General features: G+C 38.4%; 1 protein-coding gene and 1 non-coding gene across 2 annotated transcripts; both read right to left on the bottom strand.

Moving 5' to 3' along the window:
- Positions 1–39,131: 39,131 nt before the first annotated feature.
- On the bottom strand, positions 39,132–41,012 carry LOC140862457 (auxin response factor 19-like). The gene is made up of 5 exons (XM_073265480.1): positions 40,919–41,012; positions 39,745–39,857; positions 39,564–39,659; positions 39,423–39,479; positions 39,132–39,191 (listed from the first exon to the last, which is right to left on the bottom strand). Exons 1-5 carry the CDS (start codon positions 40,959–40,961, stop codon positions 39,132–39,134), a joined length of 369 nt encoding a protein of 122 aa, XP_073121581.1. The 5' UTR covers positions 40,962–41,012.
- Positions 41,013–67,160: 26,148 nt separating this feature from the next.
- Positions 67,161–67,271, bottom strand: LOC140870048 (small nucleolar RNA R71). The gene has a single exon (XR_012147031.1). It is a non-coding gene; the product is annotated as a small nucleolar RNA R71 (small nucleolar RNA).
- Positions 67,272–72,089: the final 4,818 nt, after the last annotated feature.

The raw sequence follows: 72,089 nt of genomic DNA, 5'->3' as shown, positions 1-72,089 counted from the left end.
GATCTTCACATATCATAAGAGTCTCAAGTATTTGTTCACTCAGGCTGATTTGAACATGAGAAATCGACGTTGGATGGATTTATTGAAAGATTATGATTGTGAAATTAAATACCATCTAGGAACTGCTAATCTCACTGCTGATGCTTTGAGTCGTAGGGTGCAAGTATCTGCACTTCAGACTTGTTTGTTTTCCAATGCAATTCAGGATTGTTCTTCTACTGGTTATACCTTTAAGCACAATAAAGGTATGAGGATTATTCAGATGTTTGTTATTCTATCTGAGTCAGCCTTATTTTATAAGATTCGAGATGCTCAGATGTCCGATCCGAAGACTTAGCGTTTGGCTTGATTAGCCAATATTAATAGTACATCTGAATTTCACTATCAGGATGATGGATTTTTATTTTTATTGTTTTTTGAAATTATGAAATTTGATTATTGAATTGAACGTTGATCAGGGACTGAATTGCAATTTTTCAAGAAAGCAAGGACTAAATTGCAAAATCATTATTTTAAATGACATGGACTTGATATTTATACATGTAAGCATGTATGTGTATGCATTTATTCTCCAAGGAACCGCCTACTTTTTCTTCTTCTTTCCTCCATTGATTTTCTTACTCCAACTTCCGATTTTCTCGATCCGCCCAACATAATTCAAATCTAAACATATATTTACGATCACAACTTTGAGAGATTCGTTATTTCATAAGTTTTATTTCGATCCAACATGTTTTGATTTTGAGATGTTGTTGGAATCTGATTTTGATTGGATATATGTGTTCTTGAGCTAGCCGTGATAGTATATCTAAGTCGGATCGAAAAAAGAGCAGCGTTTGAATTTGTTATGAATTTCTGAAGTTATTTCTAATTTGTCAAATTCTGGGATTTCTGACTTGGACATGTTCTTGATGAGATTTTGATGATTTGATGAAATTATGAGTTGTATTGGATAGGTATGATGATGTTTGTTGATTTTCGGTTGTCCATATATTAGCCGTTATGCCGTCGGTTCGAGAATTTCTGAGTTTTGGAAGTTTGATTGAAGTTAGAATCGATTTGAGCTGAATGATTTTTATTGAGTAATTATGCATCTCCTTTAATATTTGTTTGAGAGCTGTTGAATTCAGATTGTTCATAAGTTGAATAGATAAAGAGGTGATCGTGATCGGTAATGAGTTTTACTTTGATCGTTTGATTGTGATTGAATAGATTTTGATTGAAATATTTGATATTGTAGCTTGTCCAGAGTTGGATCCTTGAATTGAGAATAAGGTATAAGCTGATATCGAATTGAAAAGGGATGAATACTCAAAATAGATTTGAATCTCGAGTTCCCTGAAATCACATACTTGCATGATTATTTTATATTGATTGAATATATGCTCTTATATGATTTTAGTTGATTCATTTTCGATTCATAAATGCATTCATATTGAGCCTATATCCTTGATTTGAAAGGGCTGAGTTGCCCAGATTTGAATTAGACGTTTTGGGAGCTATGATTGAGTGGCCTAGGAACACCTAGCGTCTGAATACTCTTTGTAGTTTCACCAAAGTCTAGAGGATTGAGATACGTAACACCACCTCGATCGGGAGAGTCGGTGAGTTGTTGCTAGATCTTGACCTCGGGATCCCAATTGAATAACCGATTCCTTTGATTATGCAATTTGATAATCCTGATTTTAAAGACATGTATTTCATCATTATTTATCGTCGAAGATTATTGATGAATATCATGATTTTGATATATTATTTGTTATTGCATGTTATGTTGCTTTTACTAAAATTTATTCTCCCCGAAGTTATCCGGCTGTTGCTTTGCTTTTTTTATGTGCATGGTAACAGGTGGAGCAGGAGCTGGTCAGAGACATCATGATTAGCTTGGGAATAAATGATAGACATGAGGCGTCGGTTTAGAGTCGAATAGCTTTCGAACTCGTTTTGTATTAGAAGTCAAGTTGATGAACTTGTTTTGAATCATGTCGAACATGGATAATTAGCGAAAATGTTGTACTATACCTCATTTTGATGTATGTTGAACTCATTTTATTGTAGTTTTGATCGAGGTATCGATTTGGAATTGTTCCAGGTTTTAGATTAAAGTTTGACTTGAGTCGCATCGTTTTGATCGAGGAGAGGGCGGTGTGCAGGGCGCAGGTGCGGCTCCCATTTTTTTAAAAACAATTTTTTTTGGTGAAAAGGGATGAATACCTCACAATGTACAATGATTTGTGCACTCGGTTTTGGTGAAAGGTAATGAAACACAATGTGTATCAATATGTTTCGAGATGTTTTGTGTGTCAGCAGTTCAAGGAAGAACACCGACGACCTGGAGGATTTCTTCACAGTTTGCCTATTCCTGAGTGGAAATGGGAGTTTATTACGATGGATTTTGTGACCCATTTTCCGGTATCTTCGAGGAATTGTGATGATATCTGGGTTGTGGTGGACCGACTCACCAAGTCAGCACATTTCATTCAATATAACAGAGACTATAGTTTTGACTGGATGACTCGCTTGTACATTTAGGAGATTGTGAGATTCCATGGTGTACCTGTGAGTATTGTCAGTGATAGTGTAGCGCCTAAATCCAAACTCCTCAATCGCATGCATTAAATTAAATAAATATTATGATTATTATTTTTTAAGTTTAATTGATTTAAATTTTTTATTTGATTTATGTGTTATTAAAATGTTTATTTAATTATCTAAATGATTTTATTGTACAACTTATTTGCTTTAATGATTTTAAAGGTTTAAGCTTGATTATTTAAATTATTTTAATTATCCAGATTATTTATTTAAAAAAAACTTAAGTTAAACGGTTAGTTAGTTAAATTATTTTAAATGTCAAGAATATTTATTTAAATGCTTTTGATTGCCCAATTTGTTTTTAAGATTTTTAATCCACTAGTGTATTTATTTAAATGAATTTTAAACGTTCATTTAGTTTATTTAAATTATTTTAATCACTCAGATAATTATTTAAATATTTTATTATCGTTGTGACATCAAAATATTTAATTATTGATTTAAATAGAATTCTTGAGTTCTTGAGTTCCGTGATTCCGGGTTCGGCTTGAGGAGACAGCGGATTTTGGCGGTAATTCCTAATTTCGCAAGATTTGAGATTTATGAGAAACTGACAAAATAGATAAAATTTTTATTGTAATATTTTTCGGGTGACCAAAAAGTTCTTTTATGATATTTTTGAGTTTATTGTCAAAACTTTTCAAAATTTAGTATTATAGAACCCGGGACAAGTGAAATCTAATTATTTCCTTCAATTATTAAATTTTCAAACATAGGATTTTAAGAGACTAAGTGTGAGTAGTGTTAGAGTTGTAAAACAACTAGTAGCACTTTTACAAGTTAATAGAGTAGCACTTTTGAGTCTTTTGCACACACAGTAAATTTAAATCCTCACCACTCATTTTACAAACCCTAGATCACAAGAAAAACTTGAAACCCTAGCCCATAAACCTCCCTAGCCGCCCCCTTCATTTCTCTAGCACCCCTTCTCGTCGGCTCCTCCCTTCCTCCACCCAACACCGCCGCCCTGCCCTGCCCTCCAACCGCCGAAGCTCAAGCCTAGGAAGGATAAACAAGCTGTTCTTCTCGTTTTCCAGCCTCCTTCAACTCCTTTTCTTGTTTTTTTGAAGGTTTAAGGCAACTATATGCATTCCTTTGGCCACCAAGTAAAGCTATTATATGTTTTCTTTGATTTCCTTTGTGTACATCGGGTTTTTGTGGTGATTATGCATTGGTTTCAAAATTTTCAGAAAATATCTGTAGGTTTCATGCATTGAATTCTAAAATGTCATGTCTATTTGGCGTTGGAATGAGTTATGTGTTGTATTTGAGTTGATACTTGGAAGAACTATGCATTAAATTTCGATAAAAATGGACTTTTATGCATTGTTGAAGTGTTTTTCTATTAAAATCAGTAGGGACATTCTGAGATTTCGAAATTTAAATGTGTTTATGGTGTTAAAATGAGCCTTAATGTGTGTGTTGAATGATTCTTGCAAGGGCTTGTCCAATCCGAAATTTTCACCTTGTGTCTCGTTGGGTTTTTGGCTCATTTCTGAATTTTGATGCATTGGTGATTAGAGGCTGCCCTAGCTATGAGTTTTGGGCCTGTTTTTAGTATGTTCTATTGGTGTTTTGATGATGGTTGGAGTTGGTTTATGGGCTGGTCTTTACAAGAGTTGTGAAAGCTACGTTTTGGTTGTTTGTCGTTAGTGTCGTTGGGTTAGTTCGGGTCATAGAAGGGCTGGTCGAACCCAGAGGCTAGGGCTGGTCTTAGGGAGGGTCCATAGTGTGCGTATAATGGCTGGTTGTAGGTTTGTTGAGGTTATGTAACGCTTCAAAAATATTTAATTTGAGAATTTACGGAATTTTGGATTTAAATTACGAGTTTGAGAAATTAAAGGACTGAATTTAAATTTGAAAGATTTGCCAGGGACTAAACCGCAATTTTGGGGTTGACTTGTCTTCAACCACACTTAATGAGATATTGATATCTCATCTTCTCCAAGCCATTCACATGAGAGGGAAGGAAATTCACCAGCTTTCTTCACGACATTGTTGATCGCTTCAAAATCTGATCCGGCTTCATCCGACCGGTAAAATTTCGAAGATAATTACGTATTCAGAATCCTTGCTAAGTTTCTACAGAGCTACGTTTCTATGTAAGAATTTTGAAATTCTACCAATTTATAATTTTTGGGTGTTGTTGGATTTAAGATTTAATTGTATAAACATGTTCTTGAGTTGATAGAGATGGTATATCTAAGACGGTTTGAGAAAATACCATCGTTTGAGGATGTTTTCCATTTTAGGATGAATTTTAAAAAAAAGCCACGTTTTAGGGGTTGTTGAAATCCAAAAATGATGATGATGATTTGATGATGTTTTGAGTTGATATTGATCAATAGATGGTATTGAGAATTATGGAAATACCGATTTTGCGTCGTTATGCCGCAAGTTTTAGTTTTGACGAATATATTGAGCTTTTGAGTTGAATAAGTATTGAATTAAGTTTGAAATATGATATTGAGCATGTATATTATCCATTTCAGATTTGAATTGGAGTTTATCGACTTCAAGATGCAAGAATTCGAGTTGTTGAACAATCGATCAAGGTTTGAATTGATTATCGCCTTGAAATATTGATATTCGTTTGAAATGAATTGATATGAGCTTTGTATATTGTAGCCTTGCGGAATTGAGCTATTTTCGCAATTGATATCGAAGGTATGAGCATACGAGGAATGAAGGAGATTGAGCTTCGAAATGAGTTGATTTCTCGAATCCCGAGAAAAATCACACATTTTACTTGTTTATGTGTTATTGCTTGATGTATTTGATTCACGTGTTTTAAATGACATGAATTGTTTTGATCCTCGATGATAATCGGTGTTGCTTATATTCCACTTACATGAATCAAATGTTATGCATATGTTTGAGATGGTTTGAAACGAGTACTAGCGAGAGCAAGATATGTTGATATATTATATTGTATCATCTCATTCATATTGAGCCTGATTTCTTTCAGAATTGATAGCATCGTTGATGAGTTACTGTAACAACCTGATTTTATCTTAATTGAGCTTATTTGAGTTAATCGGAGATTACAGAGTTCAAGAGCCGACTTGATTTTGATCAGGGTCTATTTTGAAATTTTCGGAAATTTCAGGGACTATAGTGAAAATATTAGATTTTATATATTATCTACAACTAGTTTGACTTGGGAATAGTCTCATCTTCCTCCCTTTGCACGCCTCCCTCCATTGAAACACCATTTGAGCCTTTTGAAGCTTTCAAATTCAGTCCGAGCTCGATCCGTCCGTTAGAATTTAATTCTGAAGACAGATTAGCGACCACTGCAGCGAGAGCTCCGTTATATCGTAAGTTTTTCTACGATCAGATACATTCTATTTTTCGGATGTTATTAGATTCGATTGAGTTTCGAGTTTGTTGTTTTTGGAAGAGTTCTGATCGTTTATTATCTGTCGGTTTTGAAATAGAGCGACGTTCGGATTTGTTATGATTTTTGGAAGCCTATTTTCGAAAATGAGATTTTGAGATGTGTTGGAATTGCTTTGTTATTGTTGTCTTAGCATTGGTATGAGTTGATATCGTTATTGTACTGATGTCTGCGTTTCCGATTTGTTCAGTTTATAGCCGTTATGCCGCCGATTTGAGTTTTAGAGATTTTGAACAGTTTTGTGTTGTTGAACCTTGTCTTGTGAGTTAATCGTCGTTGTTGATCTTCTTTGCCTCCGTACAGATTCGTTTAGAGTTTGTCGAGCCCCGTGTTAGCAGCATTGGATCATCGAAGAGTTGGACGAAGAGCGGTAAAGAGTTTACCTTGAGACTTGTTGTTGTATAGGTTATATAGTTTTTGATACAATCTCTTTTGTAGCGTATCCAGAGTTGGAGCTACTTGCATTGAAAGGTACAAGCAGTCATCGTTAGCGGGATAGCATACTCGGGACAATTGGTTCTCGAGTTTTCCCTTAAAATCACATACTTGCATCAATACTTGTTCTAGCATGTGAAACTTGTATTTTGTTGATTGATTGAGCTTTTGTTATGTGGCTTAATGTTTTATATTTCTTATGCATTCATCTTGAGCCAAACCTTGATTTCATCGGGCAGAACAACCCTTTTTGTTTAGACGTTTTGGGGGCTATACTGTGAGTAGCCTAGGTGTAGAGGTTCACCTAGTGTCAGCATACTCCTTATAGTCGCACCAAAGTCTAGGGGAGTAGGATACGTGGCACCACCTCGATTGGGAGAGTCGGTGAGTCGTTACGTGATCATATCCTCGGGATCCCAAAAGCACAACAGCAATCCCTCGTTTATCAGAGTTGATATCCCTATTTTAAAGACATGCATATCATTCATTTTGATTTGATTATGTTGTCTTGAAAGCATGTTGTTGTTATATTACATGTATTGCTTGTTATGTTTCTTTTACTGGGAATATATTTCTCACCGAAGTTATCCGGCTGTTGCTTTGTTTTGTATGTGTACTTGAAAACAGGAGGGGCAAGATCAAGTCAGCGAAGACCTGGTTAGCATCAAGAGGGAGAGTTAGTAGTGGGACTCGGTTTAGAATTCGAATCAGCATGTTTATCTAGTTTAAGATTGAAGCATGTTAGAACTCGAACTTGTTATGCATTGTAATTCGAATTTGTTTTGTATTCGGATTGTAATCTAGAATCGAAGCATGTTTGGAACTTTTTTTGATCTAGACTCCTTGTTGATTTTAGGCCTTATGAAAGCATGTTTTGATATTGCGTGTATTCTCTACACCCTGTTTTGTGTATGTATTTGGAAGCATGTCGAAAGCGAACTCAAAATATTTTAATTGGCCTTGTCTTGTTTTTCTGCCCAGGCTACCCGCGCGCGGGCGAGATGGCATCTCGCGCGAGCGCGGGCAGCATTTCCACGGACTCTAGAATGGTGGCTTGCGCGCGAGCGAGAACCCATATCGCGTGGGCGCGAATGGTTATTTTGAGTTTATAGTCATGCCGTTTGGTTTGACTAACGCTCCAGCGGTTTTTATGGGTTTGATGAACCGTATCTTTCGGCGTTATTCAGATGAGTTTGTCATTATCTTCATCGATGATATTCTTATCTACTCAAAGAACCGTACTGACCATGCAGAGCATTTGAGGACCGTCTTGCAGATTTTGCGAGTTGAGCAGTTGTTTGCCAAGCTATCTAATTGTGAGTTCTGGTTGGATCGAGTTTTCTTTCTCGGTCATATTATTTCTGGAGATGGGATTTCTGTCGATCCCAACAAGATTGAAGCGGTTATGAATTGGCCTAGACCGACATCAGTGCCTGAGATCCGAAGCTTTATGGGTTTAGCTGGTTATTATCGTGGATTCATCGAGGGTTTCTCTTCTATTGTCACCCAGCTGACTCAGAAGAATGCGCCTTTTGTCTGGACTGCAGATTTTGAGGCTAGCTTTGTTGATCTGAAGAGGAAACTGACCAGTGCTCCGATCTTTCTATTCCAAAAGGTACTGGAGGTTTCACATTATATTGTGATGCTTCTAACCGAGGCTTGGGTTGTGTTCTTATGCAGCATAAGCATGTGATAGTGTATGCATTGAGGCAGCTGAAGCCGCACGAGACTCATTATCCGGTTCATGATCTTGAACTAGCTGCGATCGTATTTGCTCTAAAGATCTGGCGTCACTATCTTTATGGTGAATCTTTCGAGATCTTTTCTGATCATAAGAGTCTTAATTACTTGTTTTCACAGGCAGAGCTGAATATGAGACAGAGAAGATGGTTAGATCTATTGAAGGATTTCAAATGTGAAATCAAGTATTATCCGAGAAAGTCGAACGCAGTTGTAGATGACTTGAGCCGAAAGCTTTGTTCTTTATCTCTTTCTACTATCGGTGTTTCTCAGTTGATCGATGATTGTTGCACTTTTGGTTTGGAGTTTGAAACAGATAGGAAGACTATCAGAGTATGTGCTATTCAAGTCGAGCCAGAGTTATTTGTTTCGATCAAAGAAGCACAGAAATCTGATCTGAGCACTCAGATTTCAGTAGAAAAAGTCAGATCTGGGCATCAGTCTAAATTCCAGGTTAGAGATCATCTGTTTTGTTTGTGAATAACCGTATTGTTGTGCATGATATTTCGGAGTTGAGGCAGCGTATTCTCTGAGAGGCTCATTGCAGTCGGTTCAATGATCATCCTGGAGGCCGTAAGATGTATAACAATCTAAAGAACCAGTTCTGGTGGAAGAGAATGAAGAGCGACGTTGCGAGGTTTGTATCTCGATGTTTGAACTGTCAGCAAGTAAAAGTAGAGAGGAAGCGACCCGGTGGTCTATTGCACAATCTATCTGTTCCTGAATGGAAATGGGATCACATTTCTATGAATTTCATCACGAAGCTACCGCGATCTGTTTGAGGATGCGATGCTATTTGGGTAGTGATCGACCGATTGATGAAGTCTGCTTGTTTCATTCCAAACAGGATGACGTATCATCACGATCAGATGACTGAGTTATATGTTAGCAGCGTTGTGAGATTGCATGGTGTGCCGAAGTCGATTGTTTCAGACCGAGACCCTAGATTCACTTCGCACTTTTGGCACAGTCTTCAGGAGGCACTTGGTACCCGATTGCATCTGAGTGCAGCTTATCATCCTCAGATCGATGGACAGTCAGAGCGGACTATCCAGACGTTAGAGGATGTGCTTTGAGCAGTAGTGCTAGACTTTGGCACTAGTTGGCAAGATTCTTTGCCTCTTGTTGAGTTTTCTTACAACAACAGCTTCCAAGCGAGTATCGGTATGACGCCTTTTGAGGCTTTGTACGATAATAAGTGCGATCTCCGTTGTTTTGGGATGATTTGTCCGAGTCACCTGATTTAGGACCGGATATGCTTAGAGATATGGCAGAGCAAGATAGTTAAGATCATTCAGTTGAGAATGAAGTCAGCTCAAGATAGACAGGCAAAGTATGCAAATGTCAGACGTAGACCTCTAAGTTTCGAGCAGGGAGACCGCGTTTTCCTTAAGATTTCTTCTTTCAGAGGCCTTGTCAGATTTGGCATGAGAGGGAAGTTATCTCCGAGATTCTTCGGATCGTACGAGATTCTCGAGAAGTTAGGCGATCTCGCCTACAGACTTTTACTTCCTCCGTCTTTATCTGGTATTCATGACTTTTTTCATGTCTCTATGCTGCGGAAGTATCATCCAGATCCATCTCATATCCTTTAGCCTGACAAAGCCGAGTTAGACGAGACTCTGAGCTACTTTGAGCGACCGATTAAGATCCTTGATCGGAAGGAGAAGCAACTTAGAACCAAGTTGATTCCATTGGTGAAGGTGCAGTGGAGCCGTCACGGAGTCGAGGAAGCGACTTGGGAGACAGAATCTGACATGAGATAGCGTTTTCCTGAGTTATTCGGATGACGTGAGTTCTTCTTACGTCCTTTAGTTCTTTATTCTATCTTATGAGTTGTGATTCTTATAGATTTCGAGGACGAAATCTCTTCTTAGAGGGGGAGAATTTTAACGCCCCGATTTAATCTTAATTGAAATTATTTGAGTTAATCGGAGATTACAGAGTTCAAGATCCGACTTGATTTTGATCAGGGTCTATTTTGCAAATTTTGGAAATTTAAGGGACTAAAGTGCAAATATTGGATTTTATATATTATCTACAACTAGTTTGACTTGGGAATAGTCTCATTTTCCTCCCTTTGCATGCCTCCCTCCATTGAAACGCCATTTGAGCCTTTTGAAGCTTTCAAATTCTATCCGAGCTCGATCCGTCCGTTAGAATTTAATTCTGAAGGCAGATTAGCGATCACTGCAGCAAGAGCTTCGTTATATTGTAAGTTTTTCTATGATTAGATACATTATATTATTCGGATGTTATTAGTTTCGATTGAGTTTCGAGTATGTTGTTCTTGGCAGAGTTCTGATCGTTTATTCTCTGTCGGTTTTGAAATAGAGCGACATTTGGATTTGTTATGATTTTTGGAAGCCTATTTTCGAAAATGAGATTTTGAGATGTGTTGGAATTGCTTTGTTATTGTTGTCTTAGCATTGGTATGAGTTGATATCGTTATTGTACTGCTGTCTGCGTTTTCGGTTTGTTCAGTTTATAGTCGTTATGCCTAGAGTTTGAGTTTTAGAGATTTTGAACCGTTTTGTGTTGTTGAACCTTGTCTTGTGAGTTGATCATTGTTGTTGATCTTCTTTGCCTCCATACAGATTCGTTTGGAGTTTGTCGAGCCCCGTGTTAGCAGCATTGGATCGTCGATGAGTTGGACGAAGAGCGGTAAAGAGTTTACCTTGAGACTTGTTGTTGTTTAGGTTTTATAGTTTTTGATACAATCTTTTTTGTAGCATATCCAGAGTTGGAGTTACTTGCATTGAAAGCTACAAGCAGTCATCATTAGCGGGATAGCATACTCGGGACAGTTGGTTCTAGAGTTTTCCCTTAAAATCACATACTTGCATCAATACTTGTTCTAGCATATGGAACTTGTATTTTGTTGTTTGATTGAGCTTTTTTCATGTGGCTTAATGTTTTATATTTCTTATGCATTTATCTTGATCCAAACCTTGATTTAATCGGGTAGGAAAGGCCTTTTTGTTAAGACGTTTTGGGGGCTATACTGTGAGTGGCCTGGGTGTAGAGGTTCACCTAGTGTCAGCATACTCCTTATAGTCACACCAAAGTATAGGGGAGTGGGATACGTGGCACCACCTCGATTGGGAGAGTCGGTGAGTCGTTACGTGATCTCATCCTCGGGATCCCAAAAGCACAACAGCAATCCCTAGTTTATCAAAGTTGATATCCCTATTTTAAAGACATGCATATCATTCATTTTGATTTGAATATGTTGTCTTGAAAGCATGTTGTTGTTATATTACATGTATTGCTTGTTATGTTGCTTTTACTGGGAATATCTTTCTCATCAGAGTTATCCGGGTGTTGCTTTGTTTTGTATGTGTACTTGGCAACAGGAGGGGCATGATCAAGTCAGCGAAGACCTGGTTAGCATCAAGAGGGAGAGTTAGTAGTGGGACTCGGTTTAGAATTCGAATCAGCATGTTTATCTAGTTTAAGATTGAAGCATGTTAGAACTCGAGCTTGTTATGTATTGTAATTCAAATTTGTTTTGTATTTGGTTTGTAATCTAGAATCGAAGCATGTTTGGAACTTTTTTTGATCTAGACTCCTTGTTGATTTTAGGCCTTATGAAAGCATGTTTTGATATTGCGTGTATTCTCTACACCCTGTTTTGTGTATGTATTTGGAAGCATGTCGAAAGGGAACTCGGAAGATTTTAATTGGCCTTGTCTTGTTTTTCTGCCCAGGCTACCCGTACGCGGGCGAGATGGCATCTCGCTCGAGCAAGGGCAATATTTCCAGGGACTCTGGAATGGTGGCCTGCACGCAAGCGAAAACACATCTCGCGCGGGCCCGAGCCTTCGCTTGGGGCTCGGGAAGTTAAGCCTGCGCGCGCGCGAGATTTTCATCTCGCGCGAGCGCGAGGCGTTTTAAAAAAATAAAAAAAAAGAAAATTTTTAATTGCTTTTAATCTTGAATCTTGTATGCTTAATTGTTGTTTAGTCCGAGATTAGTTGTTTAGAACCGAGGTCTCACAGTTACCACATCGATACCGTTGTCGGATATGAACTTGATGCCGAGGTCGGATACAAACCTTGATGCCGGGTCGGATATGAACCACGAGGAGTTTAAATGCCTATGCCGAGATCGGATACAATCGGGGTCGGATAAGAACCTCGATGATTGATGCCCGTTGTTGCAAGCCAGCATATTCTTGAACATGCATTTCATGAAAAGCATTATCAATTTTGAAATAGCATCGATTGAGTTTTATCAATTTTGAAATGCATTGAATTGGGACATTTAATATTTATATGCTTTCGTTGTTCATACTAAATTTTTGTACTTACCGGTTTTTCCGGTTGTTGCTTCATCTTATGCGTGTGCATTGCAACAGTTAACCCAAGGCCGAGTTCAAGAGGCCATTGAGGGTTGGGAATGAGTTTAGAAGTGGAACTCCAGGTTTAGCGAGTTATGTCGGGGTTGTTATTTCGAACAAATTCATTGTCGAATACATTTTATTTTATTGTTATTTCACGTATTTCGGACCCCCGAGCAGTGTAAGATTTGAAAATATGTTTCTTGGTTCATTTCAGGATTTTTAGTTCATGCGTGAACCGTAATCCAGAAGTCTATTGAGCTCTAACCATCATTTTTTGCGGCTAGGGCGCAGTACTGTTCATTCGAAAAAAAAATTCCATTTTCGGCTTATTTTCTTCTTCGTGTTGTAGATCGAACCCGGGGTCTCCACAGGTTAAGGGGTGAAAATGGTTGATTTAATCCTAGGTGAGTAGTGCAGATTTCTGAGTTCCTTTTCTTGGGTTGTCGTGTTCGGTCAAGGAGGGGCTGGTTCAAGTGGTCTGGGCATGGGATGGTTCGACCCTGGTTTTAGCCTAGGATGTGGTGAGCGTGTCGGTTCAATTTGGGGGATAGGTTAAGGGCAAATCAAGTTTAGGTGGTTGTGCAGATTTTTGTGGAGCGTAGTTGCTGCCCGGAAATCCATTTTGTTCGGGTTGCTCGGGTTTTCATGGGAGGATAAGGACTGTTCATTGGGTTGGTACAGGAAGTATAGGAGATTTTGGTTCCAGAAAGAGTCCATTCGATTAAGGATGGGCTAGTCTAAGGGTCGTACGGGCCGATCGCCCGTAACAAGTCTAATGTGGGATAAGTTTAAGAATTAAGAGTTGTTCATATGCTTAGGGTCAGCCACTTAATCATTATTTTTCCTCGATTTAAAGCATTATTTCATCTTATAAAGTTGTGTATTCGAGTGTGTTGCTTCAATTATTAGAGTTGAGTTAAGTTTTAAGCAAGTCGAGTACAAGACCTTTGCATTTTCAAGTCAAGTGAAAGTTTGTGTTGATGTTGAGTAAAGTAAAAGTTAAGTTGATAAAAAAGTAAAAGTTTTGAATGAGAAAATTTGATTGTGACAATAGACGTGCAATGTCGGTCAGGGGATGCCTCAAATAAATTGCCAAATCAAACGTGCAATTTTCGGTCGGGGGACACCTCGGATCACTTGCCAAATCAAACGTGCAATGCTCGGTCTGGGGAACACCTCGGCTCACTTGCCAAAATAGACGTGTAGTGTGGGGCCGAGAGGCATCTTGGTTCCCCTACCATTTTAGAGGGGCAATGTGGAGTCGAAAGAAATCTCGGCTTCCTTGACGGCATAGTATTGTAGACATTGATCGATCAAAAAAAAATTAGGGTCACAATCGAAGATCTAAATTCACAGAAGAAAGTTCAAAGTTAAAGTTAAAGTTTATGAAAGTTTATGTTTAAAGGCATGAGTAAAGTTAAAGTTTCAAGCATGAGTTTGAGTTAAAGTGTTTGAGTTGAGTTAAAGTGGAGTGAGTCCCATGCATACATTTTCTTTAAGTTCCAAGTTTTATCTTCTTTTAATTTCAAGCGTTTCCCCGAGAAAAGATCCAAAGTATTTTGAGTAAAAATATTTTAAAGTATTTTGCATGTATTATGTATCCCTCATTATTACATGATTTATACTTGTTGAGCCTTTAGGCTCACTACTTTGTTTGGTGCAGGTTAGATCTTCGATAAGATCGAGGGGCATGAGTCTTGAGTGGAATGTGATGCGGGCTTGACACATCCCTCTGACCTATGCTAGTCTTCCACATATGTTATTTAAACATATAGTTTTGATGTCTTTTATTTTGTATATTGGTTAGATGTAAATTTAAGATCTTTTATATTTGTTTTGTTGGCATGTAAACTATTTAAATTTTAAACTTTGGATTTTTGTGATTTCGAACCTCTTTCATTAGGTTCCTGTTCGTTTCTCGTTTTGAATTTCTGTCTTGTTGGTTGCATCTTTAGTGTGTTCATTGAGACAGGTGGATTTTAACAGTTATAGAAAGGTCATGCCAAATTTTTTTTGAAAAATCCGAATTTTCTATTCAAGTTTTATTTAAATTAGATGTTTGGGTCGTTTCAGATAGAGACCCCAGGTTTACTTCTAGATTCTGGGGCAGTTTCCAGCATGCATCGGGTCACTACATTTGTTAACACTCGAATCCGATCTAAGCTAGAGTGATCCGCATGACCAGCTCAATATAATCTGTAAAAATTGTGTTCACCTTTGAAATTTGTTAACTCCTGAATCTGAACTGAGGGAAGATCGGAGGGACCAACTAAATATAATATGTACTTTGATTTGAGACTTGAATCTGAACTGATCCCATGAGGTCAGCAAAATATAACTTATAAAAGTGTATTAACCCTCGATTCTAAACTGAGACCCAAGGTCAGGGGGCCCAGCTCGGCGTGACCAAGGTAATGTTTGATGTGATCAAAACTTCTGAAATTTTTTAGGTCAGGGGCCCAGCTTGACGTTACCAAGGTAATGATTGAAATGGTCAAGACTTCTGAAATTTTCGAGGTCAAGGGCCCAGCTCAGCGTGACCAAGGTAATGCTTGATGTGATTAAGACTTATGAAATTTCCAAGGTCAGGGGCCTAGCTTGGCATGAAAAAGGTAAAGATTGATGTGATCAAGGTTTCTGAAATGTTCTATTTCAGAGGCCCAGCTCGGCGTTAACAAGGTAATGCTTAACGTGATCAAGACTTCTGAAATGTCCGAGTTCAGGGGCCCAGCTCGGCATGACCAAGTTAATGCTTGACGTGATCAAGACTTAAAAAATTTCCGAGGTCAGGTGCCCAGCTCGACGTGAACAAGGTAATTCTTGATGTGATCAAGACTTCTGAAATTTACGAGGTTAGGGGCCCAGCTCGACGTGACTAAGGTAATTCTTGACGTGATCAAGACTTTTGAAAATTCTGAGGTCAAGGTCCTAGCTTGACGTGACCAAGGTAATTCTTGACGTGATCAAGACTTTTGAACTAGAATGTCTATCAGAAGTTTCTACGAAGAAACATTAACAGATCTGATCTGTCAAACCAGACTGCAATTTTCGAAAATTGCAGACTGGATTTTCGAACAGAAAGGGGGAGAGTGGTCGGCCTAGCAACATCGCCCCATGATTCCCTAGGTATCACTGATAGTGCCTGCAAGAACCAATAGATTTTGGTTAGCGTACAGTACGGTCCCTTCAACCATATATCATGATCGAATCAACAACCATTGGTATATCGAGAGTCGTTCGAGATTCGATAACTATGCAATATATCTTTAAGATTAAATAGTGACATCGCATGTGCAACTAGGAAACCAAGTAACCTAAAACACATCATGTACTCTGGCCAGAGATTTATCACACTAATATCTTCTCAGATCGCATAGGATATCCACACTCGCAAGCGTGTGGTGAATCCTTGACAACAAAACATTGACTCCTATATGTGTCGTAACTGTACCCAATCTCGACACCGATGAATCTCATGGAGTCGGTAAACGAGTCAAAGTACAGTACTAGCATATAGAGTTTCCATGATGTTTCAAGTAGTAAGGACTAATGGTGTATAACCAAAACCATGGACTTATCCACTCAATTAGTAAACACAACTTGGAAAGTCCTAATAGGGTAGTTCGATCATCCATCCAGTGAATATCCATTTGCATGCTTCGAACATCTCTATGTTCCATACCAATGAAACGTGGTACTCGGCATAGCAAATGTTAGTCTCAATCTCGAGCGATCCTTATCCTTATTGCGGATGACTCAATTGACTAGGAACTAGTTTAGAATATACAGTGATTACAAGATATGTTTCATGATAGTCATCCATATCTACTATCAGCAACAACCTCTCTTTCAGCAGCAACCTCTCTTTTTTCATCCAAGAAGTCTAGGTCATCTGACCTCTTATCTCCATTCTCCTCGTCATAAAAAATGACCCGAGCTGATTTTTCCCCGATCTCAGCTGGAAGGACAACCTCATTCCCATATATTAGACTAAAAGGAGTTTCTCCCGTACCAATTCTTGGAGTTGTTCTATATTACCATAACACACTAGAGAGCTCATCCACCTAATTTCCTTGCACTTTCCCTAAACGGGTCTTCAAACTTTGCACCAAAGACCTGTTAGTGACTTCCACCTGACCATTACTTTGTGGGTAAGAAACGGAGGTAAAGTGTTGTTGGATTTTCATTTCTTTGCACCATGCTTGGATTCGAGCTCCCTGAAACTATCTTCCATTTTCAGAGATGAGTTTCCGGGACACCCCTAACCTACAAACAATATTTTTCTACTAGAATTTCAGGACTTTTCTCTCAGTGATCCGAGCTAGTGCCTTGGCTTCTACCCACTTAGAAAAGTCATCCACCGCGACTAACAAGAACTTCTTCGGAGCCGGGGCTGGCGAGTAAGGGCCCACTATGTTGGTTCCCCAATGATCTAAAGGACATGCCGCCACTGTCCCCTTCATTACTGCTACTATTTAGTGCTGTAGTATACTGTGTCACGGGAAGCTATCACAAGAGGTCAACAAAGCTAGGGCATCTTTCAGAATTGAAGGCCAAAAGTATCCCGCTAAGATCACCTTGCGGGAAAGAGAGTAAGATCCCAAGTGATTCCCACGACATCCCTCATGTATTTTCCTGAGAACATAATTTGATTCTTTGGGACCCATGCATTTCAGCAGAGGTCGGGAGAATGACCTCTTGTATAGAACTCCCTCCACCAACACAAAGCGGAGACTACACTGCTTCAACCTGTAAGACTTCTTAAGATCCTTCGTTAGATCACCCCTCTCCATGTACCCCAATAACTCAGCTCGCCAATCAAGATCACCTTGCGGGAAAGAGAGTAAGAGCCCAAGTGATTCCCACGACATCCCTCATGTATTTTCCTGAGAACATAATTAGATTCTTTGGGACCCATGCATTTTAGCAGAGGTCGGGAGAATGACCTCTTGTATAGAACTCCCTCCACCAACACAAAGCGGAGACTACACTGCTTCAACCTGTAAGACTTCTTAGGATCCTTCGGCAGATCACCCCTCTCCATGTACCCCAATAGCTCAGCTCGCCAATCATTTTCATCCTTCTCTGACTCCGGGATATCGGTAGCAGATATTATTTCAAAACCACTACTTCCCAAGTCTTCCAACTGTGGAGTGAGTTAGCCATCTTGGCAAGAGAATCTGCTTTTTAATTATTTTCTCGAGGGATCTGTTCAAATAAAACTTCCAAGAAGAGCCCCTAAGCATCTTCTACCGCTTTCATATAGTCCTTCAGTTTCTCATTCTTTACTTCATACGACCCATTCACTTGCTGAGCTACCAACTGAGAGTCTGAATAAATGTGCACCCGAGCTGGCCCAACTTGTTTGGCAGCTCGGAGGCTAGCTAGGAAAGCCTCATACTCTGCCTCATTGTGAATGCTCTGAAGTCCAATCTGACTGCCAACCTGTTCTCATCACCCCAAGGGAAATCAAGAGTACCTCCACTCCGCTGCCTTCACTGGTAAAAGAACCAGAAACATACACCTTCCACAAGTCTTCTACTTCCGTATGCATCGTCTCAACTAAAAAGTCTGCTAACGCTTGGGCTTTAATATCCTCGCTCGGCTCATATTGATATCATGTTCGCTAAGCTCGGTTGTCCATTTTACCAATCGACCTGAAATGTCAGTGTGGGTAAAGATCCTCCCGATGGGGATGTTGTTTAGCATAATAATAGGATGTGACAAGAAATAAGGTGTGAGCTTCCGAGATGTCATAATCAGGGCAATCACTAATTTTTCAACTTCTGAGTAATTGAGCTCGACACCCTTTAGAGCATGGGATAATAAGTATACTGGGTGCTGAACCGACCAATCCTGTCTGATGAGCACTGAAATGACTTCCATCTCCGTAGCTAACAAGTAGGTGTATAATGGTTCGCTCGGAACAACCTTAGCTAGCACAAGGAGCTCGGCTAAATAGTTTTTGAGATAGTCCAATGCCTTCCCGCACTCATCATACCATTCAAATTTCTTTGATTTTCGAAGAACACTGAAAAAAGGCAAGCTATGATGAGATGACCTGGAGATGAAACGAGCTAGGGCTACTACCCTTCCTTCCAACCTCTAAAATTCTTGCAAATTGCGAAGAGGTGACATAGATCGGATGGATTGCACATTCTATGGGCTGGCCTTGATTCCTCTCTCTGTGACCATGTACCCCAATAAATTCCTACCTTTCACTCCAAAAATATATTTTACCGGGTTAAGCTTCACCCCATAAGATCTCAGTGTGGAGAATTTCTCCGTTAGGCTGGACACCAGACCCGAATCATCCTGAGACTTTACCAAAATATCATCCATATAAACCTCCACATTTCTGCCAATCTTATTAGAGAACACCTTGTAAATAAGCCTCTGATAAGTGGCTCATGCATTCTTCGAACCAAATGAAATTACCCTATAGCAAAAATTTCCATGTGAGGTGGTGAATCTCACCTTGTCTTGATCTTCCGCATCCAAGGGATTTGATGATACCCCTGATAGGCATCCATAAATCACAAATACTGATGACCTGCAGTTGAGTCAACTAGCTGATGAATCCGAGGCAACATGTAGCAATCCTTTGGGCAAGCCTTGTTTAAATATCTAAAATCAACGCACATTCTACATTTACCGAAGCTCATGGGCACTAGGACCACATTGGATAGACAGGTTTTAAATTGCACTTCTCTGATATGATCTGCTCTAAGGAGCTTATCTACCTCCTTAATTACTCTGTCTTTCTCAGATCCAAATTGTCGCTTCTTCTGTTTTATTGGCCGAACTCCCGAGAAAGTGTTGAGCCGATGTACCATGATCTCTGAGCTGAAAACGGTGAGTTTGGATGTGGACCAAGCAAACACATCCTGGTTTCTCTTCAGACAATCCACTAGGGTTTGCTTCATTTGTGGGTTCAGGTCGGTCGCCAATTTGATGACCTGATCCCCAAGCTCAACGCCACCACTTCATGACCTTCCTCAGCCATCAACAACACATCTCGACCAAGAGATCTCGGCGTGCGGCCTATTGATATCATTCCTACTTCTCTTCGAATTCTCTTTGCATCAGTTTTTACCTCATTCACATAATACAACCGAGCTGACTTCTGATCACCTCGGACAACTCCCACTTCTCTGCCAATTGGGAACTTTAACTTTTGAAGATAAGTAGATGCCATAGCTCAGAAATCACTTAGGGCGGGTCGGCTCAAAATCCCATTAAAATAAGATGATGCATCAACCACCGTGAAGCAAGCCATCCTCGTGACGTGTTTCTCTCTACTCCCTAATGACAATGTTAGTACTATTTGACCCAAGGGTTGCAAAGCGTGGACAGTAAATCAATGTTTACCGATCTTCCGGTGTCCACGAAGATGCAGACCACATCATAGTTAGCAAATGTTAGAGTTACTAACGATGGGTCATTCTGAGGTACTACCACATCTTTCAGGTCGTCTCTCCCAAAGCTGATGTCTGGGTCGATAGGGTAACTAGACTAGGAGTTCACCTCAAAATTCTCCAGTTTACGCCCTTAAACTTTTCGAGCTCTCCTCGAGTCTCCATCTATAGTCCCTCCTGAAATCATATGAATAATTCCCTTATTTGGATGATTTTTTATCTGCTCAACCCGATCTCCCTGATAATTTTGGGGAGCTCTACCTCAATGGTCGGGTCGGGTCGGTTTCCTCGACCCTCATTGTAGTAGCCCGTATCCAAAACTAACAATTAATGAGTAATTAATTGAAGGATCATGTTTGGATTAAGTAAAACATTATTAAGGAAATTTCAAATGGATTAACGGAGTCCAGAAATGGATCCGGGATACTCAAAAATGGTGAGTATGGCTCAACAGGTTCGGGCTCTCCGAAATTGAGTTTGGAGGATCCAAACATGGACGGAGCCATACTTTGGAGGCTCTGAAGACTTTAGACGGTCCGAAGTGGGTTCGGACGATCCGAACTCATGCGTCCAGCTGTCCCAAAATAATACGTCATTGGTGACATCATTGGGGAGATGTTCAGACGATCCGAAGAGCCAGTTCGGACGACCCGAACAGTGTATTGGACAGGTGTATGGTTGCATGAAGTTGGTTGGACTCGTGGCGGAGATCGTATGATCCGATGAGGCGATCGGACGGCCCGAAGTAGTTCGGACAATCCGAATTCAGGATCGGACGATCCGAACGCGCTCTATAAATATGAGGTCCGAGCTCCTCATTTGGTGTGAATTCCGAGTTCCTCTCCTTTGCCCACGTGGCTCTATTTTAGGGCTTTGGGTACTCTTATTTTAGAGTTGGAGTAGGGAAAAGTATTATAGTATAGTCAGACAGTATCTGACATAGTAGCAGAGCAATGCTTGTGTAGCGGAGCAGTGCTCGAGGCTGTGGAGCTACAGCAGGGGTGTGCCACTAGTTGCGGGATAGTCGCCATCAGTGGGTTGACGACGGACGCGGGTATAGCTATAGTCTCCTTAAAATATTTAGGAGTATGCAATAGCTTAGTTAAGGCTTTTAGAGCTTAAAAAATGATGCATGGGTATTTGCATTGTAGAGTTGATGATAGGCTTGGAACCTAGAGTTGGACTGCTAGGACTGTGTGTAGAAAGGTACGTAAGTACTGACTGAGATTGCCAGCGGATATGCATGCTTATATGTTGCATTTATGTGTTTGCATGTTATTGTTATTGATATATGGCATGTACATATCATCTTGTGCCTGTACGTCTGTACCTCTTTTGAGATGAGCCAGTTAGGGTTACTCAGCCCTGTTTGGACGTTTGATATCGAGTACCCTTAGGTACTGATACCTAGAGGACTCTGTGGTTCGCGTCCGAGATTCGGGATTGAGTGGTCACACACAGTGGTTAGCTACCCGGATGTGACGAGCTTATACCCCAGGCGCCAGTCTGAGCAGTTTGTATACAGTTATCCTAGATATGGATACCCTGTCATTTGCATGCATCATATTTGTATGTTTATCCGTGCTTTCGTATTGAGCTTAGAACTCACGTCCAGTCTTTTCTGTGTATCTAGACACCCCATTCGACGGGGCAGGTTTAGGTGCGGGATTGAGCACCAGGAGCTTGGAGACCGGTATTCTTGTATTTAAGTCTTCCGCAGCGATTTTATTTAATGCATGCTTAATTATGCTCTTATCTCTGATTAGGTAGCGGATCCAGTATGGGTCGCTACATTTATGGTATCAGAGTTGCATGCAAGGGACTTAGAAAATGATAATAAGACTTTTGATTATCCTTGTAGGATTGAGAAGACCTAACGAAAGAAGATTTTGTTCTTCATTACCAAGGTTTGCGGCATAAGTCTTTACTATAAGGAATGCAACAATGATGAGAACACCAGTAGTAGCATATCGATAGATAGATTGACTACTGTGTACGGATCCTCATTCGACGCATTGGGATGCTGATCGAAGAACATATGGATTCCAGCCAGGAAAGACTGGAAGAGAAAATGGAGTATATCGTGTCAGATACCTTTGAGGGCTTTTTGGAACGAATGGTGTGTAAAAACCCATGTGGTTTCAGTCCGAAGAGATTCTTCACTCATAGTTGGAGAGACTGTCATATAGACCTTATCCAGGAAATGCCTCGAGTGCTTAAGGAATGACGGGTTTTGAGTGTAAGGTCATTAAACTCATGCGGAACATGGTTTTGCCGATATGCTTGTATCGTTGCTTTCGGTAGGCAAATGGGAAACTTCATGTTCAAAGGCATGATATGGATATGAGAAGAATGCTGATGGTAGATCGTGAGCAGAGGTGGTCGACTGACATGCATTGACGCAGAGCATAGCTGGTTAGCTATCACGTTCCATTTCTCCAGAATTCTTCGCAGGAGGACATGTAGAGAGACTTGGACGGGAGTATGCTTGTATCGATGCGTGTGTCGATTAGAAGCTTCATGCTCAAGGAACGAAGACTAGTACGATGATTTCAAATGTTGTATTGTTGTAGTTGTAAACAATATTTCAGTTGTAATGAATCATCAGAATCCGGTTGTATCATTTCAAGTTATTGGTTGTACATTTCGCTGTATTTTGAATACTGTATGTATTACATGGGATTGTAATAAAGAAGTTGTACATACCTTGAAGTAATTTATATGTATTAATTATCCAGGAATTTGTGAATGACTGCGATGATTTTCTAAGTTTGGCTTGGTCCTAGTTGATTAGTGATCGACTATGCTAGCTCATGGGTTTTGAGTAAGCTAGCTGTAACTGATTGACATGGGGTTAGTCTAGGTGTTTCCTAGGATTGAAATAATTAGCCGTTTGACTGGGCTAATGCTAGTGATGAGGTGATTCATCTGGAGGTACATAAATATTGTTCGAATAGGAACTTTGGGCTTTGTTCTAGGTTGTTTCCTTAGAACGGTAATCTGTTTGACCTTCGTTAGGTTGAGAATTGCGATGATGGGATTTCATCAGGAACCAGGTCGATTATATGCCGAGTTGTGGACTATGATCATGACTAGACGTGATTGGGCGCGACCCTATGTCGGTGTTACTCTAGGAGTCTTCGTACTTCCGAGGTTGTCTGGAAGCCCTTGTGCTTCAGGATTGGCGGTGGGAAGGCTTCTCAGTATAGAGTCTTGGTAACAGACACGACGGGATATGACCTTGGATTAGGTGCCTGGTTATGTACCAGTGGTTCAGATATTGTCTGACTGTCGCCGGAGATATTGGTTTGGATTTCTGTCATAAGGATTAGTCCTGGAGGGATTTCCTTGACGAGCGTGTATTCTGAGCAGATAGTTTTAGTCAATGGGATACTGCGAGACTAGTGGATCTAGTCGATGATTGGGTTCTCTTGTGTTAGGAGTTATCCAAGAGATGGTTTTGTAAAATTGTCTGAAACATTGACCCGGGGGAAGTATCTTCCAGCAACGATAGTTTCCTTCAGTAATGAGCTATATCTGATGCTAAGGATTGTACATGACTATTTGAGACGTGACGGAAGCGTGACTTGTGACAGTGTACACTTGGTGGTGATTCCAGGTGGAACATCGTGGTAGGTTACCTCAGTCTTGATTTGTTTCGGTCTTAGCGAAGGATATAACTATCAGGAGCGTGTTCAACGATAGTTGGAATCTTTCGGACTTGTATTTCATCCTGAGTTTAGCAAGTCCTAATAGTCATTTTGAATGAATATAGACAGTGGATAGTATGTCTAGACGGGTGCAGGCTTGGAACTAGTGACTACGTGCAGCTGTTGGTTGACTCTGTCAGAGATAGAGGATTGAATCAAGTGTGATTCATTTGATTTCAAGTATTTAGGATTTGCGGACGTGTGGCAGTGAAATCATTGATACTGATCGAGCCCTAAGAGTTCGTCATTGATAAGTAATTGTCTGATTTTAATTGATATCGCCAGGCGGAATGAGAGCTACAATAGATCGACTGGAATCAATCAGATTATTCCAATTGGTGCAGATTGGGATATAGTGAATCAGAAAGTACTTGGGATAGTACTAGAAATATGGTATGCTTAGATTCAGCGATTCAAGTGCATTTAGGGAATTCTTCAGTCATTAGGAATCCCCAGGAATGCGGGAATCGGGACTTTTGGATTCTGCAGATCACGAAAGTGGTCTTAGGTTGACTCGTGTGATCATAGTTTGTTGATATCGTTGCTGAGATTACCATGGACGGATTTTGATCTGAGCATAGCTTGGTGTTAGCAACGAGTTATCCAGTTTACGGAAATATGATTTAGTGATTGTCCCAGGATTGTCAGCGGACAAAATTTTGGGGACTGTTAGTCGAAGTGTTTTGCTTGGATGCTTCCAGCATAGTTCTCAAGAGTTATTCTTGAGAGACGATTCGACAAGTGCTTATGGATTTCAACGAGCATTTACTGGTTAGAATTAGTTGCTTCATGGGATGAGACAACAGCTGAGACTTGTGTTTTTGAGTCTGGCGGGAGTGTTGTCGCTGATATCCCAGTCTGTTCTATTATGCTGTGTCGTTGAGAGGTTGAGATAGCAGGATTGCCGCTAGTATTGATAGATTCTGTGCGAGATCAAGGTGAACCATGTTGGTTATTTCAGTTGGCGAGTCAAGGCTTTTTCGTTATCTAGGACAAGATAACTGAAATCGTTTTCGTCGATACTATCTCTAGTGACGAGATAAAGGTAAGCGTTCGATATAGACTACTAATGCTGAGGACGGTGTTAGTCCATCCAAGAGTTTCAGCATGGCAGCCATCTCTTCCTCAGGAATTTCAGTCCGTAGCTCGTCCCTTTCTTGTTTCCCACGAGCCTCCTTCCTTCTTCTACGGAGTTTCTCTCTATCTCTGAATCGTAGGGGAATTCTTCTTCAGAAGATTCTTCTGTAAGCATTAACAAACCCGAGAAGCACTGGGGAAAGAATATAAAAATAAAAATAAAAACAAGAACACAAATAAACTAAACGCCTTCCCCGGAAACGGCGCCAAAATTTGGTAGCGCTTACTGTTGGATAACGCGGCTTTCAGATCAAACAAGATTGATACCCGGTGCAGCGGAAGTTTAAAAATATTTATTATATGGAACTATTCCATATTGGGTATCAAATCTTTACGATTAAATTACGTGTGTGTAAAAATTTAAATAACAATTATAAAATTTTTACCTTTAATCTCGTATCGAGATTCTGGACACCAACAGATTTCTCTGCTCTTGTTGTATCTCCCTGGAACCGATGGACGAACAGTTCTTCAATCAGGTCCACGAATAGAGATTTAATTCCTCTGATAGATTGCACTAGAAAATCTATCAGAAGTTTTCTACGAAGAGAGTTAACGAATTTGATCCGTTAAACCAGACTGTAATTCAAAATCACAGGCTGGAATTTTTCTCGAGTAGAGAGAGGAAGAGGGGGCGGCCACTTTAAGAAAAATAGCTTAGGGTTTTCGAAAATTTTGTGCCTTGTTATCTGTAATTTCTGTACTGCAATAACTTATTTATAATGTAGGCCACTAACAGCTTAGGGCCCATTAGTCATAAGTTCAGGCCCGACAAGCAAAGTCTGCATGTTCAGAAATTAATATAAAATTCATCGTGACTCCGATTGATAAACCGATTTCACCAATGTGCACAGAAACCATTTCTGCACGTTTTAAAGTCAAGATAAATTTTTCTGAATCCGAATTCAGTGGTTTCCAAAAATGCCCATCACTATGTCATTTTAGGAAATCTCACTCCTCTACTCTTAAATAAGAAGTCCAACTTCTTTGTTCATTAAATTTAACTCTTTAAATTTAACTATCTCAACGGGGATTAAAAATCCATTACACTGTGTGACCCTCAATGGTTCAGGGATACAGGTAGCCGTGGGCTCACAACTCCTTGTGACTCGGAACAACAATTTCCGACTTGCCCATCGAATCATGGTATGAGCGCCTAGCAACATCGCCCCATGATTCCCTAGGTATCACTGATAGTGCCTACAAGAACCAGTAGATTTTGGTTAGCGTACAGTACGGTCCCTTCATGCATATATCCCGATCGAATCAACAACCATTGGTATATCGAGAGTCGCTCGAGATTCGATAACTATGCAATACATCTTGAAGATCAAATAGTGACATCGCATGTGCTACTAAGAAACCATTTCTTAAATCACATCATGTACTCTGGCCAGAGATTCGTCACACTAATATCTCCTCAGATCGCATAGGATATCCATACTCGCAAGTATGTGGTGAATCCTTGACAACAAAGCATCGACTCCTACATGTGTTGTAACTGTACCCAATCCCGACACCTGATGACCCCAATAGAGTCGGTAAATGAGTCAAAGCACAGTACTAGCATATAGAGTCTCAATGATGTCTCAAGTAGTAAGGACTAATGGTGTACAACCAAAACCGCGGACTTTATCCACTCGATAAGTGATAACCACTTGGAAAGTCCGGATAGGGTAGTTCGATCATTCATCATATGAATATCCATTTGCATGCTTTGAACATCTCTATGTTCCTTACCAATGAAACGTGGTACTCCGCATCGCAAATGCTAGTCTCAAACTCGAGCGATCCTCATCCTTATTATCGGACGGCTCAATTGACTAGGAACAGTTTAGAATATACAGTGACTATAAGATGTGTTTCATGATAGACATCTCCATGTTCTACCACATCTTACATACACTATAGTATATTCAAGGTCTTTATCAAAACAACAATAGTATATCACAATATAACAATATGAAGAAAGATAAAGTCATTGCCATTAATAAAAGTGTAAATTATATTAAACAAAAGATTGTTTATACAAAGAGTCATCAAAGCCCTTAGCCACAAGTTGGCTCACTGGGCACCCACTCTTTCAATCTCCCACTTGCCCTATAGCCAACTAGTCATACTACGTAGACCCATTGCTTCGCGATGTTTGTCAAATAATGGTCCTGGCAAGGGCTTAGTAAGTGGATCAGCGATATTGTCTGCAGAGGCCACTCTTTCGACAGTAATGTCTCCTCTTTCCACAATCTCCCGGATGATGTGCTATTTTCTCAGTACGTGTTTGGATCTTTGATGAGACCTTGGTTCCTTTGCCTGAGCAACGGCACCCATGTTGTCACAGTACACCGGGACTGGACCAACAACTTCAGGAATGACGCCCAACTCTTGGACGAAATTCCTCATCCAAACGGCCTCTTTAGCAGCAGCTGATGCTGCAATGTATTCAGCTTCAGTGGTGGAATCCGCTGTGGTGTCCTGCTTGGAACTCTTCCAAGAGACAGCACCGCCATTGAGCATGAACACAAATCCAGAGGTTGACTTCGAGTCATCCACGTCACTTTGGAAGCTAGAGTCGGTATAGCCTTCCAATTTTAGTTCTCTTCCTCCATATACCATGAACATATTCTTAGTCCTTCGTAAGTACTTAAGAATGTCCTTCACGGCTTTCCAATGCATTTGACCGGGATTAGCTTGATATCTGCTCGTGACACTCAGAGCAAATGCTACATCCGGTCTGGTAGATATCATCCCATACATGATACTACCTATGGCTGACGCATATGGTACATGTGTCATTTTCTCTATCTCTTCATCAGTCTTGGGACACATAGACTTGGATAGAGAAACTCCATGACACATGGGTAGATGTCCTCTCTTGGACCCATCCATTGAAAACCGTTTCAATATGGTGTCGATGTAGGTTGATTGAGTGAGTCCTATCATTCTCTTAGATCTATCTCTATAGATCTGTATCCCAAGAATATAGGATGCCTCACCCAAATCCTTCATCGAGAATCTACCTGATAACCATATCTTTGTTGACTGCAACATCCCTACATCATTCCCAATGAGTAGGATGTCATCAACATAAAGTACTAAAAATGTCACAGCATCCTTAACTACTTTCTTGTACACGCATGGTTCCTCCGGATTCTTGATGAAACCAAAATCTTTTATTGTTTCATCAAATTTTTGGTTCCAACTTCTTGATGCTTGTTTTAGACCATAAATTGATCTCTGAAGCTTGCATACCTTATGCTCGCTTCCCATGGATGTGAACCCCTCAGGCTGCTCCATATAGATTTCTTCCTTAATGTCTCCATTAAGAAAAGCAGTCTTCACATCCATTTGTCATATCTCATAGTCATACCATGCAGCTATGGCAATAAGGATTCTTATGGACTTGAACATTGCAACTGGTGAAAAGGTTTCATCATAGTCAACTCCTTGTCTTTGAGTATAACCTTTCGCCACCAATCGCGCCTTGTAGGTCAATACCTTACCATCAGGCCCAAGCTTTCTCTTGTAGATCCATTTACACCCTATTGGAACAATTCCATCGGGAGGATCTACTAAAGACCAAACTTGGTTTGTATGCATCGAATCTATTTCCGACTGCATAGCTTCAAGCCATAAATTTGAATCCGCATCAGAAATTGCTTCCTTGAAGTTTCTTGGATCACATCCAACATCGGGTTCACCTTGATCCCCTTCAAGAAGAAGACCATATCGAATAGGAGGTCTAGAAGTCCTTTCGGATCTTCTAGGTATAGGCGTGTCCAACAATGGTTCCTGAGGTGTAGGATCGTTATTTTGTATTTCGGGTTCTTCTCGAATTTCTTCGAGTTCCATCATCTCGCCTTTCTTATGCAATAAGAACTCCTTCTCCAAGAAGGTGGCATTCCTCGAAACAAACACCTTTGTTTCAGCAGGATAATAGAAATAATATCCGATTGAATTCTTCGGATACCCTACAAAATAACATAAGCTGGATCGACTATCCAACTTATCTCCCACTGTCCGCTTCACGTAAGCAGGACATACCCAAATCCTCAAGTACGAATACTTAGGAGCTTTGCCATTCCATAACTCGTATGGTGTTTTGTCCACTGCTTTAGTGTGGACGTTGTTCAACAACAATACTGCCGTTTCAAGCGCATAGCCCCAAAACGAAGGTGGAAGCTCAGTGAAGCTCATCATGGATCGAACCATGTCCAACAAAGTTCGATTACGACGCTCCGATACACCATTCAGCTGTGGTGTCATAGGAGGAGTCCACTGAGAGAGAATCCCATTCTCTTTCAGATAGTCCAAAAACTCGGTACTCAAGTATTCTCCACCTCGATCCGATCGAAGTGCTTTAATACTTTTACCTAGCTTGTTTTCTACTTCAGCCTTGAATTCTTTGAACTTTTCAAATGCTTCAGACTTATATTTCATTAAATAGAAATACCCATACCTTGAATAATCATCAGTAAAGGTAATGAAGTAGGTGTGGCCATATTGAGTCCCAACTCTAAATGGACCACAAACATCTGTATGGATCAAATCCAACAGATTTTGACTACGCTCAGGTTTCCCCTTAAAAGGAGATTTAGTCATTTTTCCTTTTAGGCAGGATTCACAAGTAGGTAGAGAGTTAATATCAGACATATCAAACATGCCCTCTCCCACTAGCTTGTTCATCCTCCTTGAGGAAATATGACCTAGCCTAGCGTGCCAAAGGTTTGTCGGGTTTTGGCTATCGATTTTCCTTTTGTTTGTTGTTGCCGGTTTATCAACATAATTTATTGGAACGTCTTTTAGTTTTAAGTTGTATAGATCGTTTTCAAGTTGTCCATTTCCAATTAAACATTCATTCTTGTAAATATTGCAAATCCCATTCACAAAATTGCAAGAATAACCATCTCTATCAAGCATAGAAACAGAAATAATGTTTTTAATTAAATCCGGAACAAATAAAACATCTCTTAAAAGTAACTTAAAACCGTTCTGCAAAATTAAATAAACATCTCCCACGGCTTTTGCTTCAACTCTGGAACCATTTCCGAGCCTCAGCTGGGTCTCACCCATCCTAAGCCTGCGACTTCTTGTCATCACCTGCAAATCATTGCAAATGTGAGATCCACATCCGGTATCCAATACCCAAGAAGTAGTATTAAGTGAAACATTTATTTCAATATAGAACATACCCTTTGCAGTTCGCAACTGCTCTAGATATTCCTTGCAGTTACGCTTCCAATGACCGGGCTTCTTGCAGTAATGGCAAACATCCATGGATTTTTCCATGTTTGAAGCCTTTGTCTTGTACTTCTTCTCGGGTTCGACTTTCTTGGGTGGGGCAGAACGTTTCTTACCCTTTGTACTTGGCCCCTTCTTAGCAGAAGAAGAGGAGCCCACCAAGAAAGCCGGTTTATCCTTCTTTAATGTGAATTCATATGTCACAAGCATATTGACCATCTCTTCAAGGGAGGCCTCTATCTTGTTCATATTGAAATTTACCACAAATCCGTCAAACGAAGAAGGAAGAGACAGAAGTAGTAAGTCCACGTTGAGTTCATGCTCCAACACCAAATCAAGGGTTACCAACTTCTGTATGAGCCAAATCACTCGTACCCCATGATCACGGACCGAAGTCCCTTCACGCATGCGACACGTCATTAGCTCCTTTACAGTAGCAAACCTTTCAGCCCTCGATTGAGCCCCAAAAAGTTCCTTGAGTTGAACGTGAATGTCAGCTGCATTCACGGTGTCCTCAAATCGCCTCTGGAGTTCATCAGACATCGAGGCTTGCATATAGCATTTGGTCTTGATATCATGGTCCCACCATGTATCAAGTTTGGCTAATTCCTCCGGACTTACGTCAGCTGGTGCTTCCTTCGGAGGAGATTTCTCTAACACGTAGAGCATCTTCTCCGAAGTCAAGACAATCTTCAACTTACGGAACCATTCCGTATAGTTTGCGCCAGTCAACTTATTTTGTTCGAGGATCGAGAAAAGTGGATTACGCGAATTCATTGTATGAAATACTGAAAAGAAACAGACAAATATCAGTGATTGTTTAAGCAATTTACTAAGACATAAAATAGGCGAAATTTATTTTATGAATCTCACTCCCACTATTTTAACGATTTCACTACCCTCTAGTGAAAACGGGAAACTGTTTTCCTTAGTGAGAACATGGAGTCCAATTGACAAACTTATAGTCCCGAATAATATCAGCCAACCATAATTTTCAAAAGGTAGAGCCCAATTGCTTCCAAAGCAACCTCCACGTTTTTACCTCATGTCCAATAAGGGCCCAATAATATGACGCCGATTATTGTGACATGTCAAGATGACCCATCAATATTAAGTTGTGATGGACGGTCGCCATGTGGATCCCCCAATAATATGAGCCGATCCCATGGGAGTTCCACCCAACTTACAACATGTGTCGATCCAATGTACAGCTTTCCGACGAACAGGCCCCCCCAATAATATGAGCCGGACCGTATCCGCGGGTAGCATCTCATACATTGATCGTTGATGGAAGGTAGGAACATTTAAACAAATTTAAATTTCCTTTATTTATCTTGATATCAATTTTAAATCATATTTAAAATGAGGGATTTTTAATTATAAAAATTTGTCTCATCATTTTTTAAAATTTTGTATGCTTGTCGGATTCACACAATTTTGTCTAAAACATGCATACAACTATAATATCACATATTATATAGGATGATCGATTCCATTTCTAATCGACCCGTGGTTGCCAATCACGAGTCTTAGTCCAATCCTAGGTAGTATGCAGTATGAAATGCAATCCTATTACATTTGCTTTCAATTTACATTTCTTCTGTCTTTATTGTCTGCTGGGCCCACCTCCATCTTCAAATCTTGATCTCCCACTAAATCTAATGTATTTACAATAAATAACAATGACAAGTAGGGGATACATTTTTAAGGGGTGGGAACGGGCCATAAACCAAGCCCACTTTTATTACATATGACATTCATATTGGGCCATAAACCAGGCCCATTAATAAAACCAACAACAATAAAACAAATGTAAATTCCTAACATACACCTACAAAATTGGTCATGGCAATCGATCATCCTTATCCAATAACATTTAATTCAAAATTAATTTATTGGATAACATGCAATGGCAATTTAAATTTAAAAAGATAAAATCATATCTCATACATAAAATCTTATTTTACATATAAAATCATATTTTATCTTTTTATCAAATAAAATCATATTTTATCTATAAAATCCAATTTTATACATAAAATCATATTTTACTCAATATATCCATAAGATCATATCTTATCATCAATTGTACCAAAAATTAATTAATTTCAAAATTCAATTAAAGGATAAAATATTAAAATTTTCCAAAAATTCAAATTTATCCAAAAATCAATTTTAAAATTTTCGGACTCGAACAATTCGATCCGACGCCTCGTGGACCAATCAAAACAATTTTCGATCGGACCAAAAATAGAATTTTAACATATTAAAATTTAATTTAAAAAATTAAAAATAATTTTTCCCGCGGGCCGCCCGGGACGTTCCCGGGCCGGGCAGCCCGGCTGCCCCTAGGGCAGCGACGATCGCTGCCCTGCGCAGCGCCCAGCGCTGCGCCGGGCAGCGCCGTGCGCCGCCCTGTGCAGCGCCCAGCGCTGCGCAGGGCAGCGCCGTGCGTTGCCCGGGGCAGCGACCATCGCTGCCCGGGTTTTTTGCCCGAAAAAAAAAATATTTTTATTTTAAAATATTTATTTTGTTTCAAAAACCGAGGCCTAAAAAAAATTTTTGTACAATCGATTTATTTAATCGCTTGATCTGAGCAACCTGGCTCTGATACCACTGTTGGATAACGCGGCTTTCAGATCAAACAAGATTGATACCCGGTGCAGCGGAAGTTTAAAAATATTTATTATATGGAACTATTCCATATTGGGTATCAAATCTTTACGATTAAATTACGTGTGTGTAAAAATTTAAATAACAATTATAAAATTTTTACCTTTAATCTCGTATCGAGATTCTGGACACCAACAGATTTCTCTGCTCTTGTTGTATCTCCCTGGAACCGATGGACGAACAGTTCTTCAATCAGGTCCACGAATAGAGATTTAATCCCTCTGATAGATTGCACTAGAAAATCTATCAGAAGTTTTCTACGAAGAGAGTTAACGAATTTGATCCGTTAAACCAGACTGTAATTCAAAATCACAGGCTGGAATTTTTCTCGAGTAGAGAGAGGAAGAGGGGGCGGCCACTTTAAGAAAAATAGCTTAGGGTTTTCGAAAATTTTGTGCCTTGTTATCTGTAATTTCTGTACTGCAATAACTTATTTATAATGTAGGCCACTAACAGCTTAGGGCCCATTAGTCATAAGTTCAGGCCCGACAAGCAAAGTCTGCATGTTCAGAAATTAATATAAAATTCATCGTGACTCCGATTGATAAACCGATTTCACCAATGTGCACAGAAACCATTTCTGCACGTTTTAAAGTCAAGATAAATTTTTCTGAATCCGAATTCAGTGGTTTCCAAAAATGCCCATCACTATGTCATTTTAGGAAATCTCACTCCTCTACTCTTAAATAAGAAGTCCAACTTCTTTGTTCATTAAATTTAACTCTTCAAATTTAACTATCTCAACGGGGATTAAAAATCCATTACACTGTGTGACCCTCAATGGTTCAGGGATACAGGTAGCCGTGGGCTCACAACTCCTTGTGACTCGGAACAACAATTTCCGACTTGCCCATCGAATCATGGTATGAGCGCCTAGCAACATCGCCCCATGATTCCCTAGGTATCACTGATAGTGCCTACAAGAACCAGTAGATTTTGGTTAGCGTACAGTACGGTCCCTTCATCCATATATCCCGATCGAATCAACAACCATTGGTATATCGAGAGTCGCTCGAGATTCGATAACTATGCAATACATCTTGAAGATCAAATAGTGACATCGCATGTGCTACTAAGAAACCATTTCATAAATCACATCATGTACTCTGGCCAGAGATTCGTCACACTAATATCTCCTCAGATCGCATAGGATATCCATACTCGCAAGTATGTGGTGAATCCTTGACAACAAAGCATCGACTCCTACATGTGTTGTAACTGTACCCAATCCCGACACCTGATGACCCCAATAGAGTCGGTAAACGAGTCAAAGCACAGTACTAGCATATAGAGTCTCAATGATGTCTCAAGTAGTAAGGACTAATGGTGTACAACCAAAACCGCGGACTTTATCCACTCGATAAGTGATAACCACTTGGAAAGTCCGGATAGGGTAGTTCGATCATTCATCATATGAATATCCATTTGCATGCTTTGAACATCTCTATGTTCCTTACCAATGAAACGTGGTACTCCGCATCGCAAATGCTAGTCTCAAACTCGAGCGATCCTCATCCTTATTATCGGACGGCTCAATCGACTAGGAACAGTTTAGAATATACAGTGACTATAAGATGTGTTTCATGATAGACATCTCCATGTTCTACCACATCTTACATACACTATAGTATATTCAAGGTCTTTATCAAAACAACAATAGTATATCACAATATAACAATATGAAGAAAGATAAATTCATTGCCATTAATAAAAGTGTAAATTATATTAAACAAAAGATTGTTTATACAAAGAGTCATCAAAGCCCTTAGCCACAAGTTGGCTCACTGGGCACCCACTCTTTCACTTAGTCGTGTCGCGCCCAAATTAACCCAACTCAGATTAACTAAATAAACATGTAGTAGCAAGAGTAGGGATCGTTCCCACGAGGAAAGTGAAATTTATTTGTGTTCTTAAAAATACTTAAAATAATTAAAAGGGGTTTGTTGGATTTTATAAACTACTATGCAATAATAAAAATAAGGAAGATCAAATAAAGAACGAGACTTGGTATCGGTCGACTACACCCTTGAAATTATTAATTCGATCATCGATTCCCTAAAAATAATTAATTCATATTGAATATTCATCATTGGAAATTTAATTCCTGTTTTACCTTAATTTTAGTTAACTAGACACCAGCGTTCTAAGTAAGCCCGTACCCCATAAATTAACCCAATACCAGCGATTAGATTTAAATCAACGGTAGCATTTAAATGAGTAAAACCGATGAATCTAGACAACACATACACAGCGGTTGTATTTTGCCTAGTCAATTGTTGTTCCAACGATTTAACGAATTCAACAGCAGAAAATATTAATCATAGTTGCTTCACAAATTAGATAATTCAAACAATTACGGATTTGAATTCTAATTTAACGGTAGATTGTATAGCAAAATCCTAAGGTGATCAATCCTAAGATCTCACATACAAGCATGACAATCAATCCAAAACAACTCTTGATATGCAATTTTGAATTAAACAATGAAAACTGAATCTCACAAATTACATAACCCAAGGGTTCGTCTTTCTCAACCAAGTACTAAAACTTAGCCACAACGATTCATGAATTTTCTAGAAAAATTCATGAAAGAAAATTAAATATAAGGAAAGAGAGAAGAAACCTAGCCGCCTAGAAAGATCTTCCACGTTCTAAGCCTCCCAATCTGATGATTGAATGTCTAAAAATCGGAATCAAGACCTAATAAAAGTCTAGAGTCTAAAATAAAAGAGTTCCCAAAAATAAAAATTCTTCCCGAACAGACCTGCTCGCTCAATCGGTAAATTGTTGCTGATCGAGCAAGCATATTTTTTCCATCTACTGTTTTCATAAATTTTTTGGCCGCTCGATCGGTAAAATGTTGCAGATCGAGCGAGCAGCTTTTTTTCCAGCGAGCAGCGATTTTGAAAAATTCATATCTGGGGATCTAGCCGTCGGATTGAGCTGAAATTTAGACAGCAGCTTCAAAACATCTTGAATTTCATTCTGAATGATGGAGATCGGATTTGAATCTCTCTAAAATGAAAAATGAATTTTGGATCATTGCTGCTCCGTAATTCTTTGCTTATCTCGGCTCTTTCTTCCATCTTTAGCTCCTTTTCTTCACTTTTTCTATATCAAATCCCATACCATGATTAGGAACTATAACATGAATTTAATCAATCAAAATACACCTAATCATCACAAATTAACTCAATCAAACATAGGAAAATACCATCACATCAGGCCTCCGAATTTGGTGTCGTCCTTCCTTAATTAGAATCCAGGAATATTTGGATTGTAATCCCCTGAATCTAGAATGCGATCTCGCCCGAATCTTCCCTAAAGATGAAAGGTCGAATCTTTGAAGAGATATGATACTGTGCAGCTGATCTGGAAATTTAGTTGACCTAAAACCTTAGTCGACTTGCCGATGTAACGGAGCAGACCTTCCACCTTATCCGACCTGGGCTAATGGCAAGGGAGCTCTTCCGACCTAACATGTTGCCAACGTGGGGTTGGTGGCGAAGGAGATTTGCCGACCTGCTGACCTAACATATTGTCGACCAGAGGTTGGTGGCGCGGGAGCTATGCCAACCTGCCTGCCTAACATGTTGCCGAACTGGGGTTGGTGGCGAAGGAGATATGTTGATCTGCCGACCTTACATGTTGCTGAACTGACGTCTCAGTCGACCTGAGGTTTGGGAAGAGGGTCATCGATGGACCGAGCTGATCTCCTCCCGAGGTATCAAACACTATTAATATATTCCATGTGTGTTCAAATCAAAATGGTATTTTTCTTGTATATATGGTAGACCTAAAAAATTATTGAACATTTCACACACATATATATGGTAAACTACAAAAACTAGATTCGTTAGATTTTTATATTAAATACACACACACACACACACACACATAAACACACACACACACACCCCTTATTTATGGAATATTTTGCACATATATTATAAATATATCAAAATTTGAAAGGAAGAAAGTTTTCAGACGTATTTTTCTCCATATAAAATGTGTATAGCATTAATATTTATCCCTTTATTTTTTATAACATAGGCTTTCTAAATTATTTAAACAAAATATAAAATTTTGTATTGAAAATTTCTATATATTCATATTTATTTACACAAAAACTTGTGAGACGGATCTTTTATTTGGATTATCCATGAAAAAATATTACATTTTATCACAAAACTATTTCTTTTTATTGTAAGTATGGGTAGGGTTGACCGTCTCACGGATAAAGATCAGTGTGACCATGTAGTGACCCAACCCAAATCACGTATTAATCAAAGTTTAAGCATGCAATTTACTTAATCTAAATAAAAACAACATATACTGCGGAAACATTTAAGTAGAAAATCTTACAAACTACCTACAAAAAAACTGGTTTCTAAAATAATAATACAACCCAATCGAGAACTTAATTCTAACATCTCAATACAGAAAACCAGGAACGATACAATCCTCCCTGTAGATCAACGACCACTACCACCTGGTCCGTCCAACTTAAGTCGTGCCCCGTGGAATGGGGTGTCAAGAACAAAACTATGTACGTTTGCATAAAATACCCATTACGAAGCATGAGTATACAGGTGCTATGAATGCAATGCAGGTGAAGGTATAGGAAACCTATCCTCAATAGAACTCTGCTCAGCCAAAGGCGCCATGGTATGTATGACACTCGGTCGTCACATCTGTAGGTACTCCCATACTATAAACCGTGGATCAATCCAGGTCCAAAAATATAGTTCCCATCCCCAAAATATAACGAGGTTGATCGACCCCTCTACTGGTAGTATCAATGAAATACCGGCTCAACGTGTCAATGCATGCAGCATAATATCAGTGACATTATAAATGCACACATAATTAATTCCACATAAACATTACAAGAAAAACGGGAAACGACAACAGATATAATCCGTTGTCGTAAGGGTCAAAAAACCGTTGTACTTTAAGGTGTTGTCGAAAGTATAACATACAACAACGGTTTATATCCGTTGTGGATTCCAACATACGACAACGGATATGCAACAGTAAATATCTGTTGTCGTACACAGTATTTCACCACGGTTTATAACTGTTGTCTTAAGTTTCCTTTAACGATAGTTATAAACCGTTATCGTAGACATTATTCAACCACATTTTAAAACCGATGTCTTATGTAGTTGTTTGCTTATTATTCAACCACGTTTTAAAACCGTTGTCTTATGTTGTTTTTTACAACAATTTTAAACTGTTGTCTTAAGTTAATTTTCACAACAGTTATTATTCGTTGTCCTCAACATTTTAAGTCATTATTTAATTTTACACTATGAATTCAAAACCGTTGTCTAATTAATTAGTGGTATATAACCATACAAAATAAAATATTTACTATATGCATTAAATCCGTGGAAATATTATATATCTTCAAGTCTCAAAAACTGTTACATGGATCTAAATATTTTCGAAGAATTTGCAACGCTAGTAATTTTGAACCCAACATGTCATGGAAGCTGTACAAAAATAGATGTACTTATCTGACCGAATTTACTAGTATGGAACCATACATCACATATTTTCGATCACGATTTCCAAAAACAGCTTTTCCTCAATAGTTAGAGGTCGATCTTGAAACAAAGCTCTTCTCCTCACTTTCGAAAAATATCTTCATTCCACAGCTTCATGCCCATGCCCGACATGACTTCCAGTCACCCAACAGCCAAAACTACAAGTAACAACAAATACCAAATAGTGTTACAAGCCAATTACAAAAATCAACCACACACCAGTCCATGCATTCTAGTTTCCAAGCATTGTATGCCATTTTTTGAATACTACTGAAAGAGGACCTCGTACCACAGTCCATGCATGACTCTTGTTTTCATTTCAGTGGACTTCCTATTTCTAGTACATTTATTTTTTCATGTCTGTTATGGTAAAATTCCAAGAGTAATTGATGTGCTAATTTTAAAAACAAAGAAACCCATGAAAAGAAAAAAGAGGAGCAGCAGAAGATATCTCCAGGAAAAAATAACAATAATCTTGATTTCAGCTGATAAAATTCCCTAGATTAAAACTAACAGACCGCAGGGAAAAATTAATTCTCATCAGCAGACAAAAGCAAACAACCAAAATCATAAAAAAAAACTCACAGCAGATCTCCTTGGAAACTTCAAACATCGATCGAAACCAATACTCCACTCACGAAATCAATAGCCTCTAATTGAAAATAGATAAATTGAGACAGTAAAGTACAACTGCATTCCCATAAATCCAAATCTTTCATGATTTGTTGTCCAGAATATGATATAATCGATAAAATATACGTACCTAGTAATCAATATATTTCCAGTCTTCATAACGATTACGATGACTCAGTGAACCCAACAAATAAATCATCTCCATGTAAGGATCAATAACAGTGAGAATCCATCTGTACAAGTAATGCTTCCTGGTCATAATTGACTATTGTGCTTAAGCCCGATATCAGATACAAGTAATGCTTCCTGGTCATACTATAAGATAAACAAGTTCAAACTTTTCTCAGACTGATAATTTCATCATATAGCAATGAGGGTGAAACTTGAACGAGTTCTTAAAATTGTACGGTAAAACCATTCAGCAAGTTAGGTCGATCAATTTTGTAAAACAAAAACAAAGGCTCGTGCGCCAGGAACATACTATATAACGTAACGATGCCCGACAAAATATTATTGAAAATAAACATGATAAAATAGGCAACAGACCTTATTCACAGGTTGAAGAGTCATCTGCGCATAGACCTCATCAGTTTCAGCATCAGCCTGTTGACACATATATATCATTAGATAAACAAATAAGGTGCTATCATTTCCCATATGAAGCATGCACACAGAAACAAATCATACATGTAAGGTGACATTGTGAAGCATGCAAATCAATTTGGGAGGAAGATTAGGATAACTTGGGATGCCATCTGTCTCTTTCTGCATCGATGCTGCCACCTGTTGCGGCAAAGAATTACTTCCATGGGAAACTAAATTGCATAAAATGTCATTGAATTTCAATAAGTGGAGATATGAAACATACTTGTTCGCTATGACCTTGAGGAAAATAGATCACGAGGCTTCCAACAGGAGGCAAAGCAACCAATGGACCGGCACATGCATGCCACAACTCTGAATTGATCATCTTTTTATCCCCTGTTTTGATTAAAAAAAGATGCAATGAAACATAAAACAGATACATGTCGAAGACTTTGGTCAAAATATTTTCTGTGTGTTTATTTATTTGGTTTTTTTTTACCTTGGACCAAACCTAGAATGTAAAAGTTTTTTATTAAACTTTGTGAGCTTCAATTCGTAAAGGGATCAAGTGCATTTTTCAAGTAGAAAAACTAGTCATCTGGTACCATTTTGTTTTCAAGGGGGGGAAAAGAAAACCAATTTAGCTACAGTCATCTCTCAAAGTTACAGCCTAAAAGGAGTAAACATAAAACAGTAAACCACCAGAATGCACTAGCAATAAAAAGGTTCATCGTCTCTGATGTCTGGCTAGCCTGTTCAAGTTGCCCTTCAGTCCAAAGATGATATGCAGCACCACACATGAAAATGTTCTTAACCCCAAAATTCCAAATCCCAGTTGGGAGCCAATTCGTATAATAAAATATTAACAAGAAATTATACTGAATGGACCTAATTCGCTTTCACCAGAAAAAATTATAGAAAGAAATACAGAAAAGTCTCATCTTTTTATCATTGTTCCCAATTTTATCTTTCTGATCGCAGCGATCATTAAAGTAGCAGAAAATAACTTAATCCATACTTCTAGGGTAATCCAAGTTCTTTATCTTTATGTGACTGAAAATCAGCCAAGAAGATAACTCCAAAGTTACGCGACAACAAAAATCATACAATTTCAGTCTTTAAATCTCCATCAGTTCCAAGGCGAAGCACACAAAACTTTTTCTACCAAACATAGAGAAATTAAGACTATTGATCCATAAGTAATTATGGAAAAGTCTGATAAAGTTAAAATTCAATCTTAATGCAGGATTTGCTAGTTTATAAACCAAAAAGTTCTTAAACTTTCCTTTCATGCGATTAAAGAATTTGCAAACTACAAAAAATTAAAATCTTTAGCTTTTCAGCATAAAAGTGAGGGTAAGCAGAAAACGGGAAAATGTTAGGGTCAAACAAAAAAGAAGAAAAAGAAAAGAAAAAAAGAAAGAGATGTATTGAGCCAATGCATACGAAGAACACACCTTCAGCATAATTTGCCACAAATCCACCAGAAGGAATCTTCATTGCCAAAATTCTGATCTTTACTATGCAGAATTCAACTCTTTTCACCCAAAATTTCTTCATTCCTCGGTGCCACATCCACCAACTTTTGCTTCAATGGGATAATAATGTCGTTTTCGAATTTGAACAACTCAAGCCAGCTAATTCAAAGAGTCTAAACTTTCAAGCAAATGATTTCGTCTCAAACAACCAAAACTACACAAACATCGCCTTTTCTCATTAGTGCAAAATCAATCTCCAAACCCAACAAAAATTAAATTAAACTGGACAGATATATTTCAAACATCACCAGAAAACCCAGTATAAATTTTCTCATAATTATAAATTATTTAATTGACAAACCTTTTAGGGGAGAATAAGGAAGACAGTTTTGGTTGATTTCGAATCCAAACTGTATCTTCTAGCGAAGACATCACTTCTTACATTTGTGAAGTCGATTTCTTCCATGGACTTGTAAAGCATGGCTTTGAACTCGTGCATCACTTTTTAACCTCGTCAAGGACACGTTTCAGAATTCCCACTTGAGAGTTGCGGAGGAGAAGTTCTTGTTTAAATAAGATCATTAAAGAAACCATTTTAAATCTTTTATGCATGGTTGAACAAATAATTTGAAAAAAAAACAATAATTTCAATCATCAATACTACTACATCCTTCTCTAGGAAACTGGAAACAATTGAGAAATGCCCAATTTGAAAGAAAAACATTTGCTGCAATCATCAATTCTAGTACATCCTTCTCTAGGAAACAATTGAGAAGTGCCTCAATCACAGAAAATACCATGTCCATAATCACTAAAGTTACATTCATGATTCTTGAAATGTCACACTGTGATGAGAACAACCGAGATAAGAAATAGATCTTATAAAAGCCCAAGAGTCACATTAGTCAAGCAAAATATAGACGTTGTATTTAATGTAAATGAAAGTAAAATAAGAATTGAAAGGTTCTCCAGAGTACCACATATAAATAATATTTTATATACTGTTTATAATATGCGTAGATAAGCAAGAAAACCCATGTAAAAAATCCCAGCACCTTTCTAGCTTCACCGAAAGAATATGTAAGAAGGAACCCAAAAAAAACAGAAGAACAGAAAACAGAGTCTCCGATTTTTAACCTCTTTTCTCGACAATCACCGAAAGCCCAAACAACAATAAATCTAGATCTCTACATCTACTAAAATACCACGAAGCAAGAGAACGAAGCAAGAGAAGAAAGCAACAAAACTTAAACAGGGATAGTCGCGACAGTGCAGTTCCGATCCAAGCTGTAAACTCGCGATTGAAGTCACGATCGGCGTTGCTAAGGCTTGGGCTAGATGCAACGAGGTCGAACGACCATTTTCCGGTGATCGACCGGCGTCGGAGGTAAACTGGGTTGAAGGGGGCGATGGGTTCGGCTAGGGATTGAGTTTCTCTCGTCTCTTCACTTAAGCCTCAAAGCGTGTAGTATATAGGTTATTATGTATTATGTATAAATTTTTTTAAAAAATAAAAATAAATAAAAAAATAACAACGACAATGGATTACAAAATGTGTTATCTTAGACCTCCAAAAACACGCACATAGACAACGGTTAATTAAAACCGTTGTCGTATGCCATAAAAAACCAGCTAATAGACAACGGTTTTTAAAAACCGTTGTCTTTGACATATATAAGACAACGGATCTGCGAAAACCATTGTCGTTTTTAATTAAAATATGGACAACAACAACGGTTTTTGTAAAAATCGTTGTTAAAAACTAAAAGACAACAGTTTAGATATAAAACCGTTGTCTTTTTAGTGTTGTTAATTAATATATTTGTTGTAGTGAAAACATGCAAACATAAAACATGCATATTCAACCAGAGTATCTCTATTAAGTCTGTACCTTAATCTCAGCAATAAGAGCAACCTAGCAAAATCATGATCTCTAGTCCAAGCCTATAATCACATAGTCACTATATCACTTATTGTGCTCTAAAAGCAATAAATAGACTGATAGCTACTCACAAAAGCTGATTTGAGTCTAGATTTTTACATGCGTCCGTCGTTATCCCACTGATTGCGACTGCCTCAAAACTTAGGCACAGCTCCCGCTGATGTCTCCGTAATGCTCCGCCACTCCCGGCATTTTAGTAGGACGCCTAGAAAACCCTAAAACTTATTATAAGAAGCTAGGAACAAGAGAGAGAAGAGGAAAATGAGCGAATGGAAATGAACCTCGGCACCCCTATATATATACAACGATCTGAACCTTCGATCGCACGATCGGAGCTTCCGATCTGATCGAAACCTCCGATCCCTTGCTTCCGAACTCCCTCCACCAACCACGTGTCTTATTCTAGAAGCTGGTTGTTGATAGTCCGATCGAAGCTTAATTCCAATCCACTTCGGAGCTTCCGATCTCACTTACGTCATTGCTAAAATAATATTCCGAACAACTCGCATTGGGACGTTCGGAGCTTCCGATCCTACTTCGGAGATTCGAACTCTCCTGAGCTTCCGAACCTAAAAATATGGCTTCGATTACTACGGAGCTTCCGAACTTTGTTCAGAACTTTCGATCCTCCTGAAGCTCAAAGCTCTACCGGACCATTTTTTATCTTTATAGATCCATTTGTGAACTCCTTAAACTAATTTGAAAATCCCTTAATAATGTTTTAGCCAATTAAACATAATTAGGTGCTTGATTAACTTAATTTGGAGATGGGTTACTACATTCTTACTACTTAAGAGATTTCATCCTCGAAATCAGGACTAGGATAATAGAACAAAATAATATTGAAACAACTTGTATCACAATACTGCAGTTTTTACTATACAACTAAACTGCTGAAATATAATACACTCAAAACTACTCCGGATTCTCAGAAAGCATAAGGCTCTCCAACTCCCAAGTTGCTTTCTCAGTGTCTCGACTCTTCCACTGAACCATGACTAGAGAAATGAGCTTATTCCGAAGCATCTTTTCTTTTCTGTCAAGAATACTGAGTGGTCTCTCCACGTATGAAAACTCAGGCTCCAGATGAACCTCTGTTGGTTGTAGAATGTGCGACTCATCTGCAGCGTACTGACGAAGTAGCGACAGGTGGAACACATTATGAATGCTGGAAAGATACGACAGTAACACCAGACGATAAGACACATCTCCAATCTTTTCCAAGATCTCGAACGGACCAATGAACCTGGGCGCTAACTTACCCTTAAAACAAAATATCATCACTTTTCAGAAAGGCGATACTCGCAAGAAAACATAATTTTTTTTTTTCAAAATGTAGTGGTATGTGCTTGGTATTGGCGTAACTTGCCTGCCTATCCTGCGCTGTCTTGATTCTCTTCTTGATCAACTCTACCTTCTCCACAATCTGTGTTGGAAAACTGGCGAGTTCCCAGACCAATTACGATTGATACCCGGTGCAGCGGAAGTTTAAAAATTTTTCATGGAACGTTTCCATGGTATGGGTATCAACCGTTCATCGATTGAATTACGTGTGTGTAAAATTTAAATAACAATTAAATAAATTTTACCTCAAATCTCGCAACGAGATTAATGGACACCAACAGAACAATTCTGCTCTTGTTGTCTCTCCCTGGAACCGATGAACGCCTTCAATCAGGTCCACGAACAGAGGTTTAATCCCTCTGATAGATTGCACTAGAAAATCTATCAGAAGTTTTCTGCGAAGAGAATACACGAATTTGATTCGTTATTCCTGACTGCAATTCAAAATCACAGACCGGAATTTCTCGGGCAGAGTGAAGGGGGGCGGCCGAAATATGTTTGAGAGAGAGGGTAGGGTTTTCGAAAATTGCTCTCAAAATAATGACCTGTTGTATGTAATTTCTGTACTGAAATAACTTATTTATAATGCAGGCCACTAACACCTTAGGGCCCATTAGTCATAAGCTGGGGCCCGACAAGCAAAGCCCACTCGTTCAGAAATTAATATAAAATTCATCGTGACTCCGATTGATGAAACGATTTCACCAATGTGCACAGAAACCATTTCTGCACGTTTTAAAGTCAAAATAAATTTTCCTGAATCCGAATTCAGTGGTTTCCAAAAATGTCCATCCCTATGTCATTTTAGGAAATCCTACTCCCTTACTCTTATTTAAGAAGTCCAACTCCTTAGTTCATTAAATTTAACTCTTTAAATTTAACTATCTCAACGGGGATTAAAACTCCATTACACTGTGTGACCCTCAATGGTTCAGGGATACAGCTAGCCGTGGGCTCACAACTCCTTGTGACTCGGAACAACACTTTCCGACTTGCCCAACGAATCATGGTAAAGCGCCTAGCAACATCGCCCCATGATTCCCTAGGTATCACTGATAGTGCCTACAAGAACCAGTAGATTTTGGTTAACGTACAGTACGGTCCCTTCATCCATATATCCCGATCGAATCAACAACCATTGGTATATCGAGAGTCGCTCAAGATTCGATAACTATGCAATGCATCTTGAAGATCAAATTAGTGACATCGCATGTGCTACTAAGAAACCATTTCTTAAATCACATCAAGTACTCTGGCCAGAGATTTGTCACACTAATATCTCCTCAGATCGCATAGGATATCCACACTCGCAAGTATGTGGTGAATCCTTGACAACAATGCATTGACTCCTATATGTGTCGTAACTATACCCAATCTCGACACCTGATGACCCCCATAGAGTCGGTAAACGAGTCAAAGCACAGCACTAGCATATAGAGTCTCCATGATGTTTCAAGTCGTAAGGACTAATGGTGTACAACCAAAACCGCGGACTTTATCCACTCGATAAGTGATAACCACTTGGAAAGTCCGGATAGGGTAGTTCGATTATTCATCCTATGAATATCCATTTGCATGCTTCGAACATCTCCATGTTCCCTACCAATGAAACGTGGTACTCCGCATCGCAAATGCTAGTCTCAAACTCGAGCGATCCTTATCCTTATTATCGGACGGCTCAATCGACTAGGAACGGTTTTAGAATATACAGTGACTATAAGATGTATTTCATGATAGACATCTCCATGTTCTACCACATCTTACATACACTATAGTATATTCAAGGTCTTTATCAAAACAACAATAGTATATCACAATATAACAATATGAAGTAATATAAAGTCATTGCCATAAAAGTGTAAATAATATTAAACAAAAGATTGTTTATACAAAGAGTCAACAAAGCCCATAGCCACACAGTTGGCTCACTGGGCACCCACTCTTACAATCTCCCACTTGCCCTATAGCCAACTAGTCATACTACGTAGACCCATTGCTTCGCGATGTTTGTCAAACAATGGTCCTGGCAAAGGCTTAGTAAGTGGATCAGCGATATTGTCTGCAGAGGCCACTCGTTCGACACTGATGTCTCCTCTTTCCACAATCTCCCGGATTATGTGGTATTTCCTCAGTACGTGTTTGGATCTTTGATGAGACCTTGGTTCCTTTGCTTGAGCAACGGCACCCGTGTTGTCGCAGTACACCGGGACTGGACCAACAAATTCAGGAATGACGCCCAACTCTTGGACGAAATTCCTCATCCAAACGGCCTCTTTAGCAGCAGCTGATGCTGCAATGTATTCAGCCTCAGTGGTGGAATCCGCTGTGGTGTCCTGCTTGGAACTCTTCCAAGAGACAGCACCGCCATTGAGCATGAACACAAATCCAGAGGTTGACTTCGAGTCATCCACATCACTTTGGAAGCTAGAGTCGGTATAGCCTTCCAGTTTGAGTTCTCGTCCTCCATAAACCATGAACATATTCTTAGTCCTTCGCAAGTACTTAAGAATGTCCTTCACGGCTTTCCAATGCATCTGACCAGGATTAGACTGATATCTGCTCGTGACACTCAGAGCAAATGCTACATCCGGTCTGGTAGATATCATCCCATACATGATACTACCTATAGCTGACGCATATGGTACATGTGTCATATTCTCTATCTCTGCATCAGTCTTGGGACACATAGACTTGGATAGAGAAACTCCATGACACATGGGTAGATGTCCTCTCTTGGACCCATCCATTGAAAACCGTTTCAATATGGTATCGATGTAGGTTGATTGAGTGAGTCCTATCATTCTATTAGATCTATCCCTATAGATCTGTATCCCAAGAATGTAGGATGCCTCACCCAAATCCTTCATCGAAAATCTACCTGATAACCATATCTTTGTTGACTGCAACATCCCTACATCATTCCCAATGAGTAGGATGTCATCAACATAAAGTACTAAGAATGTCACCGCATCCTTAACTACTTTCTTGTACACGCAAGGTTCCTCCGGGTTCTTGATGAAACCAAAGTCTTTAATTGTTTCATCAAATTTCTGGTTCCAACTTCTTGATGCTTGTTTTAGACCATAAATTGATCTCTGAAGCTTGCATACCTTATGCTCGCTTCCCATGGATGTGTACCCCTCAGGCTGCTTCATATAGATTTCTTCCTTAATGTCTCCATTAAGAAAAGCAGTCTTCACATCCATTTGCCATATCTCATAGTCATACCATGCAGCTATGGCAATAAGGATTCTTATGGACTTGAACATTGCAACTGGTGAAAAGGTTTCGTCATAGTCAACTCCTTGCCTTTGAGTATAACCTTTAGCCACCAATCGCGCCTTGTAGGTCAATACCTTACCATCAGGCCCAAGCTTTCTTTTGTAGATCCATTTACACCCTATTGGAACAATTCCATCGGGAGGATCCACTAAAGTCCAGACTTGGTTAGTATGCATCGAATCCAATTCTGACTGCATAGCTTCAAGCCATAAATTCGAATCCGCATCAGAAATTGCTTCCTTGAAGCTTCTTGGATCACATCCAATGTCGGGTTCATCTTGACCCTCTTCAAGAAGAAGACCATATCGAACTGGAGGTCTAGAAGTCCTCTCGGATCTTCTAGGTGCAGGCGTGTCCAGCAATGGTTCCTGAGGTGTGGGATCGTTATTTTGTATTTCGGGTTCTTCTCGAACTTCTTCGAGTTCCATCATCTCGCCTTTCTTATCCAATAAGAACTCCTTCTCCAAGAAGGTGGCATTCCGTGAAACAAACACCTTTGTTTCAGCAGGATAATAGAAATAATATCCGATTGAATTCTTCGGATACCCTACAAAATAACATAAGCTGGATCGACTATCCAACTTATCTCCCACTGTCCGCTTCACGTAAGCAGGACATCCCCAAATCCTCAAGTATGAATACTTAGGAGCTTTGCCATTCCATAACTCGTATGGTGTTTTGTCCACTGCTTTAGTGTGGACGTTGTTCAACAACAATACCGCCGTTTCAAGCGCATAGCCCCAAAACGAAGGTGGAAGCTCAGTGAAGCTCATCATAGATCGAACCATGTCCAACAAAGTTCGATTACGACGCTCCGATACACCATTAAGCTGTGGTGTCATAGGAGGAGTCCACTGAGAGAGAATCCCATTCTCTTTTAGATAGTCCAAAAACTCGGTACTCAAGTATTCTCCACCTCGATCCGATCGAAGTGCTTTAATACTTTTACCTAGCTTGTTTTCTACTTCAGCCTTGAATTCTTTGAACTTTTCAAATGCTTCAGACTATATTTCATTAAATATAAATACCCATACCTAGAATAATCATCAGTAAAGGTAATGAAGTAGGTGTGGCCATGTTGAGTCCCTACTCTAAATGGACCACAAACATCTGTATGGATCAAATCCAACAGATTTTGACTACGTTCAGGCTTCCCCTTAAAAGGAGATTTAGTCATTTTCCCTTTTAGGCAGGATTCACAAGTAGGTAGAGAGTTAATATCAGACATATCAAACATGCCCTCTCCCACTAGCTTGTTCATCCTCCTTGAGGAAATATGACCTAGTCTAGCGTGCCAAAGGTTTGCCGGGTTTTGACTATCGATTTTCCTTTTGTTTGTTGTTACCGGTTTGTCAATACAATTCACTGGAACGTCTTTTAGTTTTAAATTATATAGATCGTTTTCAAGTTGTCCATTTCCAATTAAACATTCATTCTTGTAAATACTGCAAATCCCATTCACAAAATTACAAGAATAACCATCTCTATCAAGCATAGAAATAGAAATAATGTTTTTAATTAAATCTGGAACAAATAAAACATCTCTCAATAATAATTTAAAACCATTCTGCAAAATCAAACAAACATCTCCAATGGCCGTAGCTTCAACTCTGGAACCATTCCCGAGCCTCAGCTGGGTCTCACCCATTCTAAGCCTGCGACTTCTTGTCATCACCTGCAAATCATTGCAAATGTGAGAACCACATCCGGTATCCAATACCCAAGAAGTTGTATTAAGTGACATGTTTATTTCGATATAGAACATACCCTTTGCAGTTCCCAACTGCTCAAGATACTCCTTGCAGTTGCGCTTCCAATGACCCGGCTTCTTGCAGTAATGGCAAACATCCTTGGATTTTCCATCGTTTGAAGCCTTTGTCTTTTGCTTCTTCTCGGGTTCCACTTTCTTGGGTGGGGCAGAACGTTTCTTGCCCTTCATACTTGGCCCCTTCTTAGCAGAAGATGAGGAGCCCACCAAGAAAGCTGGCTTATCCTTCTTAAGTGTGGATTCATATGTAACGAGCATATTGACCATCTCTTCAAGGGTGGCCTCTATCTTGTTCATATTAAAATTTATCACGAATCCATCAAATGAAGAAGGAAGAGATAGAAGCAGCAAGTCCACATTGAGTTCATGCTCCAACACCAAATCAAGGGTCGCTAACTTCTGTATGAGCCAAATCACTCGTACCCCATGATCACGGACCGAAGTCCCTTCACGCATGCGGCACGTCATCAACTCCTTAACAGTAGAGAACCTTTCAGCCCTCGACTGAGCCCCAAAAAGTTCCTTGAGTTGCGTGTGAATGTCAGCAGCATTCACCGTGTCCTCAAATCGCCTCTGGAGTTCATCAGACATCGAGGCTTGCATATAGCATTTGGTCTTGATGTCATGGTCGCACCATGCATCAAGTTTGGCCAATTCCTCCGGACTTATGTCAGCTGGTGCTTCCTTCGGAGGTGCTTTCTCTAACACGTAGAGCATTTTCTCCGAAGTTAAGACAATCTTCAACTTCCGGAACCATTCCGTATAGTTGGCGCCAGTCAGCTTGTTTTGTTCGAGGATCGAGAATAAAGGATTTCGCGAATTCATTGTATGAAATACTGAAAAGGAAAAACAGACATATATCAATGATTGTTTAACAATTTACTAAGACATAAAATAGGCGAATTTAATTTTATGAATCTCACTCCCACTATTTTAACGATTTCACCACCCTCTAGTGAAAACGGGAAACTTTTTCCTTAGTGAGAACATGGAGTCCAATTGACAAACTTATGGTCCCGAATAATATCAGCCAACCATAATTCTCAAAAGGTAGAGCCCAATTGCTTCCAAAGCAACCCCCATGTATTTACCTCATGTCCAATAAGGGCCCAATAATATGACGCCGTTTAAAGTGACATGTCAAGATGACCCATCAATATTAAGTTGTGATGGACGGTCGCCATGTGGATCCCCCAATAATATGAGCCGATCCCATGGGAGTTCCACCCAACTTACAACATTTGTCGATCCAATGTACAGCTTTCCGACGGACGGGCCCCCCCAATAATATGAGCCGGACCGTATCCGCGGGTAGCATCACATACATTGACCGTTGATGGAAGGTAGGAACATTTAAACAATATTTAAATTTCCTTTATTTATCTTGATATAAATTTTAAATCATATTTAAAATGAGGGATTTTATTTATAAAAATATTTGTCTCATCATTTTTAATTTATTGCATGCATTGCCGGATTCACGCAATTTATGTCTAAACATGCATACAATCATAATATCACATATTATATAGGATGATCGATTCCATTTCTAATTGACCCGTGGTTGCCAATCACGGGTCTTAGTCCAATCCTAGGTAATATGCAGTATGCAAATGCAATCCTATTACATATGCTTCCAATTTACATTTCTTCAGTCTTCATTGTCTGCTGGGCCCACCATCTTCAAATCTTGATCTCCCACTAAATCTAATGTATTTACAATTAAATAACAATGACAAGTAGGGGATACATTTTTAGGGGGTGGGAACGGGCTATAAACCAAGCCCACTTTTATTACATATGACATTCATATCGGGCCATAAACCAGGCCCATTAATAAAACCAACAACAATAAAGACAAAATGTAAATTCCTAACATACACCTACAAAATTGGTCATGGCAATCGATCATCCTTATCCAATAACATTTAATTCAAAATTAATTTATTGGATAACATGCTGTGGCAATTCAAATTTAAACAAGATAAAATCATATTTTATATATAAAATCACATTTCACATATAAAATCATATTTTATCTCCATATCAAATAAAATCATATTTTATCTTATAAAATCCAATTTTACAAATAAAATCATATTTTATCTAATATATCATAAGATCATATCTTATCATCAATTGTACCAAAATAATTGATTTCAAAATTCAATTTACGGATAAAATATTAAAATTTTCCAAAATTCAAATTTATCCAAAATCAATTTTAAAATTTACGGACTCGAACAATTCGATCCGAAATCTCGTGAACCAATCAAAAACAATTTTTGACCGGACCAAAAATAAAATTTTAAATATTAAAATTAAAATATAATTTTTCCCGCGGGCCGCCCGGGACACTCCCGGGCCGGCCCGCACCCGGGGCGCGGGCCGGGGGCAGCCCGGCTGCCCCCTTAGGGCAGCGCCTGGCGCCGCCCCTGGGCGGCGCCGTGCGCTGCCCTGGGCGGCGCCGTGCGCCGCCCTGCGCAGCGCCCAGCGCTGCCCTGCGCAGCGCCCAGCGCTGCGCTGGGCAGCGCACAGCGCTGCCCTGGGCGGCGCCGTGCGCCGCCCTGGGCGGCGACAGTCGCCGCCTTGGGCGGCGCCGTGCGCCCCTTTGGGCGGCGCCGTGCGCCGCCCGGGGCAGCAACAATTGCTGCCCCACCGGGCAGCGATCCAATCGCTGCCCGGGTTTTGCCCCGAAAAATTTTTTATTAAAAATATTTATTTTGTTTCATAAACCGAGACTCAAAAATTTTGTACAATTGATTATTCAATCGATTGATCTGAGCAACCTGGCTCTGATACCACTGTTGGAAAACTGGCGAGTTCCCAGACCAATTACGATTGATACCCGGTGCAGCGGAAGTTTAAAAATTTTTCATGGAACGTTTCCATGGTATGGGTATCAACCGTTCATCGATTGAATTACGTGTGTGTAAAATTTAAATAACAATTAAATAAATTTTACCTCAAATCTCGCAACGAGATTAATGGACACCAACAGAACAATTCTGCTCTTGTTGTCTCTCCCTGGAACCGATGAACGCCTTCAATCAGGTCCACGAACAGAGGTTTAATCCCTCTGATAGATTGCACTAGAAAATCTATCAGAAGTTTTCTGCGAAGAGAATACACGAATTTGATTCGTTATTCCTGACTGCAATTCAAAATCACAGACCGGAATTTCTCGGGCAGAGTGAAGGGGGGCGGCCGAAATATGTTTGAGAGAGAGGGTAGGGTTTTCGAAAATTGCTCTCAAAATAATGACCTGTTGTATGTAATTTCTGTACTGAAATAACTTATTTATAATGCAGGCCACTAACACCTTAGGGCCCATTAGTCATAAGCTGGGGCCCGACAAGCAAAGCCCACTCGTTCAGAAATTAATATAAAATTCATCGTGACTCCGATTGATGAAACGATTTCACCAATGTGCACAGAAACCATTTCTGCACGTTTTAAAGTCAAAATAAATTTTCCTGAATCCGAATTCAGTGGTTTCCAAAAATGTCCATCCCTATGTCATTTTAGGAAATCCTACTCCCTTACTCTTATTTAAGAAGTCCAACTCCTTAGTTCATTAAATTTAACTCTTTAAATTTAACTATCTCAACGGGGATTAAAACTCCATTACACTGTGTGACCCTCAATGGTTCAGGGATACAGCTAGCCGTGGGCTCACAACTCCTTGTGACTCGGAACAACACTTTCCGACTTGCCCAACGAATCATGGTAAAGCGCCTAGCAACATCGCCCCATGATTCCCTAGGTATCACTGATAGTGCCTACAAGAACCAGTAGATTTTGGTTAACGTACAGTACGGTCCCTTCATCCATATATCCCGATCGAATCAACAACCATTGGTATATCGAGAGTCGCTCAAGATTCGATAACTATGCAATGCATCTTGAAGATCAAATTAGTGACATCGCATGTGCTACTAAGAAACCATTTCTTAAATCACATCAAGTACTCTGGCCAGAGATTTGTCACACTAATATCTCCTCAGATCGCATAGGATATCCACACTCGCAAGTATGTGGTGAATCCTTGACAACAATGCATTGACTCCTATATGTGTCGTAACTATACCCAATCTCGACACCTGATGACCCCCATAGAGTCGGTAAACGAGTCAAAGCACAGCACTAGCATATAGAGTCTCCATGATGTTTCAAGTCGTAAGGACTAATGGTGTACAACCAAAACCGCGGACTTTATCCACTCGATAAGTGATAACCACTTGGAAAGTCCGGATAGGGTAGTTCGATTATTCATCCTATGAATATCCATTTGCATGCTTCGAACATCTCCATGTTCCCTACCAATGAAACGTGGTACTCCGCATCGCAAATGCTAGTCTCAAACTCGAGCGATCCTTATCCTTATTATCGGACGGCTCAATCGACTAGGAACGGTTTTAGAATATACAGTGACTATAAGATGTATTTCATGATAGACATCTCCATGTTCTACCACATCTTACATACACTATAGTATATTCAAGGTCTTTATCAAAACAACAATAGTATATCACAATATAACAATATGAAGTAATATAAAGTCATTGCCATAAAAGTGTAAATAATATTAAACAAAAGATTGTTTATACAAAGAGTCAACAAAGCCCATAGCCACACAGTTGGCTCACTGGGCACCCACTCTTACAATCTGTTGGATTAATTACCGTCCTTCGACGTGTCGTTCTCCTACCACATCCCAAAATAAGGGTGTATGACAACGGCGACCATAAAGAGCCTCGAATTGTGCCATTCCAATTCTACGATGATAACTATTGTTGTAGGCGAACTCTATAAATGGAAAATGTTCCTTTCAAGATAATCCAAAGTCCATTATTGAAGTCCTAAACATATCTTCCAATGTCCGAATAGTCATCTCAGACTGACCATCTGTCTCTGGGTGATAAGCAGTACTCAAACTCATAGTAGTACCCAAGCTCGCTGAAAGCTACCCCAAAACCATGAGGTAAATCTCGGATCTCTATCACTGACTATGCTCAAAGACTTCATGTAATCGCACTATCTCCTAGATGTATAACCTTGTCATTCGATCAAAATTGAACTCGCGGTTATACGGAAGAAAATGCAAAGACTTGGACAATCTGTCCACCACAATCCAAATAGAATCACAATGTTTAGAGGTCATTGGCAAGTGGGTGAAAAAATCCATCGTCACATGCTCCCACTTTCATTTTGGAATCTCTAAACTCTGCATCAAACCACCTGGTCGTCGACGCTCTGCCTTGACCCGCTGACAAACAAGACAATGAGAGACAAACTGATACACACTACGCTTCATACCTTTCCACCATAATCTGGTACGTAGATACTTATACATTTTGGCACTACCTGGGTGCACGAAGAGTATACTACGATGTGTCTGAGACAGAACTTCGTCTTGAAAGGCTGAGTCGTCAGGTACAATGATTCTATCGGACAAACACAACAATCCGTCTGTCTGAAAGTGAATACCAGACGTGTTGTCTCCTTGAGCAAGTCTTGCTAATTTCTGCGTTTTCAAATCAAAAAACTGCAATTCTCGGATACGAATAAACGAGGATGGCTCAGTTAGTACTAAAGAAACTCGGATTCCCAATTGTCCTTTCTTATGCCGAAACATAAAACCTGAAGAACAACATTCTCGAATGGTACTAGCCCTTGCACTAATACTAAGAGCACTGATATTCACTTCGGCTAAGTGCGTTAGCCACTGGGTTCGAAGTACCTGGATGGTACTTAATCTCGCAATCATAATCTTTGAGAAGTTCCAAACATCGACGCTATCGCATGTTCAGCTCTGCCTGAGTGAACAAGAACTTCAAACTCTTATGGTGGGAAAATATTTCGAACCTCTCGCCATACAGATAATGATGCCAAATCTTCAGTGCAAACATGATTGGTGCAAGCTCTAAATCGTGTATTGGGTAATTCCATTCGTGGGTATTCAATTGTCTAGAAGCATAGGAAATCACATGCCCATTCTACATCAACACACAACCCAATCCTTGAGGAGATGCATCTGTATAAACCACATAGCCTTCGGGTCCAGATGGTAATGCAAAAACACGTGCAGTAGTAAATCGACCTTTCAAATCATCAAAGCACTGCTCGTACTCGCTTGAACAGACAAAAGGAACATCTTTTCTTGTCAGCTGTGTCAATGGTCAAGCAATTCACGAGAAATTCTCTATAAATTGCCGATAATACCCTGCCAAATCCAAAAAGATATGAATCTCTGAAGCTCTAGTTGGACGCGACCAATTCAAAATAGCTTAAGTTTTACTTGAATAAACTGATACTCCTTCTTGAGAGATAACATGACTAAGAAACACTACTCGGTCAATCCAAAACTCGCACTTGGTAAACTTGGCATATAACTGCTTCTCACGGAGAATCTGCAGTATAAGTCTCAAGTGCTGCGCATGTTCATCTACACTGTGCGAGTAGACCAAAATTTCGTCAATTAAGACCACGAAAAACTTTTCTAGGTAATCGCGGAATACCCTGTTCATCAAATCCATGAACACCGCAGGCGCATAACTTTGGGCGTGCCAGAGAGACAGGCGGGCGCGCATAAGATTCTGGACCATTTCTTCGATTTTAGATTTTGTGACGCGCGGGCGTGCCAAATGGGAAGCGGGCGCGCATGATGCACTTGAATTTCGTTCCTGAGAAACAAAAAAATTAAGGAAAATGAATCAAAATTCGAAAATAACAAAACTAAACGCAAAAACGAAAAAAATAAAAACAAACAAAAAGAAAATATGGGTTGCCTCACAATTAGCGCTTGGTTTATAGTCCTCAGGCGGACTTGTACCAGATTTAGGCCGGGTCTGTGAGTAAAGTACTCTCAGTACTTCGTACTTCGGTACCAAAATAGTGTTTAACCCTTTTCCCGTTCACCTTGAATAACCTTCCATCTGTACATCGAAGCTCAATCGCACCATGCGGGTATACCTTCTCCACCGTAAATGGTCCAGATCATCTGGTCAACCCAAAAGGCATCACTAAAAACTCATAGTGACAATAATGGTTACAAAACTCTTTCTTCGAGATATCCACATCTCGAACATGCAACAGATGATACCTTGACCTCAAGTCAATTTTAGAGTACATAGAGGTACCTTGGAATTGGTCGAACAAATCATCAATCCATGTCAAAGGATACTTGTTCTTAACAATCTCTTGGTTCAACTGTCTGTAATCAATACAGAGATGCATAGAACCATCCTTTTTCTTGACGAAAAAAACTGGCGCTCCCCAAGGTGAAACGCTCGGTCCGATTTATCCCTTATCCAAAAAATCCTATCGGGGTATCATAAGTCCCTCCCCTAGAAGTCAAACTGAAGTCAAAGACCATAAGTCCGTGAAATGTTTTGCCTTTGATGACCCTATAGCTTAATCCGACATGAGATGTATCTGGGAGATCGGTCGTCATTCTGACAAGATGTACCATGATTGCTTTTCATCGCCATTTTTTGATTTTTTTTTTCGATTAATCTAGGTCGTCCACCTGGCTATTGATCTTCTTGGCCGAGCTAAATGAGCTTAGTATGACCTATTTGACCCTGCAACCAAAAGCAAGATTCTTAAGAGGGGCCGAAAGGTGTTCCAACGTATCCCCACCGACACTCAAGTACGATGCTAGGACAGAAAAATATAGTGAGTAGTGTGTGCACACTTTGTGGAATTGGAATCCCAAACAATTAAATCAAACTTGTTATTTATAGGAGAGGCCTCTGAATTTGGTGTCATCCTTCCATAATTAGAATCCTAGAATATTTGGATTGTAATCCCATGAATCTTGATTGTGATCTCGTTTGAGTCTTTTCTAAAGATGGTAGGTCGAATCTTTGAAGAGATATGATAATGTGCAGCTGATCTGGCATTTTAGTTCACCTAAAACCATAGCCGACCTGCCGATGTAACGGAGCCAACCTTCCACCTTAGCCGACCTGTGCTAATGGTAAGGAAGCTATGCCGACCTTCCGACCTAGGGTTGGTGGCGAAGGTGCTCTGCCGACCTGAGGTTGGTGGCGCGGGAGCTATGCCGACCTGCCGGCCTAACATGTTGCTGACCTGACTTCTTAGCCGACCTAAGGTTTGGGATGAGGGTCATCCATGGACTGAGCTGATCTCCTTCCGGGGTATCAAAAACAATTTACATGTACCATGTTTGTTCAAATCAATATGGTATTTTTCTTGTATATATGTTACACCTAAAAAGTTATTGAACATTTCACACACATATATATGGTAAACTACCAAAATTTGATTCGTTAGATTGTTGATAAGTGTATTGTGTATGCATATTTTTGTGTCATTTTTATGGTTATTTTGAATGCATTTATTTTACATCGTGTGTTTTTTGGTATTTTATTTATTGTGCATGCATTCTACTGTCCTGGTTGATTTTTGAAGGTTAATGGAGCTTTTAGAAGAAAACTGAGATAAAGACTCGCGCGCGGGCGGACCCATATCTCGCGCGAGCGCATAAGGAATTTCCAGCAACGTTGTATCTAGTTCGCGCGCGAGCGAGCTCATATCTCGCGTGCGCGCGAGATGAGGTTCAAGACTCTGATTTCAAGACCTGCGGGCGTGCGAGATCTCTTTCAAGCGTGGGCGCAAGTTTGGGATGCTGATTATTCGTGAAATAATAGGTTGAAAAGGAATCTAATTGGTGCGGACTCTATAAATAGAAGTATTATTTTCTTCTTTTGGACTTTTGGACTTTTGGACGCGAAAACTTAAGCCGGCTCTTGAACAATCTTTCAGTTTTTCTTCTATTCTCGTATCTTCTAGTTTATGCTTTTATACATTTTTTTATTAATTATGTTTATTAGGGAGTAATAGTTTTTTTTCGATCAAGGCCACGTGATTGGGCCAGACAATTTATGTAAAAAACTTGATTGTTTATTTGAGAATTTTCATACTTGATTTTATTTTATTGATTATCGAATTTATGTTTGTCTTGTGAATTTCCTGGCATTTATTTGCTTGCATGTTAATTGATTCCAATTCGATATAGGAGGTTTCGATTTTGATCACTTCGATAATTAACATATTGTAAAATCAACTAGAAATAGAATTTGGTTTCATTATGCGGTTTGGGTGTAAACTGAATTTTCACAGTTCGTCATGCATTCAAATTTGATTAGAATTACGAAAGATTAATCCTTCAATATTTGAATAGTTTTGATTGTGGTAGAAATAGTCCTTTGAATAATTTAGGAGAATTTCCGTGAATTAAGATTAAGTTTGAGTCTTAAATCGACTGCTTGTTACATGAATTGTCTGGTACCTACGTGTGTCCTTGATCGAACATTTTCCAATTTGAAGTTTAATCTAAAAATTTTTGCTGCGTCTTTATTGAGTTAAAATTTAATTGCAATTTAGTTTCTAAGTTAAATTCTAAAATCACTCTTTTTGATTAGTCTAGATTAAGTAGAAATAATCATATTCTGATATTCATAATTATACAGTCCATGTGGGTATGATATATGATTTTATTCGCTTTACTATTACTTGTCCTGGTACGCTTGCCAGTAGAATTTATTCACATCGATTTAAGCGGTCAAGTTTTTGGCGCCGTTGTCGGGGACTGTTTGATATCAGAATTTTTATTTTTCTTGAGATTAGACTTTATTTATTTTATTAAAATTCTCAATTTTCTTCTTTTCTTTGTGATTTTCTGGTACTATCTGCTTGTTTATGCATAGCACTCGACGAATCAAGGAACTCTTGCCACTTGATTTGGAAATCGAGCGCACATTGAGAAGAATACGGAAAGCTAAGAGAAATTTGAATCTAGTACTTGAATTTGAATCAGAAGAAGAGATGGCGGACAACCGTACTTTTTGGGATCTGATTAAACCACCAGTTGAAGGTTATGGATCTAGCATAGTTCGCCCCGCTGTTGAGGCGAACAATTTTGAGCTGTAACTCTCTACTATACAGCTGATCCAACTGCAAGCGAGATTTGGGGGTACATCTGTGGAGGACCCCTACGCTCATCTGGAGCGTTTTCTATCGATCTACGTCACATTCAAGGTTAATGGGGTAACATCTGATGCAGTGCGACTGCGGTTATTCCCAATTTTTCTACAGGGAGATGCACTTGAGTGGCTATATGATCTGCCTTCCGGTTCAATTACTACATGGGATCAACTTGTTCAGACTTTTCTGAACATGTATTTTCCTCCCACGAAGATGGCAAAACTATTTTCTGACATCATCTCATTCAGGCAGAAGGAACTGAATCTCTACATGCGGCTTGGACCCGATTCAAAAAGATGTTCAGGATTTGTCCTCAACATAATCTTACTCAGAGCCAGCAGACTCAAACTTTCTACAATGGGGCTGATCAATCTGTTCGATCCATGTTAGATGTTGCTGCTAACGGAAGCATATTCAGGAAGACACCAGCAGAGGCGTGGGAAATTATTGGAAACATGGCTGAAAGTAACATTGGATAGCCAGATGTTAAGAAGGAGAAAAAGGATGGAGTACTAGAAGTTGATGCACTAACAGCACTGAATGCCAAAATCGATGCTCTTACTCATCAGATGACAATTATGCAGACAGCTCCAACCAATCAAGTGCAAGCTCAGCAGCCCGAGGAACAACAAGTATTTGAGGTTGATGCGGAGAATTTCATGGGAAATCAAGGGAGACAGCCGTACAATCCCTACAACAATACCTATAATCCTGGCTGGAAGAATCATCCGAACTTCTCATGGAAAGCTGCAGATCCTACAACCAACACATCAAAGCCAGTCGAGAAAAAACCCTCCTTTGAAGATATCATGATGAAATATGTAGCAGGTACTGAAACTCGTCTACAGAATCAGGATGCAATGTTGCAGAAGTTGGAAACACAGATGAGCCAGATAGCAACACAGCTGTAAACTAGGCCAGCAGGATCATTTCCTAACAATACTGAGAAGAATCCCAAGGATTTCAATGCTATTCTGGCGGTGACTAGATCTCAAGCAGAGACTGCAGAAAAGAATACTGAGGATGAGGAAGAAAGTGAGTCACTCAAGGAACAAGGGCTAGAGGAAGCACCCAAGCAGGCAGACTCGACGCCTACGAGAAAGAAAGATAAGTCTTCTAACCAAATTATTAATGATAATATTGATTTGAGTAACTTCCCTTCCCCCAAAGAGCAAAGCAACTGCAATTGGATAATCAATTTGCAAAATTTCTAGAGATTTTCAAAAAGCTTCATATCAATATTCCATTTGCAGATGCTTTGGCTCAAATGTCAAGTTATGAAAAAATTTTAAAAGAGATTTTTTATAACAAAAGAAAACTGGTGGATTTTGAAACTGTGCAGTTGTTGGAGGAATATTCTGCTATTTTACAAAATAAACTCCCTCCGAAACTTAAGGATCCCGGTAGCTTTTCAATTCCATGCACTATTGGGAAATCATTTTTTAACAAGGCTTTATGTGATCTAGGTGTAAGAATTAATCTTATTCCTTATTCATGTTTTGAAAAGCTAGGAATTGGTGAAGTTAAGCCAACCACTATCCCCTGCAATTAGCTGACAGATCCATAAAATATCCAAGGGGGATTGTGGAAGATGTGTTGGTTAAAGTAGATACGTTTATATTTCCAGTGGACTTTGTTGTGCTTGATATGGAAGAGGATCGTGAGATACCTCTTATTTTCGGTAGACCATTTTTAGCCACAGGAAAGGAATTGATTGATGTGCATAAGGGAGAGTTCATTTTGCGTATGAATGATGAGAAAGTGATATTTAATGCTTTTCAGGGCCTTCGATATTCTGCAGACAATTCTTATTGTTTCAGAATTGATATTACTGATGAATTGGTTGAGTGTTCTCTGCAGGAACAGTTGTCTGTGGATCCTTTAGAAATATGTTTGATAGGAACAACTGATAAGGAGCATGTCAGCAAGGAAGTTCATGAAGTGGAACGATATCTGGATTGGAGTCTTCCCTTTGACGGACTCATCAATACTAAGATGGGGGAGTTTGACCATACTCCAAAACCACTGAATCCATCCACCGAGGAGCCCCCCACTCTTGAACTTAAATCACTCCCTACTCACTTGAAATGCTTGTATTTATTAAAGAACGATAAACTGCCAGTAATATGTTCATATTCTTTGACAGGTTTTGAGGAGGAAAAATTGCTGAGGGTGACTAGAGAACACATAAGAGCCATAGGATGGAGCTTGGCTGACATCAAAGGGATTAGTCCAACCATGTGCATGCACAAAATATTGATGGAAGCGGAGCACAAGACATCTACTCAACCACAGAGGCGACTCAACCCGGCTATGCAAGAGGTAGTGAAAAAGGAGGTGATAAAACTCCTTGATGAAAGTATTATCTATCCTTTATCTGATAGTGAATGGGTGATTCCAATTCAAGTAGTGCCTAAAAATGGAGGGATGACTGTTATTAAAAATGAAAATGATGAATTGATTCCTACTAGAACTATTATGGGGTGGCGGGTTTGTATTGATTATAGAAAATTGAATGATGTCACTCGTAAGGATCACTTTCCCCTTCCCTTTATTGATCAGATGGTTGAGAGACTTGCAGGGCATGCATTTTATTGTTTTTTAAACGGTTATTCCGGATATATGCAAATTCTTATAGCACCTGAGGACCAACATAAAATCACTTTTACTTGTCCTTATGGTACTTTTTCATATAAACGGATGCCGTTTGGTCTTTGTAATGCGTCTGCCACTTTTCAGCGGTGTATGATGGCCATTTTTCATGATATGGTTGAAAAGTTTATAGAAGTTTTTATGGATGATTTTTCTGTGGTTGGGTCATCCTTTGATGCATGCCTATTTAATTTGAAAGGAGTATTGTAGAGATGTGAGGAGAGTAATCTTGTGTTGAATTGGGAAAAATGCCACTTCATGGTTAGGACATAAGGTGTCCGAGGTAGGTGTGGAGGTGGACGGGCAAAATTGGAAGTGATTGAGAAGCTTCCACCTCCCACGAATTTAAAAGGAATTCGGAGTTTTCTTGGGCATGCGGGTTTTTATAGGAGATTTATTAAAGATTTTTCTTCTATTGCTAAATCCCTCACTAATTTGCTGATAAAAGAGGTGCCATTTAATTTTTCTGCTGAGTGCTTGCAGGCCTTTCAGATTTTGAAGCAGAAATTAACAACAGCACCTGTGATATTAGCGTCTGACTGGAATCTGCCGTTTGAATTGATGTGTGATGCGAGTGACACTGCGTTGGGAGCCGTGCTTGGACAAAAGAGGGACAAAGTTCTTCATGTGATTTACTACACCAGTATCACCCTGTCAGCTGCCCAACTGAATTATGCAACTATTGAAAAAGAACTTTTTGCAGTAGTGTTTGCCTTGGATAAATTCAGATCGTATTTGGTGGGAAGCAAAGTCATCCTTCACACGGATCATTTATCACTGAAATATTTGATGAGCAAGAAGGATGCTAAACCCAGGTCAATTATTTGGGTATTATTATTGCAAGAATTTGATTTGAAAATTAATGACAGGAAGGGCTTGGAGAATCAAGTAGCAGCTCACCTTTCACGTTTGGAGAATCAAGCAGCTGAAACACAAGTTATTCATGATGATTTTCCAGACGAACAACTGTTTGAGGTAACGAATTTACCATGGTATTCAGATATCGTAAATTACCTCTCAAGTAAGTTTCTTCCCTCGTATTTAACGTATCAACAGAAAAAGAAATTTTTCTCGGAGTTGAAATATTTTTTGTGGGAAGATCCTTTTCTATTTAAGATCTGTGCAGATGGCATAATTCGTAGGTGTATTCCAGCGGAAGAGGTAAGTTCTATACTCTCACACTATCACACATGTCCGACTGGAGGTCACTTCGGCGCGGGTCGAACCACTGCTAAAGTGCTACAGTCGGGATTTTATTTGTCTTCGTTGTTTAAGGATGCATATGCTTATGTGATTGCTTGTGATTCATGTCAAAAAGTTGGTAATATTTTTAGGAGACATGAAATGCCTTTGAATAATATTCTTTTTTGTGAGGTTTTTGATGTATGGGGTATTGATTTCATGGGACCGTTGCCTGCTTCTGAGGGAAATAAATACATTTTGGTTGCGGTCGATTATGTGTCGAAGTGGGTTGTAGGACAAATGACTCTAGGGTGGTAGTAAATTTTTTGAAAAAAATTTATTTTTACTCGATATGGAACACCTAGAGCTATAATTAGTGATAGAGGAACCCACTTTTGTAATCACCAATATTACACACTTTTGAATAAATATGGAGTTACTCATAAGGTAGCAACACCTTATCATCCCCAAAGTAGTGGGCAAGTTGAGATATCTAATAGGGAGTTAAAGATAATTTTAGAGAAAACAGTGAATGCAAACAGGAAAGAGTGGTCGAATAAACTGGATGATGCGTTATGGGCTTATCATACTGCTTTTAAAACACCTATAGGAACTTCTCCCTTTAGGTTGTTATATGGTAAAGTGTAACGCCCCGTTTTTATCTTAAATGAGTTTATTTGAGTTAATCGGAGATTGCAGAGTTCACGAGCCGACTTGATTTTGATCAGGGTCCTTTTTGCAAATTTTGGAAATTTCAGGGACTAAAACGCAAATAGGGGATTTAATATATTATCTACACTTGTATTGACTTTTGAAAGCATTCCTCCTACTCCTCAAAACCGAGAGACTCCATTGAAACGCCCCAAGCTTTCTCCAAGATCCTAGATTTCAGTCTGAGCTCGATCCGGCAGTTGGAATTTATTTCTGAAGGCAGATTATCGATCACTGCAGTGAGAGCTCTGTTATATCGTAAGTTCTTCTTCGATCCGATACATTCTAGTTTTTGGATGTTGTTAGAATCGTTCTAGATTCGAGTATGTTGTTCTTGACAGAGTTCTGATCGTTTATTATCTGTCGGTTTTGAAATAGAGCGACGTTCGGAATTGTTATGATTTTTGGAAGCCATTTTCGAAAATCATGGTTTTGAGATTTGTTGGGTTTGCCTTGTTGTTGTTGTATTAGCATTGAATTGAGTTGTTATCGGTATTGAACTGCTGTCTGCGTTCCCGGTTTGTTCAGTTTATAACCGTTATGCCGTCGGTTTGAGTTTTGGGGATTTCGAACCGTATTTGAGTTGTTGAACTAGACTTGTAAGTTGATCGTGGTTATTGATCATTCTTTTGTCTCCGTAACAGATTCGTTTGGAGGTACCAAGCCCAGAGTTAGCAGCTATTTGATCGTTTCCGAGATTTGAACGAAGAACGGTATAGAGAATTTCCTTGAACCGTTGCCTTGTTGTTGTTAGATTGTATAGTTGTTGATACAATCTCTTTTGTAGCGTATCCAGACTTGGGAGCTACTGCATTGAAAGGTAAAAGCAGTCATCGTAGCAGGATAGCATACTCGGGACTGTGGTTCTCGAGTTTCCCCTTTGAAATCACATACTTGCATTTACACTTGTTCTAGCATGAGGAACTTGTGTCTTGTTGATTGTATTGGCTTTTGTTAAATGTCTTATTGTGTTATGTTTTTGTTATGCATTCATCTTGAGCCAATCTTGTTTTCAGCGGGCAGAACCGCCCTTTTTGTTTAGACGTTTGGGAACTATGATTGAGTGGCCTAGGTCGTAGTCGTTTCGCCTAGTGCTAGTGATGAAACTTAAAATTTGTAATTATTTATATGTTAAAAAGTGTGTTTTAAATTTTAAGTTTAATTAAAATTATGAAGTTGTATTATTTTAGTGTTATGTGTTTATATTTAAATGTTTTACTAAAATGTTGTATTTTACGGTTTGCGCAGGTTTGGTAAAAATAAAATTACTCAAGCTACAGAGGTCATAATGGAGTAACCTCAAAACCTGTAGAATCACAAAAGAGGCATCTTCAACTTTGTAGAAGACAAGAAATTCCAAAAACTTCATTAAGATGATCAAAATAATCAAACATCAAAATGGAGATAGATTTACTTTTACTATGACCAGCTTGGAGTAAAAATATCATAAGTATTTCATATTTTATCCAAAAGGGGTGAATGAGTTGTCCAAACACATCTAAACAAAATATCCTACGTGTTCTATGTTAAAGAGAAAGGCTGAATCGGTGGTCTAAGGCATCAAACATGCCAATTAAAGTTGGGTCATGGTATTGACATTCAAGGAGACAAGCACCCACCAACTTTACTATTTCACATTTAATGAGCCTTGGACTCTTGCTCTCATTTGGCCTATAAATAGATGTGTTGTATAAGCTTTGTAGTATGCAAGAGTGTAGAGAATTCTTCATTTGTAAAATAAATATTGTGTGTGTGAGAATAAAAGTTTGAGTGTGCAAGTTTCTCAAGTTCAAGTATGAAATTTCTTTTATCTTTATTCTTGAGTTTCATGTTAATGGAAAGCTAAATCTATTTATGTCAAGGTGAAAAGGTTTCATTGTTGGTCAAGTAAGATTGTTTATATTTTGTATATTCTTTTCTTTTCTATTTTTATTTTTACTAATTGATCTTTATTTGTAGGTATAATTTTGGATGATTTGTTGTTATCTATTTACATCAAATGCTTGGTACCTTGAATGTGGTTACCTTGATTTGTTGTCAAATATGATACAATAAATACTACAATAATTATATACTATAAATATATGTATCTATTTATAATAAAGTCATATATATTATTTAGACGATAGCGTGACACTGTCGGTTGTTCTAAATAATATATTGTGATTTGAACTAACATTTACTTTCTCGCATCTAACTTTTACTTTATCGCAACTAACATTTACTTTTCCGCAACTAACATTTACTTTCTCGCATATAACATTTACTTTTCCGCAACTAACATTTACTTTATCGCATCTAACATAAAGTCATATATTTTATTTTGACGATAGCGTGGCTCTGCCGGTTGTTCTAAATGAAATATTGTGATTTGATCTAACATTTACTTTTATGTCAATTTATATTTATGCATTTATATATATATTATGGGTACCATGTATTAAATATCGACTGATATTAATATAGTGGGAACTATATTATATATACTTGTTTAAATATTTCATTGTTCTTTTATGTTTATTCTTATTTTAGTTTCTTTTATTTATTTTTATTAAACAATCTTAAATAAACCAACAATGAACCTTTGAAACCTTGACAATTTTATAATTTGTGTATTTGAAGTTTTATAATAATATTTTTATCTATAATATATTATTGCTAAAATTAAACTTACAACATCCTCTCCGTGGATCGATCTCGTACTCACGAGTATATTACTTGCAGACAACCTACACTTGGGTGAATTACAATTTAAGTTGTAGCAAGTTTTTGGCGCCGTTGCCGGGGAGGTATAAATTAAGTTTAATTTTGTTATTATGTAAATAGTATGTTGTTTTTTATTGTATGATTGTTTGGAGTCGTAAACAAAGTGGTAGACTTGTTCGAGTAACTGAAAATATTTTAAACATGGACGATAATTCTAATAATCAAGATGATAATAATAATAATCATCATCATCAAGAACATGAACAACCAAGAACACTTAGGCACCATATGAATCCAATAAGAACTAGTACACCATCTTGTTTAGTTTTTCCTCCTGATGCATCTAATTTCAATTTTAAGCCACAAGTCATTCAACTTTTACCAAATTTTCATGGCTTAGATTCTGAAAATCCATATTTGCATTTAAGAGAATTTGAGGAGGTTTGCAACACTTATAATGATCAAAATTGTAGCATGGATACTGTTCGATTAAAGCTTTTCCCTTTTTCCTTAAAAGATAAAGCTAAAACATGGTTGCAAAATTTGAGATCAAGTTCAATAAGATCATGGGAAGAAATGCAACAACAATTTCTAAAAAAGTTTTTTCCTTCCCATAGAACAAACTCTTTTAAAAGACAAATTACAACTTTTTCTCAAAAACAAGGGGAAACATTTTATCAATGTTGGGATAGATATAAAGAGTTACTTAATACATGCCCACATCATGGTTTTGAAATATGGAGAATAGTTTCTCACTTTTATGAAGGTTTAATACCTAAAGATAGGAAAATGATAGAATTCATGTGTAATGGAACTTTTGAAGATAAAAACCCAAATGAAGCTATGGAATATTTGGAGTCATTAGCAGAAAATGCTCAAAATTGGGATAATATAGGCTCAATTGAACCACCAAGTAAAACCAATAATTCAACAAATGGGGGTGGTATTTATCATCTTAAAGATGATGTAGATGTTCAAGCTAAACTTACATCTTTAGCAAGAAAAATCGAGTCATTAGAAATGAAAAAGAGTGATCAATTAAAAAGTGTTCAAGAAATTGTTTGTCATATATGTGACACATATGATCATCTTACAAAAAATTGTCCTACTTTGCCTTCATTTAAAGAATGTCTCCATGAACAAGCCAATTATGTTAACAATTTTAAAAAACCAACATTAGATCCTTTTTCACAAACATACAATCCTGGTTGGAGAAATCATCCCAATTTTAGTTGGAGGAACGATAATAATGCACAACCTTCACAACAACCTTTTCAAAATAACCAAAATCATCAAGGTTATGCTCCTTATATCCCACCTCCAAGAAAAAATTTTGAAGATGAAATTCATGCATACATTCAAAAGCAAGAGTCTATCAATATTCAAAACATTCAATCTATGAATGATTTGAAAGAAACTCTTGCAAAATTTGCATCTGCACTTAATATTCATGAAAAAGGAAAATTTCCATCTCAACCACAACCTAATCCTAAAAATCAAAATCAAGAAAAATTTGATCAAGTAAAATCTGTTATTACTCTTAGAAGTGGTAAAATAGTTAATGATCCATATAGTGATGAAAACAAAGATCAGTCAAACTCAAAGAGTAAGGATGAAAATCTTGATACTTTCGAGAAAGATGATACTTTGAGTCCTAAGATTAAGAAAGTTGATGATAAATTATCTGAAATAATATGTGAGTCAAATAAACATGTTCCTTTCCCTCATGCATTAGTTAATAATAAAAAACAAAAAAATGATTCTGATATTTATGAAGTTTTTAAACAAGTAAAAATAAATATTCCATTATTAGATGCTATTAAACAAGTGCTTTCTTATGCAAAGTTTTTAAAAGATTTATGTACTGTAAAAAGACAATTGCATGTAAAGAAGAAAGCATTCTTAACGGAGCAAGTAAGTTCTATTATTCAAAATAATTCTACCTTGAAATATAAAGATCCCGGTTGTCCAACAATTTCATGTATTATTGGAAAAAAAAAATTAAAAAAGCTTTGTTAGATTTGGGAGCAAGTGTGAATTTAATTCCTTATTCAGTTTATGAAAAGCTTAAGTTGGGAGATTTAAAACCTACATCTGTTACTCTTTTACTAGCCGATAGGTCAATCAAAATACCTAGAGGTATCGTAGAAGATGTGTTAGTTCAAGTCGATAAATTCATATATCCTGTGGATTTTATTGTCTTGGATACACAACCAATAGAAGTACATAACGAAATTCCAGTAATATTGGGACGTCCATTTCTAGCAACTTCAAATGCTTTAATTAATTGTCGAAATGGAATAATGAAATTGTCTTTTGGAAATATGACTTTAGAACTTAATGTGTTCAATTTATGTAAACAACCAAGTATTAATGAAGATGAAGATGATAATGCAATAGAAACAATTATGGAAGAAAATATACACCAAGAAAACTTAAATCAACAATCTGAAGTTTGTTTAGTGGAAAGTTTTGATTCAAAAAATGTTTTTAAATCAAAGTTATTTGAAGAAATTAATGAACTTGAAGAAGTAAAAGAAAATGATCATCCAAAACTTGAATTAAAACCCTTGCCAATAGAACTAAAATATGCTTTTCTTGGTGAAAATCAAACATATCCTATTGTAATATCTTCTACCCTCTTACCAAAACAAGAAGAAGATTTAATAACACTACTTAAAAAACACAAAAATGCAATTGGATGGACTTTGCAAGATATAAAAGGTATAAATCCTTTAATCTGCACACATAGAATTCATTTGGAAGAAAATGCTAAAACATATCAACAACCACAAAGAAGATTAAATCCACACATGAAAGAAGTTGTTAAAAATGAAGTTTTAAAACTATTAGATGCCGGAATTATTTATCCAATCTCGGATAGTAAATGGGTAAGTCCAACACAAGTAGTACCAAAAAAATCAGGCATCACTGTTATAAAAAATGAAAAGGGAGAATTATTACAAGCTAGGATTCCATCTAGTTGGCGTATGTGCATTGATTATAGAAAATTAAATGATGCAACTAGAAAAGATCACTTTCCGTTACCATTTTTAGATCAAATTTTAGAGAAAGTGGCAGGTAATCCTTATTATTGTTTTCTTGATGGGTATTCGGGGTATTATCAAATACCAATATCATTAGAAGATCAAGAAAAAACTACTTTCACTTGTCCGTTCGGAACTTTTGCTTTTAAAAGAATGCCATTTGGTTTATGTAATGCCCCGGCTACTTTTCAAAGATGCATGCTAAGTATTTTTAGTGACATGATTGAAGAATTTGTGGAAGTTTTTATGGATGATATAACTGTTTTTGGAAACTCATTTGAAAACTGTCTTAAAAATTTGGAAGAAGTTTTAAAAAGATGTGAAGAAAAAAATCTTGTTTTAAATTGGGAAAAATGTCACTACATGGTTAAATCCGGAATTGTGTTAGGGCATGTCATATCTGAAAAAGGAATTGAAGTTGATAAAGCTAAGGTTGATGTTATTGCTAATCTACCATCACCAAACACGATCAAAGAAATTCGATCATTTTTGGGTCATGCGGGATTTTATAGAAGATTTATAAAAAATTTTAGCATAATATCGAAACCAATTTCAAATCTTTTAACAAAAGATGCACAATTTGAATGGACTCAAGAATGTGAAACTGCTTTTAAAAAAATAATTAATCTTTTAACTACATCACCTATTTTACAACCTCCTGATTGGTCTTTACCATTTGAATTAATGTGTGATGCAAGTGATTATGCTGTAGGAGCCGTGTTAGGACAAAGAAAAGAAGGTAAACCTTATGTGATCTATTATGCAAGTAGAACCTTAAATAGTGCTCAAATCAATTATTCAACAACTGAAAAAGAATTACTTTCAGTAGTGTTTGCATTAGATAAATTTCGATCCTATTTAATTGGTTCTACTACTATTGTTTACACTGATCATTCTGCCATAAAATATTTATCAAATAAACAAGATGCTAAGCCGAGATTAATAAGATGGATTTTGTTGTTACAAGAATTTGATCTTGTAATAAAAGATAAAAAAGGAAAAGAAAATGTAGTAGCCGATCATTTATCAAGAATAATTTCTGAATCATCTCAAAATGAAATACCAATAAATGAAAATTTTCCGGATGATCAACTATTTTATGCTACTACTATGCCTTGGTTTGCTAATATTGTAAATTTTCTTGTGACAAATAAAATGCCTTCTCATTGGAGTTCACAAGATAAAAATAAATTCTTGAAAGAGGTCAAAAAATTTTATTGGGATGATCCTTATTTGTTTAAGTATTGTCCTGATCAAATTTTTCGACGATGCATACCCGACAATGAGGTAAGTAGTGTCATTAAATTTTGTCATTCTGAGGCATGTGGAGGTCATTTTTCGTCAAAGAAAACAGCTGCAAAAATCTTTCAATGTGGATTTTATTGGCCTTCTTTATTCAAAGATACACATTCATTTTGCAAATCTTGTGAAAATTGTCAGAAAATGGGTTCAATTTCAAAACGAAACATGATGCCTTTAAATCCAATCATGATTATTGAAATATTTGACAGTTGGGGAATAGATTTTATGGGTCCATTTCCATTATCTTTTGGATTCACTTATATTTTAGTAGCTGTCGATTATGTTTCAAAATGGATTGAAGCAATTGCATGTAGAACTAATGATCATAAAGTTGTGATAAAATTTTTGAAAGAAAATATTTTTAGTCGATTTGGAATACCTAGAGCTATAATAAGTGATGGGGGAAGTCATTTTATAAATAAATCATTTTCTTCGTTGTTAAGAAAATATGGTATTACACATAAAGTTTCTACTCCATATCACCCTCAAACGAATGGTCAGGTTGAACTTGCAAATAAAGAAATAAAACAAATTTTGGAAAAAACAGTCAATCCAAATCGAAAAGATTGGTCTTTAAGATTAAGTGATGCATTATGGGCATATAGAACTGCATTTAAAACATCATTGGGGATGTCACCATATAGATTAGTTTTTGGAAAGCATTGTCATTTACCTGTTGAAATTGAACATAAAGCTTATTGGGCAATTAAAGCGTTTAATACTAATTTAGATGATGCATCTAAATCAAGAAAATTGCAATTAAATGAACTAGAAGAATTAAGAAATGATGCATATGAAAATGCAAAGATTTATAAAGATAAAACAAAAGCATTTCATGATAAAAATATTATGAGAAAATCTTTTGAAATCGGACAAAAAGTTTTACTTTATAATTCTCGCTTGCATTTGTTTCCAGGAAAACTTAGATCGCGATGGTCTGGACCATTTATTGTTAAATTTGTCTATCCTCATGGTGCTGTTGATGTTGAAAATCCTAAAAATAATAATGTATTTAAAGTTAATGGGCAAAGACTTAAACCGTTTATAGAAAATGAAGTTCTTAATGAAGAGTTTATGCCTTTATATGATCCAACTTAATTGTTACTTATATTTTTATTTTATTTTTGCAGAATTGAGTTCACTTCCCGGTTAAGTGGCGGATAACGGTACTCCGTGACTACTTTCAGTCGGTTTTATTTC

This window comes from Henckelia pumila, chromosome 4, assembly GCF_033568475.1.
Source record: "Henckelia pumila isolate YLH828 chromosome 4, ASM3356847v2, whole genome shotgun sequence".
Lineage (NCBI taxonomy): Eukaryota > Viridiplantae > Streptophyta > Magnoliopsida > Lamiales > Gesneriaceae > Henckelia > Henckelia pumila.
This window is presented reverse-complemented; position numbering and strand designations above follow the sequence as displayed.

Excerpts from the sequence above, each read along its gene's own strand:
- LOC140862457 (XM_073265480.1), bottom strand. The coding sequence starts at position 40,961 with ATGAAGATTCCTTCTGGTGGATTTGTGGCAAATTATGCTGAAG. Across the intron at positions 39,858-40,918 it reads TGTGGCAAATTATGCTGAAG|GGGATAAAAAGATGATCAAT; the intron begins GTGTGTTCTTCG and ends TAATCAAAACAG. Across the intron at positions 39,192-39,422 it reads CTCTTCAACCTGTGAATAAG|TATGACCAGGAAGCATTACT; the intron begins GTCTGTTGCCTA and ends TTTATCTTATAG.